The sequence below is a fragment of the Pistacia vera genome, unplaced genomic scaffold (assembly GCF_008641045.1).
Source record: "Pistacia vera cultivar Batoury unplaced genomic scaffold, PisVer_v2 Contig393, whole genome shotgun sequence".
NCBI lineage: Eukaryota > Viridiplantae > Streptophyta > Magnoliopsida > Sapindales > Anacardiaceae > Pistacia > Pistacia vera.
The window spans coordinates 66,570-132,873 of NW_022196216.1; the positions used below are offsets into that span (position 1 = coordinate 66,570).

The 66,304-nt window shown below is 37.0% G+C and overlaps 3 protein-coding genes, 1 non-coding gene and 3 pseudogenes across 4 annotated transcripts; all 7 read left to right on the plus strand.

Moving 5' to 3' along the window:
• Positions 1–2,142: 2,142 nt before the first annotated feature.
• Positions 2,143–2,619, plus strand: LOC116141112 (annotated as a pseudogene).
• Positions 2,620–4,872: 2,253 nt separating this feature from the next.
• On the plus strand, positions 4,873–5,403 carry LOC116141113 (annotated as a pseudogene).
• Positions 5,404–8,451: 3,048 nt separating this feature from the next.
• LOC116141167 (disease resistance response protein 206-like) lies at positions 8,452–9,034 on the plus strand. Its single transcript, XM_031426697.1, has one exon. It carries the CDS (start codon positions 8,474–8,476, stop codon positions 9,032–9,034), a length of 561 nt encoding a protein of 186 aa, XP_031282557.1. The 5' UTR covers positions 8,452–8,473.
• Positions 9,035–10,139: 1,105 nt separating this feature from the next.
• On the plus strand, positions 10,140–10,245 carry LOC116141170. The gene has a single exon (XR_004129748.1). It is a non-coding gene; the product is annotated as a small nucleolar RNA Z247 (small nucleolar RNA).
• Positions 10,246–34,005: 23,760 nt separating this feature from the next.
• Positions 34,006–39,383, plus strand: LOC116141132 (disease resistance response protein 206-like). The gene is made up of 2 exons (XM_031426665.1): positions 34,006–34,226; positions 39,038–39,383. The coding sequence occupies exons 1-2, from the start codon at positions 34,006–34,008 to the stop codon at positions 39,381–39,383; spliced, it is 567 nt and encodes a 188-aa protein (XP_031282525.1).
• Positions 39,384–46,656: 7,273 nt separating this feature from the next.
• Positions 46,657–47,225, plus strand: LOC116141136 (annotated as a pseudogene).
• Positions 47,226–56,195: 8,970 nt separating this feature from the next.
• LOC116141169 (disease resistance response protein 206-like) lies at positions 56,196–57,242 on the plus strand. Its single transcript, XM_031426699.1, has 2 exons — positions 56,196–56,693; positions 57,157–57,242. Exons 1-2 carry the CDS (start codon positions 56,222–56,224, stop codon positions 57,240–57,242), a joined length of 558 nt encoding a protein of 185 aa, XP_031282559.1. The 5' UTR covers positions 56,196–56,221.
• Positions 57,243–66,304: the final 9,062 nt, after the last annotated feature.

Sequence of the window (66,304 nt, forward strand, 5' to 3'; positions counted from 1 at the left end):
TGTATTGGACACCGTGATATAAATTTCATTTTCCTGACAAGAAATTGTTTATCTTCCAGATCTGGACTTAATTTAATGGACTTGTCACTCAATAAAATCCAATCAGCTCCCTCAATTTCGATTGTGACACAAACAATATTTCCAGGTCAACTCGGGACTCTTTCAAGCTGAGAGTCCATTTCTGAGGCGCACTATCACTCTCTCTGTCTCGGAAGCATCATAATTCATAACTTTAACACAACATTATACCTACCGCACCATTCTTGCTACTTGCAAATTTGAGTATCCATGATTAAAAGGGAAATCGTGAAATTAAACTAATCATCTTGTCCTTGATTGTTTCTTAGTGGTTAGTACTCAGTTTCCTTCACCTTTCCGAAATCAATGTTCATGTCATTTTCTTGCCTCTGGATTAGTTAATTAACTATTTTTCTCGTTTAGTATAGTTCACTTGCCCTATCCTTTCACTGTCTCTATCAATCCTTCAGTTCTGAAATCTATATCAATCAGTCTTTAAAAAGTATGCATTCAACAATTACTTTACAAAAAAAATTAAGAAAAAACTTATTTTTTTTTTTGGTGGCTAGGGTGTCTGGGTCTTTTGCGCACATCTCAATTAATTCCTGAGATTTTAAGTTAACAGACGGATAAACCTTCAATGATTACCCTTATTAACAACTAAGGTAATCGAACTTAAGCTTTTTAGGTAATACCTCAAGAGTCTCTATTAATCACTCGATCCCCTAGAGGTAGTTAATAAACTTATTGTTGAAATCCTAAGTCGAAAGACTTAGAATTTTATGAAATTAATATATGTCACTCTTTGAAGAACAAGCCGATTCGATCTTCCGTATAACTTAATGATCATTTAATAAAAATATTCTATTTTCTTTTCTTTTCCAAACTTTTAATTGCATCATTGAAACTTTGGAGCTTTCACATGTGAGGATATAATTGAATTACTGGCAATGATGCCGTCTTGCTTTTCACTTAAATATAGGTAAGATCTTGTTAAGAGATTGGTGGTTTAAGATGGCAGATGATTTAACAAGAAAGCAAAATTCTATTAGCATTAATTACAGGTACTGGTCGGCTTCTAATTGAGAAGGACTCACCAACCATAATCGCAACCTTTCACTTTACTCACTTTCATTTAAAGACCTCACCACCCACTATAAGCAAAATCACACCAAACCCCACAATCTTCCACCAAAGGAATCAATAAATGGTGAAGATGAGACAAGTATGGGGCCACATTCCATGTTCCCAGTACATAATCCAAAGCTCTACAATTTATTTAAGTTCAAGCTAAGAATATGCCCATTAGTTTATTAACTTCAACAGCTTTTTTATGATTGCTTGTTTAGAGGGACTACTTGATGAGGGTATTGTCAGCACTATGATCCTAGAAGATAAAATATGAGTTGGGTTAGTGAATTATAAGTGGGTTTAATTAATTTTCTGAGCTTCATCGTGAAGAGCAGTTATTCAGATCAAGTCCAACAACTCCTGATTATATAAGCTTTGAATGTTCATACTTTTATAGATTATTCAATGGCCTAATCGAACTTGTTTATTTTCATTTTTGACTTTTAACTAATTCATCATTCTTTATCCCATTAGAAAAAGCAATGGCCTTTTCACAAACCTAATAATGCTCAGACTGATATACATAATATTCGACATATGATTTGCGGCATAATGAGCCAGCTGCTCACAAATTTATCCAATCCCTTTACTTAATTATATTATGTAAAGTAATGAATAGACTTATTGTGAGAAAGACACCGCGGAGAACTAAAATTCCAGCGAAAAACAAATGAGATAACATTTTTCTTTTCCAGTTTGTTCTTCTTCAAAGTTTATGTAAGTTTAAACTGTTAAGTAGTAGCCGGTGATATCCTTCCCATTTGGCTCATGAAGAAAAATCCGATTATGGAATCCCTGGAAGGCTAGAACAATTGCTTACAAATTAAGATGCCCTGCTTCTGATTAGCCCTTAGGCCTCCGTTTTGTTTTTATCCATAGAGTGAGTGTTTTCAAAGGCACAGATGACAAGAACGATAAACTCACCAACAAAGCAGTTTTGAAGAACACAACAATGGTGTCAAGAAGATGCAGAATTGTTACGTTATTCTAATTATGTTCCTTGCAGCATCCAATGCAAGGAAATTAAACAGTATAAACCAATTAGAGTTAGTCCTATCTTCCATGATGTTATTTACAATGGCAAAAATAAGGACAACGCAACATCTGCAATAATCTAACCATTTGGCAGGCGATTTTCATTTCGGAAACATTGCAGTTTTTGATGACCCCATTACTCTTGACAACCTTTTTTACTCCAGCCTGTTGGTAAAGCACAAGGCGTACATATACGACACCAAAAACACCTATACTGCCTTCTTCGGCTTTTCATCTCTTCTTAACAGAACAGACCACAAGGCTCCATAATTTTCATTGGAACCGATCCCACTCTGCTCAAAACCAGAGACATTTCAGTGGTGGTGGCACTGGAGACTTTTCATGCACCGTGGCATCACCACTTTAACTGGTGCATACGAAGGTGATGTCTACTTGCGTTTGCGTGTTGATATCTAATTTTATGACTGTTTGTAATTAATGATTTGATTGTGAGAGTGAGATGGAAAAAACATGTGTTAAATGTTAATGTATTGTATTAGAAGAGATTGAACAAGAGTGTTATGAATTTGTCTATTTTGTTTGTATCATTACATGTTTCTTTATTATTTACTTTGACCAATATTTGCACGAGTTGGTGTGCAACCATATATCTGCTTCTTGACAATGGAGAATAAATTAAAATTTTGATTATTGAAGATGTTGGGTGAGGTGTAATGGATCTGTTCGGTGATATAGGCAGCCTACTTTTTTTTTTTTTTATTTTTTATTTTTATTTTTTTTTAAGTGTGGCTGGCTGCTTGATATTGTAGATTCTTTGGCAATAAGTCATCAGGTCATTTGTATGTAGAAACACAGCTTAGAAAATGAGCCAAAAACAAAAGAGGGCCCGATGGGTGTCTGCTTGAATCATCCTAGCAGATAGATTTATCTGTAAGCTATGTTCAATTTTGACGGCACTGAACTTTTATATTGTATAGTCAATCATCCTTGACGGTGGGTGATTTTTAATATACTATTGGTGTACGTTTGCTTTGGGTTCATAAAGATAACAATGGAAATATCTTTTAATCCGGTAATTATCATGTTTGTGTTGTCTATAATGAAAGATTTCGGTATCGATCAATACCATTAGTGATTATTGTAAGGAATATAAGGGATAATTCGATTATCGTCTGAAATGGTGTTATTTTTTTATTATCGGGTTAATCCACTGTTCATACCAATTCCATCATTTAATTAATAAACATTTTAGAAACAAATGCTTATAAATAACAATTGTCTAAATGTGCGAAAAGACTTCTATAACCACTCATAAATTATTTTTTGGACAGAAATACCATCACTATTATATAAATAATACTCAAATACCCACAGTCACCCAAGACGACTGTCGGCACGACCGCCTCTAGCATCATCATAGAATACCAAACCAGTAGGATCTGGCCGACCGTGCACCGATCTGTTGTTTTCGGCCAAATCATGGTCGTTAATGGCCACAGATCTAGTCGTTTTCGGCTAGATCACACCCATCTATAAGGATTACAATACAAAATTGGGATCCTGATTTTATATGTTAGTTGAGACAAGACTGTAATCTCATAAGTTTGGAATTGTCGACTACTTTAGCATTGATAGGTACATAAATGCTTTAGGGGCTTACTGACTTTAATGTAAAATGAGAGAGTTAAGTCAATATTGAAATAATATTGACTCTGCTAAACTAATCTACATTGGTAAACCAAGATAAATTATGCGTATTACTTCTCTCTTTACTGTTTGTGTTTGTTTGTTTATTGTTTATTTTATTATCGTTTTACTCTCTATTTCGTTCAATAAGAATATAGATCAGATAATCCTCACTTTATCTATTTAATTTCTTTCAAAGGGCGGCTGGAATTAGTGGACATCCACCACACCCCTTGAGCAACCTCTTAAAGCGAGAGTGGTCAACAATTGAAATGGGCAATTTCAGCCCATAACCCATGTCTTCAGGCAATGAACCCCAAGCTCATAGGTCTAACCAAATATTCACACAAGAAAAAGGAAACTTTTGCTGTGAATAAATAAAATGTTTCAAGTATAAAACAAATAAATTAGAGAAAAGTGAGAGAGTTTGCATTGTTGCCTCTCAAACTTCGGGTGTAACCTACAATAAATTGCAATTATTTACCATGCAAGAAAACGTGGCTTCAGATTTCTTTTTTGGATGTGGAAGAAATATGAAATTTGAAAAGGAAAAATAGTCCATTTGACAATTTGGACAGCTTAATATACACTAAAAGGATCTCTTCCACCTAACTTACGATTTTCTTTGAAATTCTCTTTACTACTTCGCCCTAGTTTGAACAGAAAAGTTTTCATAAAAAAAGAAACTCCTTGTCTTTCAATGAAGAAGAAGTTGCAGTAAACGCTCTTCATTTGCCTCATGAGTTAATTAACTAAACTACACCAAACAAAAATAACTTTATATTTTGTGTATTAATTAGGAATATTTTTTGGCTATTTTGGATTAGTAGTGACATTCTTGGAGTTAGCTCATTAAGAAGTCCGATTACGAATCCCTTGATGGCTGGAAAAATTTCATACAAGATGCCCTGCTTCTGATTATGCCCTTACCCTCATTTTTGTCTTTAAACTACTCACCTTAGTGTATAAAGAGCACGTTTGACTAAGACGAATTAACCCAACCCACAACTAGTTTTAAAGAACCAACATGGTGTCAAGAAGATGCAGAATTGCTTTGTTCTTTTTATTATTTTCCTTGCAGCATCCAATGCAAGGAAAATTAAACAGTATAAGCCATGCAGGGAGTTAGTCTTATACTTTCATGATTTTTATACAACGGCAAACAACAAGGACAACGCAACATCTGCAATTGTGGCGCGCCACACGAGGCTAATTTAACCATTTTAGCAGGCCATTTTCATTTCGGAAACATAGCAGTTTTCGATGATCCCATTACCTGCACACAATTTTTACTCCAAGCCTGTTGGTAGAGCACGGCATGTACATGTACGATAGCCAAAAAACCTTCACGGCTTGGCTGGATTTTCATTCCTCCTTAATAGCACCCATCACCAGGGCTCCATAAATTTCATTGGAGCCGATCCTTTATGGTCAAAACCAGAGAATTTCTGTGGTGAGTGGCACTGGAGATTTTTTCATGCACCGTGGCATCGCTACTATAATGACTGATGCATTGAAGGTGAAGTCTACTTTCGTTTGCGTGTTGACATCAAATTTTATGAATGTTGGTAGTTAATTAGGCATAAACATGATTTGTGGAAAAAATTTGTGGGTGAAATGTTGTATATTTTGAGTTGAATAATATTTGGTTTGGTCTTCCTCCAGAGTCTATATTTTATTTGTATTATATGTTTCAAATGTACAACTAAAGATATCTGCTTCTTGACAATGTAGACTAATTAAGAATTTTGTGTGTAATGGATTTGTTTGGTGATACAGGCAGCTCTACTTTTTAGTTTTTCTTTAATATCTGAGATTCTTCTGGAAAATAATTTTATAAAGTCATCGGGCCATTTCTATGTATAAACACAGCTAAGCATATTGAGTGAAAAAACCAAATGAGGCCCGATGGACTCTTCCTGAATATCCTATCAAAAGATAGACTTGTCTTGTAAAGCTATTTTCAATTTTGACTGGACTAAATTTTATATGTTTTTTTTAAGCAGATATTTTATTTATATATAATTAATAATCATGTTCTGAAAATTTTAACGTGTAGAAGTTGTGAGCTTCATAAAATATAAAATCCATTCCAACACTGATTACTTATTTGTTTTTAGTCTACATGTTAAAACTTTAATATGTCTGAATTGAGAATTTATATATATATATAATATTATATATATATATATATATATATATTATATATATATACAAGTGAGGAAAAGAAAATGAATAGAGTGTAAAAGGAGATACGATGTCTAATTTTATTGTCGTTAATTATGTTTACAGAATAAGAAGCTGCAACAACTAAACGCAAGCTTTGTTTACGCGGGTATACTAGGTTTTTTTCAAAGTAACCAGAGGCAAGACAAAAATTGTAAACCCCTACTATATATATATGTTTTTTTTTTAATAAAAATATATTGACAAATACTTCTTATAAACTTCTCTCACTAACGCTAACGTGATAGTTCGTATTTGATTAAACGAAACCCATTGTTGGATAAGTGAGACTCATTGCGAGCTGATCATTACGAGCTGATATTTGCGTTTGTGAGAGGAAGTAATAAAAAAAGGTTATGAATGTATATACTTTTTTTTTTTTAACGGCTAGAAATAAGTGGATATTCACCCAAACAACATCCTTTGCAACTCAATTACGCAACAATAGAAATGGGCTTTTCAGCCCATAATCACTTCTCCATGTAAATTGAAGCCCAAGTTTGATGGGAAATTTGAATCATAATCTCATAGGTCCAACCAAATATTTTTTTAAGAAAAAAAAAAATTTAATATATTGTTTATATTGAGTTGAGCTAATTAATTTTGTTTCTATTAATGTATATTGCCGAGATTGGTATACCATGATTATTTCACTGTGGCCAGATAACTCATGGATATCAATCTTGGAATTATAATTATATTAAATTTTTTTATGATTGATTCAAACATATTTATATAAACAAGCAAGTAATGTGGTAGAAGAAAAGTTAAGCTGAAATTATTTGCGGATGATTAATGTAATTAATTTGTAAATTCGATATCATAATTTCCTAGTAATTTGGTATAGTGGCAATTAAAATTTGAAAAAGGGAAAATATTTAAAGTTTGACAATCTGGGCAAGCTTAATGTATATACTAAATGGAACTATGGAATCTTCCACCTAACTCACGATTTTCTTTGAAATTGTGTTGAGTAGTTAGGTTGAGTAAACGGTTCCTTTCTTAGACAAAAGACGTTAAGCTTTCATCTTCAATACGCCCCTCACTTTCTTAAAGTCTTGCATCGCCACTGATTTCTTTTCAGAAGTATTACAACGACTTGAGTTGGTAGAAAGAAAAAAGGAAAGTTAATTTCAGTTATTGAACATGATGCATGGAAATCATGGCTTCCGTAATATTTTAGGTGGATATGGGGAAAAGTCATGATATCCAGCTCGAGAATTTTTAGAATCTGATTGGACCTTTGTAAAAATAAGCTATGGATTGCCCATTAATACTGCTGAAAACAAAATATATTATTAGTTACACGTCGGTGTTGTGATTTACGCCAACGAGAAGTACGTAAGATCTCTAGTGGAATTCTACATAGGATTTTGTATAAAATCCGTGACTTTAATGCTAGATCGATGGACGAATAATAGATCAAACAACAACACGGAAAAATGATTTTTAAAGTGTTTCGGATGTTCAGTGCAAATCTTATTTCTATTGTTCTTGTATTGTTTTTTTATGTTTTTGCTGCACAAGTATAGTTTACAAAGTATGAATAAAATCAGATTTCTTATTTGAGTAAAAAGTATGTTTTTATACTATTACAATAACAAACTTGTAGATAACTTAAAAATAATGACATATGGTGTAAATCCATGTTTTAGGGATTTACCGCACAATAAGTTAATGCTCGAGTTAGTTAATCATGATTCACCTTTCTAATGTTATTTCATTGTTAATAATAAAAAGCAGGACATAATATTCTGTGGAAAAAATGGATCGGCAATAATGAAGTGTAGCTAGACTAGAAATAGAAAGTGAGAAAATTTATTGAGAAAAACGTGTACTCTAAGTAAATTCCCCTAAAAGATTTCCATTATGATTATATATTTACATCAAAATTTTATTTAATAAATGATATTATATCACGAAAATTCCTCTGATAGCAACACTATGCAAGTATTATTATCCATATCCAAAAGGGTTTTGAATCTGCAAATGATCATTGACAAAATGAAACTAAAAGCTTCTGGTTTGGATGACACTTTCTAATTATTTAATCCATGAAACCTACAAAAAAACAAAGAGTTAATTAAGGACTCTTAACTAACTATGAGAACATTTAGTTGTGTTACGTAATCTTCATTACAGGAAATCCTTAGCCTAGTCGTAGAGTAGAGATGAAGCAAACAGCTGAAAAAAAGTTGGTTCAATACATAATATATAGTTCTTAATTCAATGTAGGGCTACCCCTTCGCCAATAATATGCCTTAAAAGCCAAGCTTTATAAAGTTATTGATCGTATGTTAAAGTTTTAGCAACCACAATTCGAGGAATCCTATATAAGTGTATTAATTTTGTGATAAAATTCCCCATTGCCTCACACCAATTGTTACACTATTTCATTCTTTTTCTCTTTCTAGCAATGGAAGCTAAAAGGCTCATAACATCTCTCTTTCTCATCATCATACTCTCATTATCCTCCGTTGAACCCACCAAAAAAATTAGGGCTCGTAACCCTTGTAAAAGGCTAGTGTTTTATTTCCATGACATACTTTACAATGGTAAGAACGCAGAGAATGCAACTTCAGCCATTGTAGGTGCACCAGCTTGGGGCAACACGACTATCTTAGCGGGACAAAGCCATTTCGGCAACGTGGTCGTGTTCGATGACCCAATTACCTTAGACAACAATCTGCATTCGACCCCAGTTGGACGTGCACAAGGGTTTTATTTATATGACAAGAAGGATATTTTTACATCTTGGCTTGGTTTCTCATTTGTGTTCAATTCTACTGGGCATAAGGGTAGCATAAACTTTGCCGGGGCTGATCCATTGATGAATAAGACTAGGGATATTTCGGTGATTGGAGGAACTGGTGACTTCTTCATGGCTAGAGGAATTGCCACTCTGATGACTGATGCATTTGAGGGAGAAGTATATTTTAGGCTTTGCGTTGATATTAAACTGTATGAATGCTGGTGATCTGTTTGCCCGCCCCCTTTTTAATTCTAAGCTTTTCTTGTTTCATGTTGAGAAGTTACATCAATGAAACTTCATATAATTGAGCTCGTCCATTTTGCTTATACTAATTCTTCACTTTGGCTTCAATTCGAAAATAAATCAAATTCGATTTATAAATATATAGTTGCATTACAATCTGTGAATTATGTCTCTATCAGTTTCGGTAGAAGTACTAGTTCCAAGTGGGGATAAAGAAGAGAAAACCAAACCTTAAATATTGGGCTATGTTAGGATTTAGATGTTGACTTGGTTTGACTGAGTAGATTTAATGAGCTAAGTTCACTCAGCTTATTTAACAAGCATAATCTGTTTTTACTCTGCTTGTTTTACTCTGTCAACTGTTCACTTTATATAAGTGCTTCCTTGTAATATTTTGACTGTCAAATGAAAAGTTCTCAAATTGAACCCTCGAAAACTCTACTTAGATATCTCTTCTTTTTCTTTCCTTTAAAAACTCTTCTTCCCTAACTTGGTATCAGAGCCACTGACCAACGTCAGAAATGGTTGATTCTTCTTCAAATCCCTCCTCTCTTGATAAATCAAACAAGAATTCAAGCTCTAAAGAGGTCTTCGACTCAATCAATTTTTCCAATCATCCGTCAATGGCTTCATCCACACTCCCTGTTATTTCACCAAAACTGACACGCAATAACCACTGCTTCTGGAAGTCGCAAATTCTCTTTGCCGTTGGAGCTCATGACCTTGAAGAACACCTAACGGGATTAATATCGTGTCCTACTCAATTCGTTAGAGTTCAATTGGACAGCTCGAATTCAGAGGTAACAACAAAACCTAATTCAGAATTTACTCTTTGGAAGAGAACTGATAAACTGTTAATGAGCCGGCTCTTGTCTTCAATTTCGGAGGCAATGTTCTCTATAATCTCTAAATGTCAAACTGTAATGATATATGGCTTACTCTAGAAAAGGAATTTCTGATTGAGTCTAGAGCAAAAACACTCCATGTTAAAAGTCTTTTGCAAAATACAAAGAAAGAAAGTATGAGTATGCATGACTACTTTCTAAAAATGAAAGGATATGTTGAAATTTTGTCTACAAGTGGTGTTGTTATTACTGATGATGAACTGATAAACTACATATTAGATGGACTTGATTTCGAATATGATGCAGTAGTAGTAAATGTTACCACTGGACTCGAATCCATAATTGATCCTATAGCAGTTTAAGAAGCACAAATTGTTTTGCAAAAGTTTGAACTTCGGTTGGAAAAGGCAAATAGTGCAATGAATTCTATGGTTCATGCTGACTTTCATAGTAGCTCAGCAAATATTGCTAATCTTTCTACTGAAAATGATACAAAGAAGTTACAGCCTGGACAGACTTCCTCTCAATTTTAGAGTAGTGTTACTCAATACAACAACCATTCCTCTCCTACATCACGGTCCCCAAGCCTTAATTCATCATATTTTCCAAATCATCAAAGCCCACCTATATACACACCCCAGCAAACTCAGTTTTTCTCACCACAATTTTCTAGAAATTATACCAGTGGCAGAGGCAGAGGTCGTGCAGGAAATAGAAATAGATTCATATGCCAAGTTTGTGGGAAGACAGGACACTTGGCTTTAAACTGTTACCATCGTTTTGATGTGAATTTTACTGGGAGCAATTCCTTGATCATGAGTAATTTCAATTCTAGAGGACTTTCAAGGCCACCTGAATCTGCTTATGGAGGACATTATTCTTCATTTCCTCCTCAACACCACTCACAGAGTGTTAATACTATCCCCTCAATGCAGCTCCAAAATAATTTTCAGTCTCAACCTCCTTCAGCTGCTGGTCATCCAAGTTGGTCCATTCCTGTCTCTATTCTACATACTCCATCTCAGCCTTCATCAGCTACTTCAGATTCCAAATGTCCTACTACATATGATTAGTAAAAAAATCAATTCAGGCACCCAACAGATCACAACCAATGGATTCAGTTCCTTCAGTAGTCTTTCCTTTATCTTCAGAACCTGATCAGTACACCTCTAAATCGGTCTTTAGTCCTAAAGTTTCTATTGAATCCTTGCCTACACCATCAGCACCTAATACAACTACTCAACCTGATCAATATGCTACTGATCAATCCTCTAATACTAGAGCCTTTGTTGACCAAGTAGCCTCAGAACTTTCCAATTCTTGGATGTCACCTGTCACAATTTCCTCTCAAACCTCCTCTGATACTGTTCCCCTTACAATTTAGTTGCCTTTGGCTGTATCTTCTATCCCTCTTGCCACAAATACCCATCCCATGCTTACTAGAGCCAAAGCCAAGGCCCACAACACTGCTCTTATTTCTTCTTCCTCTCTTGACACTAAAGAACTAGTGAATGTAATTGAAGCACTTACACACCCTGCTTGGAAGGCTACTATGCAGTCAGAATATGATGTTTTGTTGTCTAATAAAACCTGGGAACTTGTTCCTGCTTCATCTGAGATACAACCAGTTGGGTGCAAATGGGTTTTTAAAATCAAAACCAATCCTAATGGCTCTATTCAGTGGTTTAAGGCCAGGTTGGTGGCCAAAGGATTTCAGCGACCCTCGGTATTGATTATCTTGAAACTTTCAGTCCCATGGTGAAGTCTCCTATTGTTAGAGTAATATTGAGTTTGGCTGTGAGTTATGGCTGGGATGTACAACAAGTTGACATCAATAATGCATTCTTGAATGGTGATCTTACAGAAAAAGTCTATATGGTTCAGCCTGAAGGTTTTGTGAGTCCTCATCATCCTCATCATGTGTGTCGGCTGACCTAAGCCCTTTTATGGTCTCAAACAGGCACTGATAAGAGTGTAATTTATATATTTTTTTATTCCTTCCATATTATGTTTTTGTTATGTTTTATGCCTACTTGAGTTGATTAGAGTTTATTTTGTAAGTTTGTCATATTTGGATAGACTTTATGAAATAATTGAGAAAAGATTAGGAAATTCCAGATTTTTGTTATTCTGACCAGTGCTGCGTTTTTCAGGTTTTTCATGGAGTCAGATTTCTCGATTGCAAAAGTGTTCTTTAGAAAAAGTAAAGTAGACGAATCAAGCCTTCTAGGAACGTATTATGCACGAGGATCCGAGTTCGTTTGGGCCCTCATTAGTTGTTATAAAACTAGACCTAGAATCCTATTCTCGGAAGGATTTCCTGGCTAAGTATTGAGTCTTCGAATGGGCTTAACTGGAGCCTCAGATATTGAAAGCAGGTGATTCAAAAGCCCAAATTCATCTACACATCCAAGACTACAACTTTTATGAAGTGACTAAGCCCAGAAAGTTCTTTTACATTTTGAGAATCCTGGTGCAAGCTGGATTATGAATTCTGTTTTCCATATCTGATAAGATTTTGACAGTTTTGGAAGTCTATCATTTAGGAAAGATCTAGGAAAGTAATTTCCATGATTCCTGGGGGAGAATTAAGGAAAAACATGTTATTTATTTATGAGTTGTTAGGTTAAACGGGGGAGAGAACGGTAGGAGGTTTGTTTTTAGTTTTTTTTACTTTCTACATCAATATGTCCGGCTGATCTTTCTTCTTCAGTTCAAGGGGATTTTAAAGCCTGAATTCATGTCATTGGTGTAACTTAGCTTCAGTAACATTGTTCTTAGTCTCATTCTTATTGGAATTTTTTATGTTATTCTGTTTTAATTGTTTATGAATTTTGTTTGGGTGATTTAGTAATGGCCTGCTAAATTATTTAATCGGAATTTTATCTGTTAGAATTAGGAATTGTAATACGTAATTGTCCTCTTTCTATTCAATAAGTAACACATGATGATAGATGATTACAGACAAGTTCTCAATCTGTCACCTTGAATAACATAACCTAAGTTAAATAATTCGATCTTGCGTGATTATTGCTTGGATTGATCTATTTTCCTAATTCTTAAGGCTGCCATTGAATTAAACTTAGAGAGCTTATTCTAGGTTGTTCAAAGGTTAGGATCTAATTGAAGAGCTTATTTCAGTAGTGACTATTAAGGGAAAATTCGGGTAATAGAGCTTGTTGTTTCCTAGGGTCAGTAATTCCATAATAACGAGATAGAATAATGTTACGGTTAGTTCATGTCCAATGCATGTTTAGGTGGATCTTGAATCAAGAACTGGTTGTTTTTAATCTGATATTTTCTACCATTGGAGATTTATTCGTTTCACTTTAGATTGCATTGTCTACAACCCCTTTCATTATTTTGTTGTCATGTTTACTGTTTAGGATTTTATTTTATTTTATTTTATTTTTTTGTTGTTTTCGTTGTGGTTATTGGTCAGAATATAGGAATTAATCGAATCATTCCCTGTGGGATCGACCCTTGCTTACCCTATATGCAATTTAGTAGTTAGGTTAGTAAGGTTATTAATTTGGAGCATTCGGCACGCTACCAGGCACCAAGAGCTTGGTTTGATAAATTAAAGAAAGACTTTCTTGGTTGGGGTTTTAGTCATTCCTTGGCAGATCCTAGTTTATTTATTTATCAAAAGGATGAGAAGGTGATGTACGTATCGGTGTATGTTGATGATATATTACTCACAGGCAATGATTCCAGCTTAGTTCAGCAAATTGTCACTGATTTAAACACTTAATTTGCTTTAAAAGCATTAGGATCACTCAAATACTTCCTGGGTTTTGAAGTGACAAGAAGAGAGTCAGACCTTTATATGACACAGAAAAAATATGCCAAAGACTTGCTGGTTAAAACTAACATGCTTGATAGCAAGCCTTGCTCCACTCCAATGGCAGTTGGGACCAAACTCACCCTTGAAGACAATGAACCATTTGAAAATTCAGCTCTCTATAGGAGTACAGTTGGTGCATTACAGTATTTGACATGGTCTAGACCAGATATCTCTTATGCCATGAATAAGTTGAGTCAATTTCTGAAAACTCCCACTGCATTACATAGGCAAGCCTATAAAAGGTTGCTTAGATATCTCAAGGGTACTTCCAATTATGGCCTTCAGTTTTTCCCCAGTCATAGACTTAAGTTGGCATGCTATACAGATGTTGATTGGGCTAATAGCGTCCAGGACAGAAGGTTCACCAGTGGTTGCTGTGTTTTTCTGGGAAACAATCTGATTCAGTGGTATTCTAGGAAGCAGAAGGTTGTGGCTTTATCATCCACAGAAGCAGAATATAGGGCTCTTGCACAAGGCTCAACCGAACTTGCTTGGTTTAGCAGCCTATTTTCTGAAATTGGTCTCATTCTCCCTGAAGTTCTTGTCATTTGGTGTGATAACTAGAGTGCAGGTTCTCTTGCTTGTAATCCAGTTTTTCATTGCAGGACCAAGCCCATTGAATTGGATGCTCATTATGTGCGTGAACAAGTCACAAACAATAGACTTAAAGTGCAATATGTTCCCACTGAGTATCAAAAGGCTGACATCTTCACCAAAGCACTTTCATTATCCAGATTTGCAGTTCTTTGAGAGAAATTGATTGTCACACCATTTATTGAAGTTTGTATAGCCACATAATCGATTCTGATGGTTATTTGATGATTGTTTTGGCTGGAAAGTTGATTGCTTATGATTTTTCCTTGATGATTGTTTTGGCTGGGAAGTTGATTGATTCTGATGTTTTTCCTTGATGACTATTTTGGGATGGAATGGTGATTGATTATGATGTTTTTCTCAGCTAGAATTGGTTTTGTTTTTTTCAAAAGTTGCATGATGATTGTTTTGGTTGGAAAGTTGATTGATAATTGGCTGAAAAGTTGGTTGATAATTGGTTTTGTCTAGAATTGGTTCAATTTTGCAGTTGGCATGGTTTTGTCTGGAATTGGTTCAGTTTCTCAGAAATTTTTCAGTCGACTGGAAATGGTTCAGTTTTTAGTTGGCTAGAATTGGTTCAGTATTCTTGACTCTGCTTCAGATTTTAGTTTTTGAGACTTTACCTGAAATTGTTTCATTTTCAGAATTCAGATTTTCTTTGCTAATATGAGTACAAGAAGTTTTAGCAGCTATGATATTAGTAGACATGTTCAGTCTCAACAAGCTGAAGTTTCAGCTCCTTTTTTGTTGCAGACTGTACTATTTGAGGATTTACGGGAAGATGTTAGGATTTAGTAGTGGACCTGGTTGACTAAGGAAACACAACTCATAGGAAGTTTTGTTTACGGAAGGATGTTAGGATTTAGTTGTTGACTTGGTTTGACTGAGTAGACTTAATGAGCTAAGCTCACTCAGCTTATTTAACAAGCAGAATCTGTTTTTACTCTGCTCACTCAGCTTATTTAACAAGCAGAATCTATTTTTACTCTGCTTGTTTTACTCTATCCACTGTTCAGTTTATATAAGTGCTTCCTTGTAATATTTTGACTATCAAATAAAAAGTTCTCAAAGTGAACTCTCGAAAACTCTACTTAGACATCTCTTTTTTTTCTTTTCTGTGAAAACTCTTCTTCCCTAATTGGCTACTTAGCTCCTTAACTTTGTTCAATAAATATGATTATTTAGCTTACACCCACACTCGATCGCTATCAATGATGAATCTATAGAAATGGCTTTGAATAAAAATTTTAGACGTTAATACTCGTAGTCAAGAAAGATCCTAAGCATTTTCTTTACTTAATTTATATGAAGATCATATATATAGTGAGATATAATTAATGAAATTTAATGGACCAATTGGAACTGATAGCAGATTAGTAGAATTCTATATGTACCACATCTGGTTTACACAAAGTAAGTTGTTTCTGTTAGCCCTAAAATTATAAAGCTGCTTCCCAACGGTGTCGTTTTTCAGTAAAGAAGTCCAATAAGGACTATATGTTGTTGTTTTATGTGTTTGTAAAGTGCAGTTAACTGTCAATTGTTGTACTCACTAAACTCAAGTCTTCATTCAATACAATTTTAGAAATTTCAGCTCAAACATTCGCAATACTATCTCTCTCTCGAATTCTCCTCAAACCCTAACCTTCACATGGTATCAGAGCACCATTAACTAACGTCACTAATGGAAGAAGATTCTGAAAGCTCTCGATTCAACAACCTTGAAAAAGGTGTTCACAATGCGTCTAGTTCCTCTATTTCAGCTGCCTCGGCAATCTCCTAAAGCCTTCAAGTTATCAGTCCGAAGCTAACCAGAGATAATTACAGATTCTAGCGTTCTCAAGTATTGTTTGCCGTAGGAGCCCATGAATTAGAGGATCACCTAACATGTTTAATCCTTTGCCCATCTCCTCTTATCACATGCAAAATAGATAATTCGAAGAACAAAAATGTTGATCAGTTTGATGATTATTTGATAACTGAAAGATTAAATCCAACTTACTCTTTATGGAAAAGAACTAACAAGCTCTTAGTGAGCTGGTTACTTACGTCAATTTCAGAAGGAATGTTTAGAGTAATTTCGAAGTGTCAGTTTTCTTCAGAAATGTGGTTTGCACTTGAGAAAGAGTTCATTACTGACTTGAAAGCTAGGGCTCTACATTTAAAAAATTTGCTTTAAAACACCACCAAGGAAAATCTTAATATCAGTGACTATGTTAGAAAAATGAAAGGAATTGCAGATAATCTTTCTGCTAGTGGTCAGATTATTTCAAAAGATGACCTGTTACAACATATTTTAGATGGATTAGGTCCAAAATACAATGCTATTGCAGTTAACCTCACATCAAGAGTTCAGTCACCAAATGATTCTGTGTCGATACAAGAAGCACAATTTTTGCTTCAGAAATATGAAATTCGTTTGGATAAGTTTAACTCAATTGAATTTCACAATAGTTTAGCTCATATTGCTTCAACGACTGATACTACACATTTAACATTGCCAAATACTATATCACCACCAACTACTAGCACTTATAATGTGTCTCAAGTTGTTGGTCCCTCTCTTGATTCAATTGGTCATCACAAGATGAGTGGTTCCTACTCTGTACCTTTTTCTCAATACAGTTAAGCTGAATTTCCTAACCAGTTTGGTAAGTTCTCTTAGTCACAACCTCCATTTAATCTGTAGTATGGGTATAGTGATGTAATTAGCTGACCTGCATCCTATAATAATTTTGGAAGAGGCCATGGCAGAGGATGACCTTTTGTCAAGTTTGCAATGAAACTGGACACATTGCTGTTCAGTGCTATCATCGGTTTAACTCCAACTACAATGGTGGTTTTCTAATGTTTGGACATCAAATTCAATATGGTGGTGTTAGTAATCCAAATTAGCTTTATGGTGGTTTTCATAATCCAAGTTATCAAGGCCATGACCAAGAAACAAATAGCTTTTATGTGCCTAACTATTAGGGCTTTCAAGGACCTACCCTGCCTACTACACCTCAGCATCATAGAGAATTGAATCACTCTAGTTCAATTCAGAGTTCTTGTTTTCCAACCCCATCTCAGTAGAATAGTTTTTCAACACTACCATCTCAGCAATTTCTTCAAAATTCTGGTGATCTGAATCAGGCTCATTTTGCTTCTCAAACTGTCCCATTTGGCAGTCAAGTGAGTAATGCTGGGTTTAACAATGCTGGTTCATGGATGAACAACTTAACTGTTACAGCCCAAACACATTCACCTAATTCAAGTTCTAGACCCAATATGATAGTTTTGATAGCCTCCTCCTCTACTCCACAGGATCCTATCTGGTGCATGGACTCTGGGGCCACTGACCATGTGACATCGGATGTCTCAGTTGCATACAAGCTAGGATTATGATGGTTCGAGTCAACTTCAAGTGGGAAGTGGTGAGTTTCTCCATATAACTCATACTAGTTTTACATTATTGCCTAGCTAATTGAAAACTAAATGCTTACACTTGAAAAATGTTCTTTATGTCCCCAGAATAACTAAAAACCTTCTCAGCATATCTAAATTTACTAAAGACAATAAGGTTGTAGTGGAATTTAATTCTAATTGTTGTGTTGTTAAGGACAAGGTCACCAGAACAACTTTATTGCAAGGAAAGCTTAATGCAGGCTTGTATCAGTTGGCTCTTCCTTCCCAATTACCATCTCTTTCCTGTTTTTCAAATCTGCCTGCTTTATCCAAGAATAGCTTATTTACTACCTCAACTTCCTCTAAAAATCTAATAAAACATTCTATTTGTAATAAAGACAGTGTAGTCTCAAATGTTGTCACCATGAATAATTTGTTTTCTGATTTGAATTCTTTGAACGATGAAGTTGCTGTTCCTAGTGCTTGTGATGTTTGTGTTAAAACTACTCTAGCTGTTTCTACTACAAATATTTTTATTGATAATAATACTGCCCGTGTCATTGTTAATAATGCCTCCACTAATGTTTCTGATGATAATACCGCTGCATGTGTTATTGTTAATACCAATACTATTTCCACTGGTCTAGCTACTTCTATTGCTTATTTTGTGTATAAATCTGATTGTTCATTAGGTCATATACCTAACCATACCTTCTCTAAGGTGGCAAATCCTAAATGTAATATAGCTTCTATTCATCTAGCTCACACTCATAACACCAATTCCATGATATGGCATAAACGACTAGGTCACCCTCACTCAACTATTTTTTAGAAAATTATATATAGTATGGTCAAATTAGATTCAGCTTTGTTCAAACCTATGTCCACAGTTTACTTTTGTGATGCTTGTCACCTAGGTACAATGCATCAGAATAGCTTCCCTGCATCAACCTCTAGAGCAACTGCACCTCTTGAGATAGTGCATAATGACATCTAGGGACCTTCTCCCTTGGCATCTTCTGAAAAATTTAAGTACTATGTTCAATTTCTTGATGATTTTAGTAAATATACTTGGTTATTTCCCTTAAGAACCAAAACTGAGGTTAAATCCACTTTCATCAAGTTTTATCATCTAGTTGAAAGACAATTTAGTTGCAAATTAAATGTCTTTAATCTGATCAATGAGGAGAATATAAAAGTCTTATACCTTACCTCACCATTGAGGGTATTCAATTTAGACACCATCTTCCTATATTCATCAACAAAATGGTAGTAGTGAACGTAAACATAGGCATATAGTTGAAACTGGCTTAACTCTTCTTGCTCATGCATTCATGCCATTGCATTTTTGGTGGCTTGCCTTTGAAACAGCTGTGTTTTTGATAAATAGAATGCCTTCATCAGTTTTGGATTATTCTTGTCCTTATAAAGTTTTGTTTCATCGAGATCCTGTTTATTCTACTTTGAAAATGTTTGATTGTGCATGTTTTCCCTTTTTAAGAGTCTCAATAAACGCAAATTTGACTTTCATTCATCCAAGTGTGTATTTGTGGGTTATAGCTTAGTTCACAAAAGGTTTAAATGTTTAACATCTACTAGAAAAATCATCATTACACTTAGTGTTAAATTCAATGAAACTAGCTATTTTTCCTTTTGAAAGTGGTTTTTTTACTTCTTCTGTGCCTTTGAATTCAACTTCAAATAATTCTTGTTCTTCAGACACCTCAAAATTTCACTTTATATCCTGGCCTGTTAATAACTCTCCTGCAGTACCTTGGTCTAACAATAAGTCCTTTACATCACTACATCAGTCTAATATTCATGTTGCATCTCATTGTCCTGCATAAGTCTTATTCTGATACATTTGATTCATCTCACTGTCCTGTACATTTTTCTAATTCTGATGCATCTTGTTCATCTCCTTGTTCATCTCATTACCCTTCACATTTGCCTAAGTCAAATACATCTGATTTTCCTTCGCATATTCAACCATCACACACATACACCTCATTTCCCATGACAGAAAACACACAATCCCTTACTCCTCAAACATCTTTTTCACCACTATATCATCTATCAAATCTCCACAAACTATTCCAACAGATTGGTCCTTCTCCATGTGCCCTCTTGAGGTTTTCTTTTTTCATTCAAAACCTTATGTATCTCCTGAGCAATTAGTTGTGAAGCAATCAGTTGAGTGCCCCAATCTCCATCCCATGATTACTAGAGCAAAATCAATGGCTCTTGCTAAAGATAAAACAGTCAGCTCAAAACCAGTAGCTTTTGATAAAGGAAAATCAGTCAACATAGTATCTACTACTCATTTAGCAACAATTTCTCCAGTTCTTGAACCATTTACCATGTTTGAAGCCCTTAGTTCACCAGAATGGAAACAAGCTATGCAGCTTGAATTTGATTCTTTGAAAGCCAACAATACATGGTCTCTTGTTCCTTTCTCATCTGATATGCATGTAGTGGGAAATAAATGGGATTTTAGAACAAAGTTTCATACTTATAGGACACTACAAAAGTACAAAGCAAGGTTAGTTGCAAAGGGGTTTCAACAAACTATTGGATTAGATTACTTTAAAACCTTTAGTCCTGTCATCAAACCCTCAACTATTAGGATTGTTCTCACCTTAGCTACTACTTATGATTGGGACATTCAACAAATAGATGTGACTAATGCATTTCTGAATGGTGAACTCAATGAAACTGTTTTCATGCTGCAACCTCCTGGTTTTATTGATTCAACTAAGTCTACATTTGTTTACAAGCTTCAGAAGGCTCTTTATGGCCTAAAATAGGCCCCTAGGGCATGGTTTGACAAATTAAAAGAAGCCTTAATTGGCAAGGGCTTTCACAACTCTCAGATACTACCTTATTTATTCACAACCAAAAAGGTCAAGTTACCTATGTACTTATTTATGTGGATGGCATTTTAATTACTGGGTCCAAAAGTGAGTTTATTCATCATTTAGTCAAGACACTCAACGATCAGTTTGCACTAAAAACACTTGGAGTTGTGCATTACTTTCTTGGTTTGGAAGTGACTCGAAATTCAACTGGGATTCATCTTCGGCAATTCAAATATGCTATAGATTTACTGTCCAAAACTCAAATTTCTGAAGCTCAACCTTGCACTACTCCTATGGCACTTGGTACTAAACGTTCACCTGAAGATAGTGTTCTTTTTTATAATCCTATTCTTTACCAAAGCACTATAGGAGCTTTGCAATATCTAGCACTCACTAGACTTGATATTAGATTCACAGTCAATAGACTTAGCCAATATCTTCAAGCCCCCACTACCCTACAATGGCAAGCTTGCAAAAGGGTGCTGCGGTACCTCAAAGGAACACTTAATCATGGCTTGTTATTTAGACCAATTGTTGCCCTGCATGTTGAATGTTATGCAGATGCAGATTGGGCCAGCAGTCTTGAAGATAGGCGTTCCACTAATGAGTACTATGTTTATTTAGGACCTAATCTAATTAAGTAGAGTTCAAAAAAGCAAAAGGTTGTAGCTTTATCATCCACGGAAGCCGAATACAGAGCATTAGCTCATACAGCCATTGAAGTGGCCTGGTTGCATAGTCTTTTTGCATAATTAGGCCTCACTCTTGATAAATTCCCTGTCATCTGGTGTGACAATGTAAGCGCTGGTGCATTGGCTTCCAATCCAGTGTTTCATGCTCGAACTAAGCACATCGAGATAGACGTCCACTACATAAGGGAACAAGTACTTGCCAAGAAAATTACAGTGCAATATTTTTCATCTAATCTTCAGATTGTAGATATTTTGACCAAGGCATTATCAGCAGCTTAGTTTAATACTCTGAAAAGTAAGTTGAATGTGGTGGAAATTAGTGAAATAAATAACAACAGTACTTCTGCAAACAAATGATAGTACTGTTTTTATACAACAATGTTCATGTACAGTGAGGTTTACAAATTTCCTCCAATTTTTCTCTCTGATGAAACATTTGTATTGAAATAAGCAGTGGTAGCTTGTTTGTTGAAAATTGTTGTGTTGAAGCAGTAGTGAGCAGTTGTTCTGAAATAGCATTAACAGTTTGAGTTGTTGTGTTGAAGCAACAGTGTAGTTTTTCGTGGCAGTTTTTCTCTCTGCTGAATTGGCTTGAAAATTGTGCTTTTCTCTTTGCTGAATCGTTTTGAAAATCAGTTAGTTTGTTACAGCAGTGGCACATTTCATTTGATTATTGGAAGTTGTTGTGTTAAAGCAGCAGTGCAGTTTTTCCCTTTACTAAATTGGTTTGAAAATTGCTCTGCTGCATTGGTTTGAAAATTAGTTAGTTTGTTGCAGTAGTGGCACATTTCGTTTGATTATTGAAAGTTGTTGTGTTGAAGCAGTAGTGTAGTTTTTCCTGGCAGTTTTTCTCTCTGTTGAATTGGTTTGATTTTTCAGCTAATATTCAAAGACTGAGTGCTAGAATGTTGAAGTCACTTTGTTGAAACAGCAGTGGCACAGTTTGTTTGTAGCAGCAGTAGCACACTTCGTTTGATTATTGGAAGTTGTTGTGTTGAAGTTGTAATGTAGTTTTTCCTCTATTGAATTGGTTTGATTTTTATCAAAGGTTGAAAGTTAGAATGATGAAGACATGTGTTAGAATGATGAAGACATGTCTCAAGAGTGTTAAAATATGTTAAAGTCACTTCTCATCTTATTTGTGGTATTGTAAAAATCTGCTATTATTTTTTTGTGTAATTTTCTTATAATTGTAACAAGCTAAGACTGGAAACCCAGTCTAGCTTGAGGGGGGATGTTAGCCATAAAATTATAAGGCTGCTTCCCAACAGTGTCATTTTTCAGTAAAGAAGTCCAATAAGGACTATACATCGTCATTTTATGTGTTTGTAAGGTGCAGTTAAGTGTCAATTGCTGTACTTACTAAACTCAAGTCTTCATTCAATACAATTTTAGAAATTTCAGCCCAAATATTCGCAATACTATCTCTCTTCCGAATTCTCCTCAAACCCTAACCTTCACAGTTTCTAATGGTGTAACTTTTATCGTTGATAATAATTATAAAGAGATATTCTATAATAATAATAATTAAGATATAATTTTTATGAAGACTAAAAAAGTTATAGTAAAACATGTCATAATAATATTATTACAATTTTATCATTTATGTAATTTACTTGTAAAAGAATCACGTTATGGTAGCTATGTATGGCTAGAATAAAAAAGAATTTAATTAAATAAACACATAACACATTAAACAAATTTATCAATACTAGGACACGGTAAACCAATTCTATCAAAGTTATTTCCCATGATAAAGTAATGTTTCCTTTATTTTTACATGGTCAAGGATTCTGCTTATGTAAAATATATAGGTTGTAATGGACTCTAGCTTATTATGCCATTACGCACTACCTGTGGCTTTGAGGCACCAAACAAAAATTGCTAGCCGGCTGATAAGAATTCAAAATATCTATATATTTATTATATTTCCTCATATTTTAATGGTTATAAATGCTTAAATCTTGGATTTTGATTATGTTTCGTATTTTGTGGAGTAGATTGAGGAGTTAAATCAAATTGAATTCAAAATCAAGAGATTTGGAGAGGAAAAATCGGAGCTAAAAAAGATATACATTCCAGAAGCGGTTTTTGCTTAAAGTGTGGGCATGTCTTGTTTTCCTAGAGTGTTCACAGAAGCAATCAGCAGATAAAGCGTGGGCGCGCCTTACTGGATCCAAGGTTCTAACCTAGGGTTACAAATTTGTTGGAGAAAAAGGATATGTATGACAGCTGGAAAAATTTAGTTACCCATTCTTATCTCTAGGATTTGCTAAGACTCCCTATTAAAGAGGGATTTACTTCCTTATCTAGATGGGGTAACTAATATTAGATGGAGTTATAAATACACATATTATTGACAAGAAAACTCTCTCCCAGGGCCTCTTCTCTTTTCTTTAGGCGTTCTTTTAATTATGAGTAGCTAAATACTTTTCTTCTAGCTGAAGGATAATTGAAATTTTGGTTCTTCAAGAATTGTGAGATTTAAATAATTTTCAGTGTTCTTTTATTTCTTCACTATTTATATATCTTCTATATTTATTAAAAATTATTGTCTTGATTGATTGATGCAAAGGGCCCATTGTTCAATTATCAGGTTAATAAAATGCCATTTAGAACTTTAAATCTGTAATTGTTTAAATGTTCTAATATTAGTGGTAAAATAACATAGTTGATTATAAAGGGATTTTCGATTTATTTTATGAAGATATATAATCTAGTCTAAATGAATCGAGCTTGTGTATTTGTTGGCTAGAATTGGTAGTCTCTCTAATTATTAATGTTGTCGATAGATTAGATCCTAAGAGTTTGTTTAGGGTTGTTTATTAACAAGGGAAGTAATCAAAGAGCTTGTTTTGGTTATCGAGAAAGTAAGGAGAGATAGGTTGTTAGAGCTTGATAATAACCATAACCAATTTAGTGAAGAATAGAAGATTTTATCCTTGTATTTGTGATCAATTCTCTGAACCAATTCTGAAATTATACCTTTGGTTGGATTTTGCCTGACATTGATTTCTCCTTAATTTTTAGTTGATTATAATTACTTTCTTTTTCTTATTTCACTTCAAAATTTCAAAACCTCCCTTTTCTTTGCTTTAATTTTCATTAAAATAAATCTACTCAATCTCTATGGATACGACCTTGCTCATCACTGTTACAATTTGTATTTTTTTAAGAGTGAGAATTTTATTATTTGTTGGATTTGACACCCACCAAATTTTTGGCGCCGTTGTCGGGGATTGGTGTTAATTAGATTTATTTTAATGCTTCGTTCTTCTCATGCAGGTGAACTCCAATACAATACTGAGATTGAGAAGATAGCTTGGAAGTTGAGGAAGGAAGCTAAATTGCATGACAAACAAGCATCTTCACCCTCATCCCCCGGATTTAATTTAGTACCTGACTTGGTTAATTCATCTAGTGATTCTTTTAGTGACTCTGAAATAGAAGAAACAATGGCTAATCAAGAGAGAACTTTAAGGGAATTGGCTGCACCAAATGTAAATCAACAGACACTTTGCATTACATATCCAGCTTTGGAAGTGGATTTTGAGCTAAAATCTGGATTGATCCATTTGCTCCCAAATTTTTGTGGTCTTGAGCATGAAGATCCTCATAAGCATCTGAAGGAATTCCACGTGGTGTGTTCAAGCATGAAACCATAAGGAGTGACTGAAGAACAAATCAAATTACGTGCTTTTCCATTCTCTCTGACTAAAAAAGCAAAGGATTGGTTATTTTATTTGCCCCCTAGCTCTATAACCACATGGATGGAGATGGTGAGATTGTTTCTTGATAAATTTTTCCCTGGCTCACAAGCTGTTGGCATTAGAAGGGAGATATGTGGAATCAAACAGAAAGATATAGAGACCCTTCATGAGTATTGTGAAAGATTTAAGCAACTTTGTGCAAGCTGTCCACAACATGGAATTTCTGAACAACTCTTTATTCAATATTTCTACGAAGGGCTCCTACCCATGGAAAGGAAGATGATGGATGCAACGAATGGAGGTGTCATTGTGAATAAAACTCCTCGTGACGCTAGAGATTTGATCTCCATCATGGCTGCTAACTCACAGCAATTTGGATTCAGGCAGGACACATCTCTAATAAGGGTGAATGAGGTAAGTATATCTTCCCTTGAAAATCAAGTATCCAATCTAACTTCTATTGTTTAACAGTTAGCTGTAAGAAATATGCAACAAGTGAAAGCTTGTGGAATTTGTGCTACCATCGGTCATCCAACTGACATGTGCCCTACATTTCGAGATGATTCCTATGAGTATGCCAATGCAGCTGGAGGATTTCCAGGCCCACCACAATGGAAATACGATCCCTATTCAAATACCTACAACTTAGGATGGAGGGATCATCCCAATTTTAGCTATGGAGCAAGACCACAATTCCAACACTTTCAGCTTAGACCACTTGCTCCACCACCACAACAAACCTCCACAAGTTCAGGTATGTCCTAGAAGAAATTGTTAAATCACTTGCCACTAACACCCAACAATTTCAACAGGAGACAAGAACAAGCATTCAACAATTGGAGAATCAAATGAGTCAACTAGCATCTATTATGAGTAGATTGGAATCTCAAGGTAAATTACCCTCACAAACTGTTGTTAGCCTAAAACAAAATGCTAGTGCAGTTACCTTAAGAAGTGGGAAGGAGTTGAAGGAACCTAGTAAGGCAGCCCGTGGAGAAGAAATTGAAAAAGTAGTAGTTGCTCCTCAACCTCAAACTGACCAGCCTAGAGGACTCGATAGTGAGCAACCAAAGGCATCGGTGACAAATCCTCCCTTTCCTACTAGATTGACTAAATCCAAGAAAAAAGAGGAAGAGAAGGAAATTCTTGAAATTTTCCGCAAGGTTGAGGTAAATATTCCTTTACTTGATGCAATTAAACAAGTACCTCAATATGCTAAATTTCTCAAGGAGTTGTGCACCAACAAGAGGAAGTTGAAAGGTAATGAAAAGATAAGTATGGGGGAAAATGTTTCAGCCGTCCTCCGGAAAAAATTACCTCCAAAATGCAAGGACCCAGGTATGTTTACTATCCCTTGCAAACTAGGTGATGTTAGGATTGAGAAAACAATGCTAGATCTAGGAGCTTCAATAAATGTCATGCATCTCTCTATTTATTCATCTTTGAATATTGGTCCATTAAAAGAAACAGGTGTGATTATTCAACTTGCTGATAGATCTAATGTATATCCTAAAGGAGTCGTGGAGGATGTCTTAGTATAAGTTAATGGGTTGGTTTTTCCTACTGATTTTTATGTTCTTGACATGGAAGAAGATGACTCTTTTAATTCAACACTAATGTTATTAGGAAGGCCATTTCTAAAAACATCTAGGACAAAAATTGATGTGCATGATGGTACACTCACAATAGAATTTGATGGTGAAATTATTAAATTCAATATTTATGACACCATCAGGTACCCTAATGATGTGTCTTTTGTTTTTGTTATGGATGTTATTGACCCGTTGGTGTAGGAAATCTTCGGTCTAAGTGATGATGATAAGCTAAAAGTTATACTTAGCAAGAATTTTACTCTGAAGGGCTACAAAAGATCATGAAGAAGTTTGTGTTGGAGTCCGACCTGCAAGATGCAATCTACGAATTGGAATCACTTAAACCTGTAAGGTATGATGTGTCTTACATTGAGTTGCCTCTTTCTTACACAAAACTTCTTCCTTCTATTGTGCAGGCACCGAAATTAGAATTGAAACCCTTACTAGATCATCTGAAATATGCATTTTTGGGAGAAGGAGAAACTCTTCCGGTGATAATCTTAAACAAACTTTCCATATTAGAAGAAGAAAAGTTGATTTAGATACTTAGAAAGTATAAAGAGGCTATTGGCTGGACTATAGCTGACATTAAGGGATTGAGCCTTTCCACATGCATGCATAGGATACTATTAGAGGAAGATTGTAAGCCTTCTAGAGAAGCCCAACGCCGACTGAATCCACCAATGATGGAAGTGGTAAAGAAAGAAATTTTGAAACTTCTCGATGCAGGTATGATCTATCCAATTTTAGACAGTAAATGGTTAAGTTCGGTTCAGGTTGTGCCAAAGAAAATAGGTATAACGGTAATAAAAAATCCTAATGGTGAGTTAGTGCCCACTCGAATTCAAAACGGGTGGCGGGTTTGTATAGATTATAGGAAGTTAAATGCATCAACTAGAAAATATCACTTTCCTCTTCCATTTATTGATCAAATGCTTGAACGTTTGGCTGGTCGTACTCATTATTGTTGTCTTGATGGTTATTCAGGTTTTCATCAAATCCCAGTCGCACCTGAGGAACAAGAAAAAACCACCTTCACATGGCCGTTTGGCACTTTTGCATACCGACGAATGCCATTTGGACTTTGCAACGCTCCTGCTACATTTCAAAGGTGTATGGTTAGTATATTTTCAGAGTACGTAGAAAATATCATAGAGGTATTTATGGATGACTTTACAGTCTATGGTGATTCTTTTGATACTTGTTTAACTAACCTTACAAAAGTGCTTAAGAGATGCATATAAACGAACCTTGTTCTGAATTATGAAAAGTGTCACTTTATGGTTGATCAAGGTATTATTCTAGGCCATACTGTATTGAAGTTGATAAAGCTAAGATAGAAATTATCAAATTTTTGCCTTACCTCGCAAGTGTGCGGGAAATTCGCTCTTTTCTTGGACATGCAGGATTTTATCGATGCTTTATCAAGGATTTTTCTAAAATTGCTCAACCCTTATGTAGGTTATTGTAAAAAGATGTGGTGTTCGAATTTGATGAGGTGTGCAAAGGTGCATTCGATAAGTTGAAGGATATGCTGACTTTGGCGCTGATTATCCGGTCATCGAATTGGGATCTTCCATTCAAAATCATGTGTGACGCAAGCAATCATACAGTTGGTGCCGTTCTTGGACAAAAATTTGGACGAGTTCCTCATGCCATCTACTATGCTTCAAGAACACTTGATAATGCGCAAAGGAACTATTTAACGACGGAAAAAGAACTTCTAGCTATTTTTTTTGCTTTAGAAAAATTCCGTCCATATTTACTTGGCACTAAAGTAATTGTTTATTCTGATCATGCAGCTCTCAAGTATTTGCTATCAAAGAAGGAGGCAAAACTCAGACTCATTCGATGGATACTTTTGCTACAAAAGTTCGACTTGGCGATACGCGATAAAAAAGGTGCAGAGAATTTTGTCGCTGATCATCTCAGTAGATTACCCACAAATGAAGAACCATCACCATTACAAGACGACTTTCTAGATGAGTATCTCTTTTCTATTGAAAAGTCAATCCCCTAGTATGTTGATATTGTTAATTATCTAGTTACTAGAAAACTGCCAGATGATTTGTCTAGAGCTCAAAGAGATAGAATCAAAAGTGATGCTAAATATTATGTTTGGGATGATCTTTATTTGTGGAAACACTGTTCTGATCAAATTATTCGAAGGTGCGTCTCTCAACAAGAAACTCTTTCCATTTTGAACTTTTGTCATTCATATGCATTCGAAGGACACTTTGGTCCCAAAAGAACAGCTCATAAGGTGTTAGAATGTGGATTGTTTTGGCCTACATTGTTTCGTGATTCATATATGTTTTGTAAAGCATGTGAACAGTGTCAGAAAACTGGAAATTTAGGGCATAGAGACCAAATGCCACTCACCCATATTCTTGTTTGTGAAATATTTGATGTGTGGGGTATTGATTTCATAGGCCCTTTTCCTTATTCTCATGGTAATGTTTACATCATTCTTGCTATGGATTATGTTTCAAAATAGGTAGATGCTAAGCCTACTCGGACTGACGATGCTAAAGTTGATGTAGATTTTGTCAAATCTCATATTTTTGTCAGGTTCGGGACACCAAGAGCTATAATCAGTGATCGTGGGACTCATTTTTGTAACAGAGGATTGGAGGCTTTATTCAAGAAATATAATGTTACCCACCACATCTCCACTGCTTACCATCCGCAAACAAGTGGGCAAGCTGAAGTATCCAATAGAGAGATCAAGTCCATACTCGAGAAAACTGTCAACCCAAATAGGAAGGATTGGAGTATGCGGCTTGAGGATGCATTATGGGCCTACCGAACAGCCTATAAGACCCTCATAGGTATGTCTCCTTACCGTTTGGTATTTGGAAAACCATGTCATCTCCCAGTTGAACTAGAACACAAGGCATATTGGGTTGTCAAGCATTGCAACATGGGAATGGATGAATCATGTGAACAAAGGAAATTACGATTGCAAGAGTTGGAGGAAATCTGCAATGATGCCTATGAAAGCTCGAGAATATACAAAGAAAAGACCAAAGCCTTTCATGATCAACTAATTTCTAGGAAAAAAAATTCTATTGGTCAAAAAGTTTTACCTTATCACTCTAGACTGAAGTTATTTCTTGGTAAATTGCATTCTAGATGGGTAGGTCCTTTTATTATTACTAAAGTATTTCCTCATTGTGCAGTTGAAATACACAGTTCGGATACAGGTAAAACTTTTAAAGTCAATGGTCATCGTTTGAAACCTTTTTATGAAGGTTTTCAAGTGTATAATATTGATCAAATTATTTTGGAATGTCCAACTTATGGCAATTAAGAGGTGGCAATGCCTAGCCAAAGACGTTAAAGAATGGTGCTTTTGGGAGGCAACCCAACTTTTTGTCTTACTTTCCTTGTTTTCTTTATTTTATTTAGATTTTTTTTAGTTTTTTTTTTTTATCATTTTTCAGAGTGTATTTGATTTTCTTTCCAATTTTTTTGGCAGAAGATGATTTTCGTAACCCGTGGGCACACCTTATGAAAAATCTTGAATCATGGAATTGGGCAACAAACCAGACGAGATCTTTGAATACAACGTGCCCACGCCTTATTCCAATTGTTCTCTTGGTTGAAAGAGTCAAAAAAAAAAAAAAAAAAATAATAATAATAATAAATAAATAACCAAATAACAAATTTTTTTTTTTTTTTTTAAATTTCCTATTTCCTTCTCAGTTGCCCTAACTCTTCTCTTGCTCTAAATTATCCAGCTGCCTCCTTCACCTAGCTTAGCAGCCCTCCACCTTGTACCACCTCGCACCATCTCGCACCACCACCATGTAAGCCTATCGCCCACTACCACGCGAGCCTATCACCCACCACCAGCAACTCGCCTCGTACGAACCAATAGACTTGCCTTCCACCTCGCTCCATCTCACACCACCTTCACCCCCAAGCACGTGACTGATATCTTGGTTGATGCTTAACATTTTCAGGGGAGTTTTATACCTACTCTTGTTCTTTTATAGTTTTTGAGCATCTATTTTTGATACATTGAGGACAATGTATGGATTAAGTGTGGGGGAGGGTCTTTGACATATGAATTTGATATTACTTTGAACTTCACTTTTAGCTCCATTTTGATCAATTTTTGCATCATTTTTCAAGAAAATTTTCAAAAATCCAAGTGACACTTTAGTTCTTGTTTGTGATCCTTCTCTTCTAAATTCTAGATTCTATCAATTCTTGTCTTAAATGATCTGGATTATTGTGAATTATTGAGATAAATTGAGGCGTAATAAGGGATTAGCATGAATCATTGAATTCTTATTTACTACACAGTGATTAATTGCTCTTGATGATTGATTGAATGAAAAATGTGTGGGATCTAATGCACATGACCCTTTTTGTGCGCTTTTGAGCCAATGAGCATTTATATTATATTATGCTCCATTTTCATAATTGAGAGATAGTCATACATAGTTGATTATTCTAGAACTTGCTTTGTTATGCATGTCAGGAGACTACATTGTTGAATTGGATGCATTGAATTAATAAGGGCATTTAGGTGGAGCCATTTAGCTTTCTTAAAAAGCCTACCTTGATTTTTACCTTAGAAAGCCAATTTTGAACCGTGGCCCTTTTGTTGGAAGTTAACCATTAACCATGATATAAGCAATGTCAACCCATTCTTTTGTCGATTTCCCTCTTTTGAACCTTGAATTGAAGGATTGTACTAGCTTGTTCACATGAAGCTTCAAATTATCTTTGAAAGGATTGAAAGATGTTGGGAATAAATTGATTCAAGTTACAAGTGCCTTGGGTTCTTTAAAAAAAAAAAAAAAATGAAATTGGGGGCCAGGAAGAAAAAAAAAGTTGTGCAATTCAATTGTTTGGAAGTGAATTGATTGAAGAAAACATTTGACGTTATTGAGTTGCGCTTTATGTGAAGAAGTTGGTATAATTCCTTTGATAAAAGTACCTAAAAATTCCTTCTTACCACACCTTACCTGAGCCCCATTACAACCCATTTAAGACCCTTAGATTTTTTGCATTCAATTCAATCCATTGATGATAAAGATGTGATATATTAGCAAGCTTATGGTAAAGATCTTCTATGTTTTGACTTGAGAGTTCATTGATACCCTAAACACTTTGAGCGTATTGAGTGGATCAAATGAGACGGTGTTAGATCCTATTGCATTTTGATTTCGAGAAGATCATTGAGGTGATTGTTCATGGGTGTGGTTTATAAGAATTCACTCTATGAAATTGCTCGTTTCTTATTTGTCTTTAGATTTAAATCTTTAAGGCATGATAATTTGGATTATAGAGGATGAGTAAAGGTAGTAGAAGGAACGATGATGAGAAAAGGTGACGAACTTGAGCTATTGTATGCTTGAGGACAAGCATTGTTTAAGTGTGGGGGAATTTGATAAGAATTCATAATATCTATATATTTGTTATATTTCCTCATGTTTTAATGGTTATAAATGCTTAAATCTTGGATTTTGATTATGTTTCGTATTTTGTGGAGTAGATTGAGGAGTTAAATCAAATTGAATTCAAAACAAAGAGATTTGGAGAGGAAAAATCGGAGCTCAAAAAGATATACATTCCAGAAGCGGTTTTTGCTTAAAGTGTGGGCATGTCTTGTTTTCCTAGAGTGTTCACAGAAGCAATCAGCAGATAAAGCGTGGGCGCGCCTTACTGGATCCAAGGTTCTAACCTAGGGTTACAAATTTGTTGGAGAAAAAGGATATGTATGACAGCTGGAAAAATTTAGTTACCCATTCTTATCTCTAGGATTTGCTAAGACTCCCTATTAAAGAGGGATTTACTTCCTTATCTAGATGGGGTAACTAATATTAGATGGAGTTATAAATACACATATTATTGACAAGAAAACTCTCTCCCAGGGCCTCTTCTCTTTTCTTTAGGCGTTCTTTTAATTATGAGTAGCTAAATACTTTTCTTCTAGCTGAAGGATAATTGAAATTTTGGTTCTTCAAGAATTGTGAGATTTAAATAATTTTCAGTGTTCTTTTATTTCTTCACTATTTATATATCTTCTATATTTATTAAAAATTATTGTCTTGATTGATTGATGCAAAGGGCCCATTGTTCAATTATCAGGTTAATAAAATGCCATTTAGAACTTTAAATCCGTAATTGTTTAAATGTTCTAATATTAGTGGTAAAATAACATAGTTGATTATAGAGAGATTTTTGATTTATGTTATGAAGATGTATAATCTAGTCTAAATGAATCGAGCTTGTGTATTTGTTGGCTAGAATTGGTAGTCTCTCTAATTATTAATGTTGTCGATAGATTAAATCCTAGGAGCTTGTTTAGGGTTGTTTATTAACAAGGGAAGTAATCAAAGAGCTTGTTTTGGTTATCGAGAAAGTAAGGAGAGATAGGTTGTTAGAGCTTGATAATAACCATAACCAATTTAGTGAAGAATAGAAGATTTTATCCTTGTATTTGTGATCAATTCTCTGAACCAATTCTGAAATTATACCTTTGGTTGGATATTTGCCTGACACTGATTTCTCCTTAATTTTTAGTTGATTATAATTACTTTCTTTTTCTTATTTCACTTCGAAATTTCAAAACCTCCCTTTTCTTTGCTTTAATTTTCATTAAAATAAATCTACCCAATCTTTGTGGATACGACCTTGCTCATCACTGTTACAATTTGTATTTTTTTGAGAGTGAGAATTTTATTATTTGTTGGATTCGACACCCACCACCGGCCGATCAATATATACAATATCTATGCAAAACACATTTATTTCAGGGAAGGCATGGATCAATATTGGATATAATGATTTTGACCACCACCACAAATTTTGGTGACCATTGGCCCACAGCTCTTGCTAGACTGTGTACTCAAGCTAGCTTTCTTTTCAAAAGCTTGTTCGCATGTTATTTCTTACCCTAGCTATCATTAATTTATTCATTCATTAATTTGCCTGTTAAAAGGTGTTGATATCGATCGAGTTCATTTTCATTTTTATTTTTCCATTAATTTTCGAATCCTTTATGATTTTGAATGATCGGAAAGGTTTTAACATGGACTAAATATAGCTAGAATTATTTATCAACCAGAAGTGATAGGAGGAACAAATAAAAACTGTAATTCTGAATGCTTTATACCCTTTAATAAAAGGAATGATAGTCCCCAAATACACCAAGCTGATCCATGATTATATTAGTCGTAGGCAGGAAGTTAGTTGAAAGAGGAAAGTATACGCAGTAACTTCAACCATGAGTATTCGGATCCCTTCATTAAAGGGGACTTAAGAACAAAGCTTTGTTAATACTTTTTTAGTACGTTCACACTCAAAAACCGCACATATACATGTATAAAAATATCGAGACTAGAGCATCTATAAACTCCATATCTTCAAATCATACATTTCTGTCACACAGTTAACTGAACACAAGAAATGGGATCTACCAAACTCATTTTAGTTCTCTTCTGTCTCCTTTTGATCATCTCCAGCTCTTCAGCCGCTCGTAAAAAGAAAATACAAGCACGAAAGCCTTGTAAGAGGGTAGTGTTTTATTTCCATGACATAATTTACAATGGAAAGAACACAAAGAATGCAACTTCAGCCATTGTAAGTGCACCAGCTTGGGGCAACATGACTGTTAATGTTTTTACACCGGAGATAACCAAAAAAAAAAAAAAAAAAAAAAAGAGCTGAATTGGAATGAAGAAATGTTGCCTTTTTGTTATATTGCAAATGAGTTTACATTTCAACTAATAAAGCAGATATTACACTGTTGCACCAACTTTGCAGTCATATAATAACATGATTTAATCTAAAGCCACAAACTTAATACCAACTAATCAACAACTATGCAGCACATCCCTTATAATCTGGAGCACATATCTAGCATTACAAAATAAGCAAAACTTTACAGCATATCAAATGGACCCCCGACAGATTTCCTTTCAGTTTTGCCGCCAACACATACTCAAAAAATTCTTAGTAAACTGTTGCATTTCCAGCCAAGCATCAATGTTCAACACTCCTCCTTGATGGTTGACTGGAAACACCAAGTCTGAACTTGAATTCTTCAAACTTGGCTTTGGAGACAACTTTGGTCATTATGTCAGCCACTTGTGTATCACTCCTACAGTGCATCAGTTTCACCTTACCACTTTCTTCAGCTTCTCTTACTGCAGGGAACTTATTTTTGTGTTTTGTTCATCCATGGTGCACTGGATTCTTGGCCATAGCCACTGCAGATTGATTGCCACACATAATAGCAGTTGGCTTGATCTGTTTCAGCTTCAAATCTTCAAGGATTTTCCTTAGCCAAATGGCTTGATTCACAGCTGCAGCAGCAGATATATACTCTGTTTCAGCTGTGAATTGAGCCACGGTTTCCTGCTTCCTGGAGAGCCAACAGATAGCACCATGATTTAGCAAGAATGCAAATCCTAAAGTGCTCCTCATATCATTTGTTGAACCAGCCCAATCATTATCAGAATAACCAACTAAATTGAAGTCCTTTGATCTCTTGAACCACAACCTAAAATCAGTGTTGCCTTTTACATATCTTAGCACCCTTTTTGCAGTCTTGAAATGAGTCTCAGTTGGTTGACTCTGGATAGCAAGCTGGAGGCATACATCAATTCTGGTCTAGTTTCTGTCAAGTACAACAAACACCTTATCAAAATTCTGTACAAACCTTCATCGACCTTCTCTCCATTATCATCCTTTGACAGTTTCAAATTTGGAACCAATGGCAGATTCACTGGTTTGCAGTTTTCCATGCAGAATTTTTTCAGAATTTCATTTGCATACTTTCTTTGATTCACAAAGATGCCATCCACATCTTGATCAATTTCCATTCCTAGAAAGTAAGACATTCCACCCAAGTTAGTCATTTCAAACTCACTTTGCATGGATTTCTTGAATTCATCCACTTGAGTTTGATTGCTTCCAATTACTAGAAGATCATCCACATACAATGAGATGATCATCACCTCATCTTCAGCTTCTCTAACGTATAGAGTATGTTCATTTGGACTCCTCACAAAGTCCAAGTTGAGCAAGTGGTCATTGATCCTGCTGTACCAGGCCCTTGTGCCTGTTTTAGGCCATACAAGGCCTTCTTTAGCAAATAAACTTTTCCCTTTTCTCCTTGGATCACATAGGCTTCAGGTTGTTCAATGTAGATTTGTTCATTTAGCTAGCCATTCAAAAAGGCAGATTTTACATCCATTTGGTGAACTTTCCAGGAGAATTGAGTTGCCACTGCAAGCAGCAACCTGATAGTGTCATGCCGAGCAACAGGAGCAAAAGTTTTCATGAAATCCACTCCATATTGCTGAGCAAATCCCTTGACCACAAGCTTGGACTTATGCTTCAGAATTGACCTATCTGGATTCAGCTTTTTTCTGAAAATCCATTTGACCTGAATTACTTTTCTGTTTTCTGGTCTGTCCACCAGTTTCCAGGTTTGATTTTTCTCAATCATTGCAAGCTCCTCCTTCATGGAAATCCTCCAAGATTTTGATTGTGCAGCCTCTGAATAACTTGAAGGTTCTATTTGTGCTAGGTTGCATCTGTCATACACATCAGCTAGTGTTCTAGTTCCTCTAACAGCAACTTCTTTAGTTGATTCCTCCCCTAAGTCTTCTTCAATCTGGTCAGTTTGAACCTCTCTTAGTTGAGGTTTTGTTTCTACATCAGCCTTACATTTTTCCCAATTCTAAACTCCACCTTCATCTACTGTAACATCCCGGGACACCACCACTTTTCTTGAATCAGGAATGTAGATTTTGTAGGCTTTGGATTGGCTGCTATAGCCAATGAATATTCCTGTCACTGCTTTATCCTCCAGCTTTTTCCTCTTTGCAGGTGGCACCAGGACATAGCATATGCTACCAAAAATCTTCAATTCATCCACTGCTAGTCTGACTCCAGTCCAGGCTTCAAGAGGTGTTTGATTACTCAAGGCTTTAGTGGGAAGTCTGTTGAGTAAATAAACACTTGTGTTTATAGCCTCAGCCCAAAAGAACTTGGGAAGATTTTTCTCAGCCATCAAGCATTTTGCCATTTCCATAACTGTCATGTTTCTTCTCTCACAAACTCTATTCTGTTGTGGAGTATAGGGGCTACTGAATTGATGTCTAATTCCAGCTTCAATGTAGATTTTAACAAACTCTTGAAAAGTGTATTCAGTACCATTATCACTTCTGAAGACTTTAATGAACTTTCCTGTCAGGTTTTCTACTTCTAGTTTGAATTTTCTAAATACTCCAGCCACCTCACTTTTCTGTCTTAGAAAGTAAACCCATCCCATCCTGGACCAATCATCCATGAACAATACAAAGTACTTGCTCCCATTAAGTGATAAGGTTTGCATGGGGCCATATACATTCGAGTGAACAAGCTAGAGTTTTTTAGAAGCTCTCCAAGCTTGATTCACTGAAAAAGGTTTCCTACTCATCTTACCTAGTTGACACACTTTGCATACACCTCTCGGTTGCTCAACAATAGGAAGATTCTAGACTAAATTTTTTGACTGCATTTCACTTAGATTTCTATAGTGTACATGGCCTAGTCTCTAATGCCACATTTATGTTTCATCATCTCTAACATTGCAAGCTTTGTGTGGTGTAACTCTCCACATAATTGGAAAGCTTTTCCCTACCATTTTCACCCTTATAATCTCATTTGCCTTACTGTCTTGAATAATGCAGGATTGTTTTTGAAAGTGCAGTGCATAATCTTTTTCCAACATTTGTCCCACACTCAAAAGACTTTGATTTATATTAGGTGCATAAAGTACATTTAAGATTAGTTTTGTACCTTTTTGAGTTTGAATTGCAACATCTCCCTTGCCTCTTGCTTCCACACATTCTCCATTTCCAACCTTAATCTTTGATCGATGAGAATGATCTATGTTCACAAAGCTGTTCAAGTCTGGTGTCATGTGATGTGTGCATCCACTGTCAATTAGCCAGGTATCATCACAAGTTTGGATCAGGTTGGATGAGATTACAAACAGCTGCTCTGTCTCCTACAGTGGTTGTTGATCATCAACTATTTTAGCTTGTTGTTGGGATTGCTCTCCCTTGTTTTTGCACACTCTTTCAATATGACCAAACTGTTTGCAGGCCTTACACTGTATACCATGTCTGAATCAGCATTTGTGCTCTGCATGTCCCTTCCTTTTGCAATGAGAACAAGCTAGAAAATTCCTCATCCCACCAGCTTTGTTCCATTGGTTATTGGACCTTTCTTTTCCTTTCTTTTCTCCAGCAAACTTTTTGCAGTTCCCTTGTACAGACTTGCCCTTATAGGTTGCTAACATTGCCCATTGATTTGCATCCTCAAGCCTTAGGAGCCTTCTTTGTTCTTGTGCCTGTAAAGCATGGACCAGCTTAGTCAATGTGATCTGAGTCAGGTCCTTTGAGTCCTCCAAGGATGAGATCTTGGCTTCAAACCTTTCCGACAAGCTCACCATTACCTTTTCCACAATCCTGCTGTCTGACATCTCCACTCCAAGCAATCTGATTTTGTTGACAATATTCATTAACCTATCAAGATATTCCTTCACTTTCTCAGCCTCCTGCATTCTTAATGTTTCAAACTCCATTTTCAAATTCAAAACTTGCATGTTTCTTGTAGTATCACTTCCTATGAACTCCTCCCTCAACTTGTCCCAAGACTCTTTGGCTGTTTCACATGTCATAATCCTTGTGAAAACAAGGTCTGTGACAGCTGAGTGAATGTGAGACAAGGCTCTTAGAGCCTTTAAAGCTTCCTCTTCATGCATTAGAATTTGGTTAAGAGTGGGGTTTGGTCCCAGTTGAGGAGGTTGTTTCTCTTCTTCTACATACTGCCAGAGTCCTTGGCCCCTCGGGTATGCTTTCATTTTGACAGACCATATGTGGTAGTGTTCACGATTGAACACAGGAGCTAAAAGGGAAGCTGTTGGAGTGGTCATTTGATCATGACAAAGCAGGTCTGATGCAAGGCAATTTCCCGTAGAGTTGGATGAATTATTTGGAGAAGAGATGTTCAGATTTTGGCTGGAATCAACACAGCTCTGATACCATGTTAATGTTTTTACACCGGAGATAACAAAGAAAAGAAAGAGAGCTGAATTGGAATGAAGAAATGTTGCCTTTTTGTTATATTGCAAATGAGTTTACATTTCAACTAATAAAGAGATATTACACTGTTGCACCAACTTTGCAGTCATATAATAACATGATTTAATCTAAAGCCACAAACTTAATACTAACTAATCAACAACTATGCAGCACATCCCTTATAATCTGGAGCACATATCTAGCATTACAAAATAAGCAAAACTTTGCAGCATATCAAATGGACCCTCGGCAGATTTCCTTTCAGTTTTGCCACCAACACATATTCAAAAAATTCTTAGTAAACTGTTGCATTTCCAGCCAAGCATCAATGTTCAACAAGGACTCTCTTATCCGGAAAAAAGCCATTTTGGCGACGTGGTTGTGTTTGATGACCCTATTACCTTAGACAACAATCTGCATTCAACCCCAATTGGATGTGCACAAGGGTTTTATTTATATGACAAGAAAGAAACGTTTACTGCTTGGCTTGGTTTCTCTTTTGTGTTCAATTCTACTGCGCACAAGAGTAGCCTAAACTTTGCTGGGGCTGATCCATTGATGAACAAGACTAGGGATATTTCAGTGATTGGAGGAACGGGTGACTTCTTCATGGCTAGAGGAATTGCCACTTTGAGGACTGATGCCTTTGAGGGAGAAGTATATTTTAGGCTTTGCGTTGATATCAAATTGTCCAAATGCTGGTGATTTGTTTGATAGCCTTTTTAATTCAAGTTTTTCGTGTTTCATTTCATGTTGAGAAGTTACATCAATGAAACTTCATTATAAGAATATCGTCCATTTTGCATATATTGCTCCTTCACTTTGGCTTTAGTCAGCAAATTAAAGAAATTCGAATTTATAAATGTATAGTTGCATTTCAATTTACAAGTTGTTCTTTATTCGGTGCATTTTCTCTATTAGTTTTATTGGAGGAAGTAGTTGTTCCAAGTGCGGATAAAGAAAAGAAACCCAAACCTTAAATATCTGTTTGAATCTACAGAAGTGGCTTTGTATATGAGCAAGAATTCCATCAGGCGGCAATAGCCAATATGATAGATATAGGATACTAATTTATAATCATATCCATCACAATCTAAAGCTTTTTCTTTACATATTAAAGAAATATTTATGATGATCATATGTTGAGATTCTCAAATGGAATTAAATTCACGGACTGGTTAGAACTAATAATAAATTGATACGGCCTTATTTGTAATTTAAAATTAGTAGAATTCTGTATGTACCACCATCTGGTTTACGCAAATTAAGTTGTTCATAATGTTATGGTTATGTTTTTGCCCTTGGTGACAAGAACAGTAAGTCCATGCCATGTTATTACTAAAACTATGTCATAAATGTAATTTTTATAAAAAGAATCACATTATATATGGTACATTATAATAAGATAAAATATAATTAAATAAATATAAAGCATAGCATTAGATATTTATTGAACAAACTTATTAATGAAAGAGTAAACAAATTCTACCAAAGTTTTTTTACATGATTAAATGAACAACATTATTAAGTAATTGGTATAAGTTTGAAAACTTTCAAGTAAATTAAATAGCCTCTAATTTATTGCTGGCTTATGTAAAATAGGCTGGAATGCAATCTCGTTATGCCATATTATATATCTGTTTCATTTTTTTTTTTTCCCTTGGAATGGAAGAGATGAGAAAAGGATTAAGTTTCTTTTGAGTTTTTGTGCTTATATCTTTCTTCGTTCTATGCTAAATTATGTGTTATTTTATTTACATATATTTTTTTATTCTACCTAATATTTAAAATAGGGATACATCGTATTCAGTATTTCTTTCACACTCATAATTTGAATTCTTCATTTCTTATCTTAGTTAATTATTCTATCTAGTTTGGCAACAATAATATTTCCATAACTTTGGTTGAAATCGAGCTGGCAAATGGCCATTATTTTAATTATTCAAAGGACACTCTATTTTCCAAGTCAGTGTACATGCATGGTTGTATTTTATGTTGCAATTAATCTTTCGAAGAAAAATCAGCTATAGTTATGAAATCGTGGGTGATTATGTTAGATGTATTATATCATTATTCATATTTTAGATACAAATTTCTTATATAAATAATCAAATCCATGTGTTAGGTATGATTAGATAATAATGAGTCAAAGGAAACAATGTAGATATAAACTCCTTATAAATATATAGTGATTTCTAGAGAATAACAACTGAAAAAAAATAGCTAATAATAATAATAATAAAATTCTTTTTTACAGGCTAGAATGCAATTGTTGTAACTACTCGAACAGATCAACCAGAAAGCAAACACAAAATCACAAAAGGATTCACACACACACACACAACAAACAACAAGATTTACTGTGGTTCACTTGCTTGGATATGAGCAAGCTACATCCACGTTGAGCTCGGGAAACCAGCGAGCTCGCTGCACTATATTGATTCAGATTACAGAACACAACTCAACCAAGAATCAAACCCTTACACAGATCTTTCTAGAACCCGTAACACCCTAAAGAAACAGATCTAACACCCAAGATACACTGCAAACTGTAGTACCCTCAAATGGCCTGCAAACCAGCCACTCAAACACCCTGTTACAGATTCAAGATCAAGACTATACCCAAACCCTAATGGAGGCTATTCGTTTTACAGAGAAAAGAAGAAAAACACGAAAAAGGGTTTCAACTGTTGAGGAGAGACTGTTGCCATGCTTTTATACTGTTGACTATCAGACTGATTTGCCACTGTTGGATGCTCAGCCAACCAATGGATAGGATTAATCTTTGCTTGGCTCAAAACGACGTCGTCCCACTTAATGATAAAACGTCACCGTATGAAGCCAACACTCTAACAATCTCCACCTTGATGGGTTCATTCGTGACTGTAGTGCAGCTTACTGTTTATGGAATCCTTCATTGCTTTGTCACTCTGGTTTACTGGATGAATAACAAGTTCAGGCAATGCTTGAACTTGGTATGAGTAGCTGTCTTGGTACCCATGTTTGCTGGATTTTCTTTGGTTGAAACCTTTAGAAGTGCTATCTCATCTCTTGAGATCAAGTCCCTTACGAAGTGATATCTCACATCTATGTGTTTTGTACGTTCATGGTACACTGGATTCTTGCTCAAATGTATTGCACTCTGACTGTCAGAGAAGATGACAGGCCTCTGATTTGTTATCTTGGCTTCACTGAGAATTCCTTTTAGCCATATAGCTTCTTTGAATATGTCAGCAACAGCCACATATTCAGCCTCAGTGGTGGATAATGCAACTATCAGCTGTAATTGGGATTTCCAGCTAATGCAGTTGCCTTCTAAAGTAAAGTAGTATGTAGTAGTTGATTTTCTGGTGTCTCTGTCACCTGCAAAATCTGCATCTACAAACCCAACCAACTCAAGTGAAGCAGTTCTTTTACAGTAATGCAGTCCAACATTTAAGGTAGCATTTATATATTTCAAAACCCATTTTAAAGCAATCCAGTGATCCATACCAGGGTTAGACATGTACCTACTGAGTAAGGAAATTACAAAGGCTAAGTCAGGCCTTGTGCTAATCATAGCATACATAAGAGATCCTATCACATTTGCATATGGGATATGTTCCATCTTAATCATTTCAGGTTCAGTTCTAGGACATTGTGATTTACTCAGTGTGAAGTGGCTAGCCAGTGGGATTGTGACAGGTTTTGCATCTGCCATTCCAAATTTTTCTACTAGTTTGTGCAGATATGAACACTGGTGCACTCTCAGCTCACATTTGTGCCTATTTCTGTCGATTTGCATTCCTAGGATCTTCTTAGCATTTCCTAAATCTTTCATTTCGAACTCAACACTCAATTTTTCTTTTAGTCTACAAATCAGGGACTTAGACTTGCTAATTATTAGCATGTCATCCACATACAACAGTAAGTACACAGGCAGGTTATCACTTAGGGCAAAATAAAAGCAATTATCATATTTACTCCTAGTGAAACCTATACTCACAATGAATGTATCAAATCTTTTGTACCACTGTCTAGGGGATTGTTTTGGGCCGTATAAGGATTTTAGAAGAAGGCAGACATGGTCAGGGGTCTTTGAGTCTATAAATCCTATAGGCTGGTTCATATAGATCTCTTCCTCAAGATCCCCATGGAGGAAGGCAGTAGTCACATCTAATTGCTCAAGTTCTAAATCTAGGTGGGCTACTATGGAGAGTATTAATCTAATTGTTTTATACTTAACCACTGGGGAAAAGACTTCATTGAAGTCTATTCCCTCTCTTTGAGTGAAGCCCTTGGCTACCAGTCTAGCCTTATACCTGAGTGGTTCTCTGGTTGTTGCTCCATCCTTCAGTTTGAACAGCTACTTACATTATATTACCTTCTGCCCTTTTGGCTTTGGTACAAGAGCCCAGGTTTTGTTCACCTTCAGAGAATTCATCTCAGCTTCCATGGCAGCCTTCCATTTATCCATTTTCTTAGAGTTTACTGCTTCCTCATAAGTGTCTGGTTCAATTCTCTACAGTTTTGTACCTGCAAGAAGAGCAGTATAGATCAGGTCAGCATATGAAAACCTTGTGGGGATTCTTACCTGTCTCCTGGCCCTATCTCTTGCAAGTTGGTAATCTTGTAAGTTTTCAGGCTGAGTATCTGTATCTTCAACTGTTTTTGTCTCATCCTCTTGATCTAGATCATAATGTCTAGCTTCTTCTCCAGGTTCAGGAACAGCTTCTTCTCTAGGTTCAGGAAAAGCTTCAGTCTCCTGGGTGTTTTCAGGATCCTGCAGTGGTTGAGGTTGGGTAGGAAGCTCCACCTCAATTTGTGTAGTCTTAGGCTGATTGGTACTCTCCCTCACACTTGGATTTGGACCTACATTAGAGTTAGTACTTTTACAAGGGAAAATACTCTTATTAAAGATTACATCTCGGCTTACTACAACTTTAACCCCAGGGAACTCCTTGTCCCACAGTCTGTACCCTTTTGTTCCTTGTTGGTATCCCAGAAAAACACACTTTGTTGACCTTGGTTCCAGTTTTCCACCAACAGTGTGTGCATATGCAGCACAGCCAAAAACTCTCAAGTGTCCCAGATCAGGTTTTCTTCCAGTCCACATCTCTTCTGGACATTTTAGGTTTATAGCAGTGGAGGGGCTTCTATTTATCAAGTAGGCAGAGGTGGTAAGGGCTTCTCCCCAAAAAGAGGTAGGGAGTTTGGAGGTGATAAGCATGCACCTCACTTTGTCCAAGAGTGTTTTGTTCATTCTCCCAGCCACCCCATTCTGTTGAGGGGTGTGTTTCACAGTCCTATGCCTCAGAATCCCTTCATCCCTGCAGAACTTATCAAACTCTTGGTTGCAGTATTCAAGCCCATTGTCAGTTCTGAGAACCTTAACCCTCTTATTTATATGGTTTTCAACTAATAGTTTCCACTCCCTAAACTTTTCTAAAGCTTGATCCTTAGTCTTTAATAGGTAAACCCAAACTTTTCTACTGTAGTCATCTACTAGGGACATAAAGTAGCTGTTTCCCCCATAGGTTCTAATCCTCCCAGGTCCCCACAGGTCAGAGTAGATGTACTCAAGTGGACTAGTGGCTTGGTGTACCCCCTTTTGGAAACTGTTTCTATGTTGTTTTCCTAGTATACAGTTCTCACATAAATCCAGAGAAGATATCTTATCCTTACCAAACTGACCTTGACTGTTCAGGGTGTCCATGTCTCTTTGGCTTATGTGACCTAGTCTAAGGTGCCATTTTTCAGTGTTGGATAGGTTGACAGGCTTAGTCACAGAATTCAAACAGTTTGAGGATATGTTCCCACAGAGTATATAGAGCCCATTCTTTTTCTCTCCTGTCAGGATAAGGTTCCTATTTTTGTATATGTTCAGGCTACCATTCTCAGCCTTATAACTACAGCCTGTTTCATCTGGTGTGCCTAGAGATATCAGGTTTCTTTTTAGTTCAGGGATATACTTGACTCTTGTGAGTTTGACCAACTTTCCAGTGTTAAGACTTAGAGTTATAGAGCCAATACCTCTAACCCTACATGCATTATGGTTCCCCATGTAAACAGTTTCAAAGTCAGTATCCTCAAACTCTTGGAACCAATTTTTGTTTGGACTCATATTGAAAGAGCATCCTGAGTCCAGTACCCGTTCATTGGCAGTGTCAGACATTGACACTGTAAGCACCTCAGGTTCATCTGCTAGGTTTGTACTGGTGGCTATGTTTGTCTCTGTGTTCCCTTGTTTTTGTTTCTTGATCCATTCAAAACAGTTCTTCTTAATATGGCCAGCCTTATTACAGAAAAAACATTTTCTAGTTTCTTTACTCTTGTAATTACCCTTCCACTTTTTGTTGTTCCTATTCCCCTGATTCCCTGAATTGTTTCTCCCTGTCTGACTAGACTCCACTTTTGTTTTAACAAACAGGTTAGACCCACTCCTTTTCTGGACTTTCAACTCTAACTCCCTAGCCTTAAAACCTGCAACTATTAGATCTAGGGTTGGTACAGTACCAGTGTATTGTAACGCATTCTTGACTACTTGGTAGTCATTAGGCAGAGAGTTCAAGAGGATCATAGCAAGGCTAGTATTGCCTAATTCTTGATCTATTCCTTTAAGAATCAGAGTCATTTTAATAAACTCGTCTAAGTTGTCCTCTATACTCCTAGAACTATCCATTTTGTAAGAAAACAAAGTACCCTTTAAGAAAGCTAAATTAGGAGCAGATTGTAAAGCATACAAAGTATTGAGTTTATTCCAGAATTCTAGTGGTGATTCAATACCATCTACCTTTTTGAGGACACTGTCTGACAAATTCAGAACAATCAGATTGTAAGCCTTTTCATTGACCTCCCCCTTTTTCGTCAGTTTTTCTTCTGGCCATTTTTTGGTGTCTTCTTCCAGTGCAACTGCAACCTTGTTGTGTGAGAGGAGAGCTTTCATTTTCTTCTTCCAACTCTCGAAATCGATCTTCCCATCATATTGGGAGATCTCCATGTGAGTAGTACTCATTTTTCTGAAACGATAGAAAGAAACGGGCTAAGAGGTACGCAGCGTTGTTACACAAGATATTGCCAAATACTGCCAGGCAGTTTTTAAGGCGGTTACTGGTTTCCAGCCTTTATACCTTTACAATTAGCCTAGATTTGACTCTCTAAAACCTATTGGAGACTCAAAGAATCACAGATTCGAAAAAGCCCCAAAAATTTCAGAAACCCTAATTTTTTGCAAAATCCCCAAAATTGCAAAACCCTAATTTCGTAAAGAAACCCTAGCCTTCAAGAAATGGCTCTGATACCACTATTGTAACTACTCGAACAGATCAACCAGAAAGCAAACACAAAATCACAAAAGCATTCACACACACACACACACACACAACAAACAACAAGATTTACCGTGGTTCACTTGCTCGGATATGAGCAAGCTACGTCCACGTTGAGCTTGGGAAACCAGCGAGCTCGCTGCACTATATTGATTCAGATTACAGAACACAACTCAACCAAGAATCAAACCCTTACACAGATCTTTCCAGAACCCGTAACACCCTAGAGAAACAGATCTAACACCCAAGATACATTGCAAACTCTAGTACCCTCAAATTGCCTGCAAACCAGCCACTCAAACACCCTGTTACAGATTCAAGATCAAGACTATACCCAAACCCTAATGGAGGCTTTTCGTTTTACAGAGAAAAGAAGAAAAACACGAAAAAGGGTTTTAACTGTTGAGGAGAGACTATTGCCATGCTTTTATACTGTTGACTATCAGACTGATTTGCCACCGTTGGATGCTCAGCCAGCCAACAGACAGGATTAATCTTTGCTTGACTCAAAACGACGTCGTCCCACTTAATGATAAAACGTCACTGTATGAAGCCAACACTCTAACAGCAATCTCATTATGCCATTATATATCTGCGGTTTTGAGGGATCAAATAAAAAATTACTGGTCCGCTGATCGATACAATTATGCAATAGACTTTTATAACAAGAAATGGGATCTACCAAACTCATTTCACTTTTCTTCTGTCTCCTGTTGATCGTCTCTACGTCTTCAGGCTTCAGCCACTCATAAAAAAAAATCACGCAAGCCTTGTAAAACGCTTGTGGTCTACTTTCATGACATACTTTACAATGGACGAAAAGCAGAGAACGCAACTTCAGCAATTGTAGCTGCACCGGCTTAGGGCAACAAGACTATCTTAGCCGAACAAAACCATTTTGGCGACATAATTGTGTTCGATGACCCTATTACCTTAGAAAACAATCTGCATTCAGCCCCAATTGGACATGCACAAGGGCTTTATTTATACGATGGGAAACAAACCTTTAGTACTTGGTTTGGTTTCTCTTTTTTGTTCAATTCTACGGATCACAAGGGAATCATATATAACCTTAGCTAGGGTTGATCCATTCTTGGAAAAGACTAGGGAGATTCCAGTGATTGGAGGAACTGGTGACTTCTTCATGGCTAGAGGTATTGCAACTTTCATGACTGATGCCTTTGAGGGGGAAGAATATTTCAGGGTTCCCGTTAATATCAGTTTCTATGAATGCTGGTGATTTCTTTGCCCTTTTTTAATTCAAATAAACCACGATCAAGCATAAGAATAAAAAATAATGCATTATTATTAATTATTAATGTATTTCATAAACAATAATGTATTGGCTTCAATTCGCAGATTAATGAAATTCGAGTTGATAAATATATAGTACAAGTTGTCCTTTATTTTATGAATTGTGTCTCTATCAGTCTTATGTGGGGATAAAGAAAACAAAACAAAACCTTAAATATTGGGATAGTGTATGGGCCAAAATTCGTATTGGGTCTGATGAAGTCAAACGTAACAGTGATAAGTGACGGCCCAAAGCCTCGGCCTAATCCTGATTGGACCCACACTTAAAATACATTGGGAACTACCTATTTTATGAGTTAGGTCATCTCCTAAGTTAAGTTGAACTGGGTCCGACCCATTCGCCCGCAGCAGTCCATAACTAGGATCAGAATCCTAACCAAACTCCTCTTCTGATAAGATCCCGTATCTCACTCAAAGAGGAAAGCTGATACGCCTCCTATAACCAAAGTGTACAAAAAGAGGAAGAAAAAGGGCAACCTGGTCATTTCAGTGGACGAGGGCAGCAAGGGGAATTTAGATTAGAATTAGTTAAGGGGAATCTCCATGTAAGGGAGTGCGGAAAGTGTGAATTCAGTTATATATAAAGAGAGCAGTAGCTAGCTGTAGAGGGGGGGAAAAACCAGGGAAATGTTGGGAGGTGCTAGACCCTCGAAGTGCTAGCAATCTTTTATCTTTGTTATTGCTTGTTATCGTTTTTGCCATTGTTGTTATCATCTGCTGCTTGCAGAGTTCTCATGTCATTTTAATTCTCTATATATATATAATCCGTAGTTCAGTACAGTGTGTGTTCTGAGTTTTTATACGTATACTTGTGTGTTTGGACTGTGTGTCTCATCAATTTGGTAATCATGAGCCAAGTTTGGGGATGGTCAAACCCAAGATGGAGACCAGAATACGAAAACGTAGAAAAAGAATGAGACGTAAAGGAACGTGGATACTGAAAACTGACCTGGGAAGTGAGGGAGTACGTTACGAGCATGCGCGAGCTAATGCATCTCAGGGAGAGAGGATGAAAAATACAGTAAGGGAGAAATCATATCTCTCATCGGAGGGACACCACCTCCTTCCCAACAAAGAACTCTGAATGAAAAAACAGCCACGACAAAGAGAAGGGAGGACAAGAAGTATGCGAACACTGAACACCCTATTTAAACGTTGGATCCTTTGGTGACTTTCAGGATGATCGGTCTTTGCGGTCATAAGTATGAAGAGAAGGAGATAGGTTCAGGCAACGCTGTGTGGTATGGAGGGCCGAGCCTTGAACGGTAGCCATTGGGTAGCGGTTCTAGTCACCAAACTTCCTGGAGTTCCTTCAAAAGCAGCACTGGTAAAGAGTGTTCCGATCAGTCGTAAGGGATTGCCTATGAACACCTGGTGGCGTAAGGCAAACTGTTACGTGACTGAGTTTCGCGAACAGTTTTGAAGAGTTATCAGCCCCTCAAGTGAGCTAGGAGAAGAGCTTTTGATGGGAATTGGGTGCAATTTACTAGAAAATAGGAATACGGCTGTAGCTTAGGAAGTAATAGTCTAACCCTATTTGGGATTATGGACGCATGGCCCTAGATAATGCGAGAAAAACTGGGTCCTGGACAGATACAGCCCAGATTTTTAAGAGCCCCAATGGTAAAACCCGATAGCTACAATCAGGTCTCCATTTCTCATTCTGGGACGACAAAATGGGCAACTGTGGGACCAAACCTCTAGACACAGGGCAAAATAATCGGTTTGGGTAGCGAGAGAGAAGACGATGGGTGGAACAACCACCCACCCCAGAAATGAATGGATTCCGACCGACTTGACATGAAGCGGATCTACAGTATAAGCGCGACAAGTGTGCTGTGTTTTCGCTGGAATGAAGCGAAAATTCGTGCCCAATCCAAGGTGCAAAAATTCGATCTCTCTTCAAGTTTCTCTGCACTGGAATGACGATGGAACCTGACAAGGAGGAATCTCAGTGAACCGAGGTCTGAAAGCTCCGTCTAGGTCACCCTCTATCGTTATCCATGACATCCATCGTGGGTACTTACGTCCGAATCGAACATGAAGTTTTGCGGGTTGATTGGTGAGGGTAGTGGTTTTGGATAACAAGTTGGAAGCCTAACCCATAACTTCATCTTCACAGGATATGGCGAAAATTATAATCCCGATTGATATGGCACCAATGTCTTTTGGGGCATGTGGGAATTATTCAAAATCAAGGGTGAAGGGATGATGTGCGAATTAAAGTTAGAAATGCAAGGATGATGTGCAACAGGATTTCTTTCCTTTCCAACGGGTGGAGCTGATGTGATCCTCGGATACGTGGTTACACTTTGGGTGATGTGATACATATTTGGGGCAAATTGATGATGGCATTTATGAGTGGAAGGTGTCGCAGATTAGTACTCAGGGGAGATCCGTCCTCACTGGTGAAACGGATAGTTCTTTAAAAACATTACTTGGATCTTGCCGTTAGAATGGGGGATTGGATATGTGGGGGTAGTGTAGTTGTTACATAGAGTCCAGGGAGGACCGAGCACATAAATGAGCCTGCGATGGCCATAAGTTGCTGAACTGATTTTCCCAAGTCCTTTGACCAAGCCACTATGAACTCCTCCCCGTAAGACACTTTGACCATGCCATGTACCCTGCAACCAGGCCATCAAACCACCCCATATCAGACTACATATAATACCTTTACCTTCAGAAAATGGCCATATGAAAGGTTAGTTTGGAAATGAGGATGCCGGAATTAATCCAGCCTAGCTCAACCCCTATGCCATCTCCCATGTTTAGTTAGGAAAAATTGATGGGAGTTGGCAGTTTTGTGACTTAAAGCTTAATATGCATTACCGTCCCCAACAAGTTTCCATTCCATTGAGTTAAACGAGTCGTTTGATAGCTCAGCAGGGCAACTTCTTCTCCAAGTTAGATTTGAAGTCGGGTATCATCAAATTCGGGTTAAAGACATAGGACATTCCGAAGACAGATCTTTCCTGTACCCACGAGGGCCATTATGAATTCTTTGTGATGCCCCTTCGTTTAAAATGCACCGTCACTTTTCAGGGCCCTTTGCATACCATATCAACCACTCTTATACGGAAGTTCATTCTCGGTTTTTTGATGATATTCCATCTATGAGCATTGACATGAATACCCACATGACAACATTACGCCAAACTTTCCGAGTTTGCAAGATAACGCCCGGGTGGTGACCAAAAGAGTGTCTCTTGCTCCCACAGGTTAGAGTCTGTGGCCCATTTAATATCAGCCAGCGGGGTGGAGGCTGACCCACAAAAAATTGAAGCCATGATATCCTGGCCGGCACCAACAAGTGAAAAGCTTGAGAGGTTTTTTTAGGACTCACAGATATACGGCGGTTTTGTAAAAGGTTACGGTTTCCATAGCTAAACCTCTTACCCAATTATTAAGAAAAATTCTTTTGCTGGAGTTTGAAGCTCAGGAGGCCTTTGACACACTCAAAACGGCTATGCCACCATGCCCGTTTATCGATACCACCCATTTTGAGTCTTCCCTTCGAGATTCAACAGACGCTCAGGAGCTGGAATGGGGCTGTTTTAGTCCAGACTGCTAGACCAATTCGTTCATCAGTAGGTCTTTTCTCTTCAAATCGCGGCTTAAATCCACCTATGAGCGGGAACTATGGCTATCGTCTTTGCTGTACGGAAAGGGAGTCATATCTCTTGGCCGCAATTTATTAGCAACGGATCACGAAGTTTGCAATTTCTTACCGACCAAGGGTTAAAACACCGGATCACACAATGGATCTCTAGTTCATAGGGTACTCATTTGAGCATTCACTATCTCCCAGTAGTTCTAACAAGGTGGCTGATGCCTTGTCCCGCGGAAGACCAACAGGAACTCACTGCCACACCACAGTTCAGTTCACGATTATGACGCTAAAGCATGCAAAATCATAAGCATAAGCTACCAAGCTCAAAATTATTGTTTCAGGATCTCTGTTAGACCCCAGCAGCCGTGCCCATTACATGCTTGGCAAAGGGTGTTTATTGTTCAAACACGAGTTTATGTCCTTTCTAAAATTCAATCGTTCATCCCAAAACTACTTAAGGAGTTTCACTGTAGTCCGACCCCCACTCTGGTTTCTTTCTTCGAACTTATAAGAGAATTGTTGCTGTGTTGTTTTGGAGGGTATCTAGCCGATGTGATGAAAGTTTGTCATTCCTGTGCTACCTGCCTCCAAATTACACACACTCATTTCTGCTCCATCTCGGTTTGTTACAGCCCCCACCTATCCCAACCCAATGTTTGGATGATCTTTCAATGGATTTTTAGGAGGTTGGCCGAAAGCCAAATGGTTGACACTATTTTTGTGTTGTCGATCGTCTCACAAATACTCTCTTCTTGTTTTGACCATCCTTAACCGCAAAACGTTGCTACTCTTACTCACACCACCTAGTAAACGTTACATCGTAGGTGTAAGACTTCATGGATTCCCACACAACCTTGTCTCGGATCGCGATAGGTTCTCATGAGCCAATTTTGGCAAAGTTGTTTAAATCTGCAGGTACCTCTCTTAATTCAGCTCTGCCTACCATCCCCAAACGGATGGGCACGAAAGTGGTCAACCGTGTTTAAACCCTACCTTCGTTGTTTTTGCAGCTCCCAACCCGGCATGGCCAAATGGTTAACCTGGCTGAGTTTTGGTACAACACTAGTACCACAGCTCCACCAAAATGACCCCTTCAAAGCTTTGTATGGGCGAGACCCTCCATTCGTTTAAACTCATGGACTGCCCCTGGCCTTGATTGAAGATCAACTGCCAGATTAGGACCGAAATGCCATATTGGACAACCTTAAGCATAATTTAGCTGCTGCCAGAGACACATGAACATCGCCGATGCCACACCGCCCGGAGGTGTTGTTTCAACCATTGGGATTAACGCTTATTTGAAGCTCAAAATAATCGGTTTCGGTCCTTAGCTCAAAGCTCAATGAGAAGCTAAGTCCTCATTTCTATGGCCCCTTTTAAGGTGTTACAAAAGATTGGGCCAGTGGCTTACCGGCTGAGACTACCTCCTACTTCTCTTATCCACCCGGTTTCATGTTTCCCAACTTAAACCAAGTCTCCATTCTTCAGTTCCTGTTTTCAATAGCTTCCCTCGTTTTTAAACTGAAGACTTAGAGTACAGGTGCAACCTGAAGACGCCTGTCCACTCGTAAATTGCTGGATGTTTCTAAGGTTCTGATTAAATGGCAGGACCTCCCTCCATTTGAAGCTTCGTGGAGGCTTATGTGTGATTTGCCTGCAGTTTTCCTGATTATTCACCTAAGGACAGGTGATCTCGAAGGGGGGATTGATACGCCTCCTATAACCAAGTGTAAAAAAAGAAGAAGAAAAAGGGCAACCTGGTCATTTTCAGTGGACGAGGCAGCAAGGAATTCAGATTAAAATTAGTTAGGGGAATCTCCACGTAAGGGAGTGCGGAAAGTGTGAATTCAGTTATATATAAGAGTAGTAGCTACTGCTGTAAGGGGGGGAAAAACGAAATTTGGGAGGTGCTAGACCATCGAAGTGCTAGCAATCTTTTTATCTTTGTTAATGCTTGTTATCGTTTTTGTGCATTTGTGTTCATCTGCTGCTTGTAGAGTTCATTCATTTTAATTCTCTATATATTAAACCAGTAGGTGCAGTGACAGAGTGTGTTTCTAGTGTTTATTACCTATACTACTGTTGTGTTGGACTGGTGTTCTCATCAAAGCCTGACAGATAAAGACAAAATCCATCTCTTCCCGAAAAGGAGTTCCCTACTAAGTAGACTCAAGTCCTACTAGGATTCGGGCCCCGACGATTCACTATATAAGCTGAGGTCAATCCCCTCATTGGGATTTAGAAAATACCACCCTTAAGCCCTGATTCTCATATCGCCAAACCCTTGATCTACTTCAATCCCCTCGCATCGCCTATACTCCCTCAGAGATCAGGAGGCACCCGTAGGTCTATCAGGTTGTCAGTGGCTTTTTCACAAGATTCAGTTTCATTCAATTGTAAATTTTAACATTGACAGATAGCTAGTGCCATACTTTGGTATTTACTACATTATATATATTATTCGTAGTCTCCACCAAGATTATCTACAAAGTGGCTTTAAATATATGCAAGAATTTCATAAGGCGGCAATATGACAAAAAGAATTTCATATATGAATTATATAAAAGAGTCACATTATATATGGTACATAAGAATAATAACATTATAATTAAAGTAAAAATAAAGCATAGCACTGCATATATTTATTGAACAAATTTATTAATGAAAGAGCAAACCAATTCTGTCAAAGTTTTTTCACATGATAAAATGAACAACTTTATTAATTAATTGGTATATGTTTAAAAGTAATTTTTCCTTTAATTTACAAGGTACAGGAGAAATCTTGAATAGAATGATATATCGCTCTTGCTTATGTAAAATAGGCTGGAATGCAATCTCATGCATTATGCCATTACATATCTGAAACAACGCAACCATTCCAGATCTTTTGATTTTTTGTATTTATATTTTTCTTCGTTCCATCTAAATTTAAAATAGGGATATATTATATTCAATGTTCCTTTCACATTCATAATTTGAATTCTTGATCTTTTATCTTAGTTGATTATTCTATTTAGTTTGGTATGGATAATATATCCATAACTTTGGTTGAAATCGAGCTTGCAAATGGCCAGTATTAATTATTCAAAGGACACTCTATTTTCCAAGTCAATGCACATGATTGTATTTTATATTGCAATTATTCCTTAGAAGAAAAACCATCGATAGTTATGAAAACGTGGGTGACTATATTAGATGTATTGTATCATTATTCATATTATAGATACAAATTGCTTATACAAATAATCAAATCCATGTCTTAGGTATGATTAAATAATAAAGACTAAAAGGAAAGAGTGCAGTTACATATATAAACTCTCTGTAAATACATAATAATTCATAGAGAATAACAATTGAAAAAATAGAAAATAATAATAATAATAATAATAATAATAATAATAATAAGATAGTTGTTAGTAGAATTCTAAATCCTTATATTCAATTATCACCAATAAAATTTTCAACAAAATTACCTTTCTTTGTGAAAATCTTTCGTATAGGCTAGAATGCAATCTCATTATACTATTATATATATGTGGTTTGGAGGCACCAAATCAAAAATTATTGGCCGGCCTATGGATACAGTTATGCAGGAGACTTCTATACTTGCTTTTAATAATTTGAGTAAACGACTTTTTCCCACCCAAGGTTGGTCTTATTTCCCACCCCAAAAGTTTCAAAATACCACTTTCCCACCCAATGTTTATATTCTGTTAATACCTAAAATACACTTCACTTTCTTAGCTGGCGTTCAGCGAGTTACCAGTAGCTAGGGTAAGAGAGGTTTTGTAGAGTGGAGTCCGGTGGATCGAATTGTGGTGATTGATTGAATATTCGTCTCTGGAAATCAGTTAAGAACTAGAAACTCTAACTTTACGATGGTCGAAAATCAGCAAGAAATCAGGTGCCGAAGTAAGAAGGGTTTTATAGATAAGAGATCGGAGGTTCAAATTGTGATGATGAAGAGAATTTTTGCTGTCGGAATCGGCTTTAGGTAGTAATAGAATATTAACTTTCACTCAAATTAATGTGATGAGTTTGATACTTCTTTGCCATGTCACTAGCCAAGTCAGCAAGTTGTTTTTAACGTTTGAAAAGTCAAATATTGTGGCTTATTAAATGGTGCCGTTTTGGAGAATGGAGGACCATTTTGTGCTTTTGTCTTCGTGGCATTCATTCACCTACAGCAAAAACAAATTCAGTTGCTCTCTCTCTTTTGCAATGTCGCACCATTCAGTTAAGATTCTTCTTAATCTTCATCCTACGGCTGGAAGGAAGATTGATTCCAGGTGGAAGGTTAACCAAGGTGTTTAGGCCAGTCTCGGCCTTTTGGGTTAAGACCAAGTGTGTTGTTAGTAGAATTCTAAATCCTTGCATTCAATTATCATCAATAAAATTTTCAATAAAAGTTATCTTCCATTGTGAAATTCTTTCTTACAGGCTAGAATGCAATCTCATTATGCTATTATATATATGTGATTTTGAGGCCCAAATAAAAAATTATTGGTTGGCCGATCGATACAATGATGCAAGAGACTTTTATATTTTGCCATTAATAATTTCGGTATCCCTTACGATTTTGAATTGATAATAAATTTATTAATGCATTATACCCTTTAATAAAAGGAAATCTTGGTCCCCGAATACACAAAGCTACTCCATGGTCATTTTGTCGTAGGCAGGAAGTAAGTCGAAGGAGGAAAGTATATAGAGAGTTACTTCAACAATGAGCTAGCATTCGGATCCCTTCATCAATGGTGACTTAAGAACAAAGATTTAATTAGTATTTAGTAACACTTTTTAAGTACATTCACACTTGAAAAACCTATCATATACAGTACATGTATATGTTGTAAATAATATATGAATTAAAGAAGAAATTCTAATTGAATTAATATGCAATATAGAATAAAATAGTTATTCTAATAAAAATACAGGAAGAAGTGTTTCTCATTAATGTTGACTCACGTGAATGTCAACCCTTCACTCTTTATATTTATCTATTGTGTCATTTACAAAAAATGTGCAAGCTACTTATACTAATTCTTGCCACCATTCTGACAAAGAGGATTGAGAAGGGATGTTGACGTTTTCCTAATTGGCTCCACTTGCATTAGATAATTCTGCAACTTAAATTATTCAACTCCATTTCCATAGAGTTGGTAGGATAAGAAGTGACCCGGTCTAGGAGATTAACAAGGAATGGTGGAAATCCACTCACTTCAGAACACTATAAATATATTGAAACCCCACATTCTCGAAGCATACATTTCTTGCATATCTATCACATAGTTAGCTGAAAACAAGAAATGGGATCTACCAAACTCATTTCACTTCTCTTCTGTCTCCTGTTGGTCATCTCTACCTCTGCAGCCACTCAGAAAAAGATATCACGCGAGCCTTGTAAAACGCTTGTGGTCTACTTTCATGACATACTTTACAATGGACAGAACGCGAAGAATGCAACTTCAGCAATTGTAGCTGCACCGGCTTGGGGCAACAAGACTATCTTAGCCGAACCAACCCATTTTGGCGACATAATTGTGTTCGATAACCCTATTACCTTAGACAACAATCTGCATTCAACCCCAGTTGGACGTGCACAAGGGCTATATTTATATGACGGGAAACACACCTTTAATACTTGGTTTGGTTTCTCTTTTACGTTCAATTCTACAGGGCACAAGGGTAGCATAACCTTAGCTGGGGCTGATCCATTCTTGGAAAAGACTAGGGATATTCCAGTGATTGGAGGAACTGGTGACTTCTTCATGGCTAGAGGTATTGCCACTTTCATGACTGATGCGTTTGAGGGGAAGTTTATTTAGGGTCCGCGTTAATATCAGTTTATATAATGCTGGTGATTGTTTTGCCCTTTTTAATACAAGTTTTTCATGTTTCACGCTGTGGAGTTATGTAAATAATATTTCAAATAAACCATGATCAAACATAAGGATAAAAATACTGTATTGGCTTCAATTCGCAAATTAACGAAATTTGAGTTGTTCTTTTTTCTCTGAATTGTGTCTCTATCAGTATTACGTGGAGATAAAGAAAAGAAAAGAAAACCTTAAATATTGGGAATTTGGTATATCTAGCGCCTTAACTTTCTTATTTACTGCGTACGTATATATAATTATTGGGTCTCCAGACTCTCCGCCAAGAATATTATCAGAGATGAATTTCCACCAAGAAAGGATATTTCAGTTATTGGAGGAACTGCTGAGTTCCTCATGGCTGAGAGGAATTGCCACTTTGATGACTGATGGCTTTGATGGAGAATTTTACTTTCGGCTACGTATTACTATTAACTTGTACGAGTGTTGGTAATGGTAAAGGTTTAATGGTTGTCGAATAATTCTTTTCAACTTGGTAAAACTTTTGTACTTTCTATAAGAGCTTCATCATTATTTATCCATTTTTAGCCCTTTGCTTTTATATATGTTTCGTCTATGATACTTTTAATTTGTTTTACATCATTCTCCATGAAATTGATGTTTAATTGTAGACGCAATAATGCAGAGGCTGATGTGTTAATATCAACCAGAGCACCCTTGGATTAGCTTTGGTTTCCCCTCTGTGATCGGTGAACCAGATCATGATCCAAAATTAAGTTTAATGTTAACTAGCATTACACTAATGTTTGTAATCAAACACAATTGAAAACAAAAAAATTAGTTTTTTTGGTTAAGCAGTGACCAATAGATAAGAAACTCTGCATTCTCCAGGCATAACTAAACTGTTTTATTAACGGATGGGTAGCTTAGTGTTAGTTTTTGAAACGTTTGGTAATGATTGATTTTTCTTTAAACCTTGGGTGGGTCCTAGGTGATTTTCCCATTGAACATATAAAACATGTCGGCTTGTCGTTTTTTTTCCAACTATTACTAACCGTTACAACTGGAGGGTTTCTTTATTAACGGACGGCTTGTAGGTAGATATTTTAAGCCATGAACGACAAACCACTCAAACATCAACTTGGAAACCGACTTAACATCCTTAATGGGGTTATCTTATCCTTGAATGGTATGGGTGAAAGTAGGTAATTTTGGGAAGAAGATAAAAGGTTGTTAGAACTTAAGCCCAAGAGAGAGCATAACCCAAAAGACCGGTCTGATAGATGGAAGAGCCCCTATGCTTAAGTACCACACTTGGTGGGTGTGAGACCCCGATGTGGGATCTTAACATTGCACCCCTTTCAAGAGCTAACGTCCACGACGGCTTTCACTCTATCAATACTGACCTGACGGTAGCCCTTTCTCCCTTTGGATAGCTTCACTCACCTATCAGTTATTCGATCGACCCCCACCCCCCCCCCCCCCCCCCCCCCCCCCCCCCCCCCCCCTCCTTTCCCCAAGGAAAGCACACTACACCTTAATCTAGCCTATAGGTAGCCTTTTCTGTAACCCAACTCTCAACGAAAGCACCAATGTTAGAACTTAAGCCCAAGGGAGAGCCTAACCCAAAAGACCGACAAGATAGGTGGAAGAACCTCTAGGCTTAAGTACTACACTTGGTGGGTGTGAGATCCCGATGTGGGATCCTAACAAAGGCTGAAAATTTATTAGCACTATACACAGATAGCTTATCTCTCTATCTTCTGTGTATTGATAGTTAAAAAAGAAAGAAACATAACCAAAGGTTCAAAGTCAGTGAGAGTGTGAAAGCCATGCGAAGCATAATGCTCTCATGGAGCGTTTTGAAGACACATTATTTGCCTTCATCTCCTAAACCTTCAAAATCTTGTAACGCCCGTTTCTTTTCTTTCAACTATATATTTCTCCAAGAACCACTCTTCGAAGCTCTCTCTTCACAACTTAAATCTCATTTTTTCCAGGTATTTCTATTGAATTTCGTAACTTCAACAACTGAACGAATCATTTTAGTTAAAATTTGAAATGACAAGGTTTTTTTGTTATGTAGGGACTCCAGAAAGTGGTGTGACAACAGAAGTGATAAGTGGTTTGGGCGCTCTCTACAGGTAGTGTTAGAAAATCAAGATGTCCTTGCAAGTTTTCTTAGCAATCTTGTTGTTCTTCTTAGTTTTATAATTAAAAAAAAAGAAAAAAAATTGTTATACATTTTAGAGAATGTTATGCCTAAAAATCAAAGTTGAAGTAAGCTCACATCAATAAGCACCAATTAGAGTTCAGGAAACTTTGCACCATCTAGAATCTGCCATGTTGCCCTAAGACAGAGAGAATATGATTGTCACCAACCCAACAGATTCAAGTTTTGTCTGTAAATAAATGAGATCTGCACACCTGTCCAAGCCCCAGATAATTTGAGGACATCTCTTAAGTTATCAACCAATAGGACATAAGGAAGGACTTGTACAGCACCTACCCACTTGTAGACTTGTAATCATTACCTTGAATTCAACAGCTATAAATAAAGGACTCCCTTTCACAAAATTAGGATCTCTGATTTTCATAATCACAAATAGCAAAGACAACACACGGGAAAGAGACTGGCTTAATATTTCTCTCTGAATACACAATCCTTGTACTTCTGTTTGCTGTTCACGATCTCTTGTAATTTGGCTAATAACCAGGAACACTTATATAAAATACAACAATGGATGTAGGAATCGCTTTAAGAATCTAAATCACTATAAAAGTCCCACTGTCTTATTTATTATTCAGTCTTTGCACTTTGTTATAACCTTATATTCACTCAAATTAATCACGTGTAATTTCTAAGACTCTCTTAGCACTTTGCACATGCGAGGTCGTTAGTGTCAAAATCACGCATCAACAGTTTCGCGCTAGAAGGAGGGCAAGATTTCACATCAGCTCTTCATCCAGTATTTTTAATTGATCAATCAGTTTTACTAGTAAACTTATAGCTCGAGGTCTTGAAACCGATCGCGCTATCACCAACAACAAGGAGACCTCCCGAGTTTAGGAGATTACTCCTCCCGAAGTAACTTCACCTCCCAAAAGTACTACGATGGGTAACCTCTCAGCTTCTCAGCCAGATCCGGCTATCATAGATTATTTGAAAAGGTTTAACAACACCCTTCAAATGATGAACCAAAGATTAGATCGTCTGGATCAGGTTATGCCACCCAATACTAATAAGGTGGTACCATCTCTAAAAACACTTGTAGGTCATGCTAAAGCGTGGAAACGAGCAAAAGCTCATACCGCGCACACTATAGTGCGCAAAGAAAAGGGAAAGCAAGTGGCTAATCATGGGCTGAAAGGCTCTAAAGGGCTAGGGAATAATGGTCGCGAGACAAAGAGAATACATGTAGCTTTGTGACTTGGCAATATGTCGCACTGTGAGCCATCTCATGCCACATCGGAAAGGCACCCCCATAAGAGTGCTTGGCAGGGAGATTCCTACCATCGCCAGAATGATGGTCCTGACCATCGCCGCGAGGGAAATATCCATTGTCTGTGGGTCAGTTCTGACCACCACGAAGATAGGGAGAACTCCCCAAGCCATTCAGTGCCTTCACAGGGCTTTAGATAGCATGTGTCAAGGCACGTCGAAGGCTCTGGCCAAGGCAGGGAAGATTCTGACCTACAGTCCTTCCTTGATTGCAATCATAGGGAATGTACCTACATTGCGAAAAGTGATCCCCAGAGGGCTCCACTTCCTCAAATAGAAGAGTTACAACGAGCTCTGGATCAACTTAGAGCTCAACAAAATGAGCAGGGGCAGGTCGTTGAGGTGTCTCCCTTTTCTTCAATAGTTTTGACTGCTCCTCTCCCATTAAGATTTAGAATGCCCGAGATAAGAGCATTCGATGGGAATTCGGATTCGCAAGATCATCTCTATGAGTTTAACGACCTCATGGAGCTTCACCAAGTTTCCAACTTGGTGAAGTGTTACTGCTTAGAAATGACTCTGACTTCCCATGCTAAACATTGGTTCAATTGCTACCACCAAGGTTTATCAACTCGTGGCAGTAGATGAGTTTGTTATTTTTTAGACACTTCCAATCCAATAGGAAGTTCTCAATGCCGTTAAGCTATCTCAACAACATATGACAGGAGAAGAATGTATCTCTCTAGTCCTACATTGACATATTTCACAGGGAACTGAATAAGGTGGCTAATATACCTGAAGATTCAGTTCAAACTCTAATTATTGTTGGAGTTCGCCTGCAAACTGACCTATGGAAGAAACTACAATCTAAGGACAATATTTCTCTCACTCACTTCTTCAACCTTACAAAAAAATATCTAAGAATAGAAAGTTCAGTGACAACTTTAGGTCCCCACGACCCCAAGCCTTTAATCAGCGCTCCCAGTTGGAGGGAGAAAAATCAGGGGAGAGTAGTAGAAGATCTAATCGTAAATGGCCTAATGACGATCAAAGATTAGGAAAGAAACAACGGTTTGAGCCCAAGAAATCCTATGCCTAAGTTCCCTGTCGTGATCGTGACTGAGATCTATTTACTTCGCTTAATGCATCAGTTTCAGCTATTTTGGATAAGTCAGAAGAAGCTAATATGTTTACAGAGCCAGAGCCCATGAAAAAACCCACATCTACAAGAAACAGCAAAAAATATTACTATTACCATTAGGATAATGGGCACCATACCAATGAGTGTCGAGCTCTTAAGTAGGCAATTGAAGACCTCATTCAAAAAAGGTACTTCAAGGAGTATGTTGATGGTCTAACTCCCACTAGAGAGAAGGATCAAAAGGGTGATGGAAAGAAGCGTTTAGGTCGCAAGGGTCTCCATCTAGTAAGGACTATCTTTGTAGGACTGCATATTGCTAAGAACTTTCAAAGTACTCAGGAGAAGTATGCTTGAAAGGCTCGGCATAAGCCCTTAAATGTCCTAAATCTAGCCACGACCTAGTAAGGTGCGCAGAGAAGAAAAGATTACCTTTTTAAAAAAAGATGCGATACGACTACATCATCCTCATGAGGATGCACTGGTCATGCAGCTGAAATAGGAAGGTGCGAAGTCCACAGGATGTTAGTGGACAATGGAAGCGTCGTGAATATCTTGTTTCAGTGAGCTTTCGAGGAAATGCAATTAGAAAAGACAGATTTGAAGCCTATCTCCATTCCTCTGTATTGGTTTACAAGAGATCATCTGATTCCTAGAGGAACAATTTCACTTCCTATCACTTTGAGACAAAACCTCGAAATGACCAAAATGACAGAATTTCTACTGGTGGATTGTCCATCAACTTTTAATGGCATCTTGTGACAACCTCTACTACAGGATTTCAAGGATGTCACCTCCATTTACCATCTAAAGATGAAGTTTCTCACTCTGACAGGGTGTGAGGAAGTCAAGGGATCTCAGCGTAAATCTCGTGACTGTTATGTTAGAGCAGTGCAGATGGCATGCAAAGGGAAAGGGAAAGGGAAGCATGTAGGTATTCTTAAACAAGCAATGGCAATCAGTAGGATCGAACTACATGTAACAACTGCTAAAAACTATACAATGCATGCATAAACAATAGAAAATTGGGCCCAAAACTTCTTTTCATTATAAGTCATATGTCTTTTATACACAAGAACGTCATTCCAAAAATGCCATTTTAAAAGACAAAACAGGGAAACAGTGTAGCTATTGCTCCTCGCTTGCCGACGCCCCTCCGACTGCATCAAAACCTAGATCCTGCATCCACAAAGGAAAATAGGGGTGAGCACAAATATGCTCAGTAAGTAAAACCCTCTATCTGTCTGTCCCCGTATGTATTACACTTAATTCTTTCCTTATACTATTTCTATTTCTACTGAACGTCATGGCCTCATCTTACCGGAGGTACGGCCGGATGGCGTTCACACAGTACCATCTCACTCTCCATGACTATCGGGTGGAATTCACACAGTACCAACCCATTCTTAGTGACTACCGAGTGGGGATCACGAAGCACCTACTCTTTTGTCGTAACTATCGGTGGAGACCCCTAGCACCTACCCGTTTCTCATAACTTTTGGTAACGATCACCAAGCATTAACCCGTCTCTAATCACTGTCGGGTGATGATCAAAATGTTGAGTAGATGCCTAAGCCAATCAATTATTGTAGAATGACTCTTTGTAACAATGTTCATTAATCAATAAAAGGCATTTTATTCTATATCGCGTAAATCTTATTATTGCAATATGTATTGATATATGTCCTTAGAATGGTAGGCCGTGACGAGGGTATCAAGTGTTTCAAATCTTGATAGTGAGAACCCTATGAGCACATATGGTGGCCATTCTAGAAACGTCCGTAGCCCAAGTATTATTCTGAACTAAGGGCACAGATAATACGATAAGGCTATCATAGTGTTGAACGACCCTGTCGAAAGGCAGTGACTGATCTCACTTGTCAAGGTTGTTTGGTGACAACCTGGTGTAACACATGGGTGTTTGTTGTAGCGATTACACCACAGCAAGTTCACTGACTGACCCACCAGAGGATTCCATATGGATGGTAACCCCAGTGTCTATGGAACAAATCCTCTAACGAATGGTGGTGCATGTGATCCTTAGACTTGAGATTACGGAGCGCCTTGTGCACCGATTAGTGTAGTTTGACACTAGCCTAACGCAGTTCTTTTCAAGTTGTCAATACGGTGGTGATTGCTGCATCAAGGAGTGTATCAAGACTATGTGGATTGACAGAGGATTTATCACTCCCGGTACGGGAGAAAGTTATCTCACGGCGCAATTCAGTATATGGCAATGACACTAAAACTGTGGTCACAGTGGGATTGAGTTGTTGCTCTATCCAGTTTTAATACGGGTCATTGTCCAGAAACTGAATAAATAATATCGAGAGTCCCGAAGGTTGACACTACTTCTATGCCTTCGTCTCGTCGAGATAACGTATGATGAAAGGATCGAATTGCACGGTAACCATATCGTTGACAGGTAGCTACTTTGCTGAATCCGAATCTATCGGGTGGCCATGATGCCTTGCTAGGGGCCAATCTTGGTCTATATATTAGTGAACGATTAATTGGTGTTAATCGCAATACTGTACACTGCCGATATAATGAGAGCCTGAGGGTCACACTAAGAGACAATTTAAGATGCAAGAAGAAGATGGGCGTTTTCGTCTTTTAAGGCGAAAGGGTATTTTGGTAATTTCACAGTGCAATTAATTTGCTGAGGTCGTAGCCTTTATTTAATTGTTAGAAAATAAATAAGTGAAATTACGTTTAAATATGTTTCGCACATATTTAAATATATTATCATTATTGTTAAATGTTAATATATATATATTATATAATATATATATATATATATATATATATTTAAATTTATATTAATTGATTTTATTGAGATAATGATAGAAATTAAAATAAATCAAATTGGGAGTGTTTGGCAATATGGGGGCGTTTGGGTTGGAGTCCAAGCCTATTCCGTATGGGATTAGGGCAAATTGTTTTTAAATATAAAAGGAAAAGTGTGTGTGATTTTAATTAAGAGTTTTTCTTTGTAAAACCAAATACACACAGCAGCCCCTCTTTGATATACACTCCCACGGCAGTAACTTTTGTGTGCCAAAAATCAATTCAATTGATTTTTCTTTTCTTCTTAATCTTGAAGCCAAAGAGGATCTAGCAATCCCTCTTTGGTTCTTTTAAGATTGTCTTCGTGTGGACTACGCAGGTTCGATCCTACACTTGGATCGGTAGCAAAACGTTCGTCGACAAATTTGGAGGAGCCTTCAACGTGCGTTTGTTTCTCTTAACTCATGTTGAATATTTATGCAGATTTTATTTAATTAAATTGTAAATCATACCCTTGATCTTGGCTCATGTAAACGATCCTGTTATATTATTTTTTTGTTTCCGCTGCGTATACGGGACCGTTTACTAACAGTGGTATCAGAGCCTAGGGTACTGATTTTACAATTTTTATGTGTATGGTTGATAACATGTATTGATGATAATATGTTGCCATATTGAATCTGCGTAAATCTGTCTTGAAATATGTTTTTAAAAACTGATTAATCGATTAATTTAATTTGTTGATGATCTGCTGGTTTGGTTTATGCATGATGGATTTTTGTTGAGATCAATGTGTTTGATTGATTGCAAAATCTGGTTAGAGTGTTTTTGGTTGCTGTATGAACAGATCCGAGCTACAGATCTGTGTACGCTCGCGCGCGCGATATAATCCATCGCCGCAGCGATCGTCGTCGCCGCGGCGATGTAATCCATTGCCGCAGCGATCGTCGTCGCCGCGGCGATATAACTCATTGCCGCGCGATCGTCCTTTGGACGAGCGCTGTATGAAACAGCGCTCGCCGCGGCGATATAAACCCATCGCCGCGGCGATCGTCCTTCGACGTGCGCTGTACCAAAACCATGCACGCCGCGGCGATCTAACTCATCGCTGCAGCGAGCGCACTTCCAAGTGTGCAGGGGGTAAAATGCAAAGTTTCAAAACTTTTAGACCAAACTGTGAATCTGCAAATTATCAAGGGGTAAATTGTAATTAACCCACAATTTCAGAAATTGATTGTTTTTGAAATGTATGCTTGTACTTGTTTGTATATTGCATGGTGCCCGGTACATGAGCCTTAACCTAAGGGTGAATGTTTTAAATATTTTTTGGGTATGTATGGTTGTATTTTATTAAATAGGCCTGCGTGTCCTACCTTTCTCCTCTTCTCGATGTACATTCTCTTCTCATCTAATTCCCCTCGAATGTAAATCGAGGTTTCTAAATTTATTGATGTAAAGAATTTTTATAATTATTTATTGTAAATTTAGAACGATAGTTTTTGTAATGTACTTGAAGACGAAGCAAAGGACAGGCACCATACTTGAAGACTCAAGATGTTTATTACAGGACCCCTAGGTGACCCACCGATTCCTCTAGGCTCGAGGAAATCGGTTTTAGTTGGGCCATGTACCGGCACGTTTATTTTTGTTTAGAATGCTGCTAAGGTTGAATGTTTGATAACATGCCAAACAATGTCATTCTAACAAGATAATAATCTGATGAGACATTAAAAACAAACCCCTCAACTGAATTATATTAAGTCACGTAAGCTTTCCATCACCATGGTTTTAATCAAACCACTGTTCGTCGAAACCTTGTTCGCCAAAGCGAAGGTACACTTCTACCAATGGGAGGTTAAAATACATTGGAGTTTTCCTAATGGTGATGGGTCAACTTAAAATGACGGTTTTGCTTGTTCGCCAAAGCGAAGGTTGTAAACGCGTCATAGGCATAGTAGAGCAGTACACATATTATGTGTACGTGGTGACATGTATGGTCCACCTACTGATACTGAGAATCACACTTGAGAAAATGGTTAGCCATTGGATTGTGTGATTGGCTTGTTGGCTTTCTCACATTTGTGGTTGATAGTGGAAGCCATCAACTGGTGTGGATTAAGTTTGTTGGCCTACCTAATCAACTCATTTTGGCTTGTTCGCCAAAGCGAAGGTTTGAAATGGGAAG

Bases quoted from the DNA above. Each gene is read 5' to 3' on its own strand.
- LOC116141169 (XM_031426699.1), top strand. From the start codon at position 56,222: ATGGGATCTACCAAACTCATTTCACTTCTCTTCTGTCTCCTGTTGGTC. The intron at 56,694-57,156 runs GTATTGCCACTT...CATGGCTGAGAG, and splicing joins TGACTTCTTCATGGCTAGAG to GAATTGCCACTTTGATGACT.
- LOC116141132 (XM_031426665.1), top strand. From the start codon at position 34,006: ATGGGATCTACCAAACTCATTTTAGTTCTCTTCTGTCTCCTTTTGATC. The intron at 34,227-39,037 runs GGAGATAACCAA...TTATCCGGAAAA, and splicing joins ACTGTTAATGTTTTTACACC to AAGCCATTTTGGCGACGTGG.
- LOC116141167 (XM_031426697.1), top strand. From the start codon at position 8,474: ATGGAAGCTAAAAGGCTCATAACATCTCTCTTTCTCATCATCATACTC.